A 70,838-nucleotide genomic window follows, 5' to 3' on the forward strand; every position below is an offset into this window, starting at 1 on the left:
TCTGAGGTGGGAGGGAGGGTGGTCATATCTGAGATGGGAGGGGTGGTCATATCTGAGATGGGAGGGTGGTCATATCTGAGATGGGAGGGGTGGTCATATCTGAGGTGGGAGGGAGGGGTGGTCATATCTGAGGTGGGAGGGAGGGGTGGTCATATCTGAGATGGGAGGGAGGTGTGGTCATATCTGAGATGGGAGGGAGGTGTGGTCATATCTGAGATGGGAGGGAGGTGTGGTCATATCTGAGATGGGAGGGAGGTGTGGTCATATCTGAGATGGGAGGGAGGTGTGGTCATATCTGAGATGGGAGGGAGGTGTGGTCATATCTGAGATGGGAGGGAGGTGTGGTCATATCTGAGATGGGAGGGAGGTGTGGTCATATCTGAGATGGGAGGGAGGGGTGGTCATATCTGAGATGGGAGGAGGGGTGGTCATATCTGAGATGGGAGGGAGGGGTGGTCATATCTGAGATGGGAGGAGGGGTGGTCATATCTGAGATGGGAGGGAGGGGTGGTCATATCTGAGATGGGAGGGAGGGGTGGTCATATCTGAGATGGGAGGGAGGGGTGGTCATATCTGAGATGGGAGGGAGGGGTGGTCATATCTGAGATGGGAGGGAGGGGTGGTCATATCTGAGATGGGAGGGAGGGGTGGTCATATCTGAGATGGGAGGGAGGGGTGGTCATATCTGAGATGGGAGGGAGGTGTGGTCATATCTGAGATGGGAGGGAGGTGTGGTCATATCTGAGATGGGAGGGAGGGGTGGTCATATCTGAGATGGGAGGGAGGGGTGGTCATATCTGAGGTGGGAGGATATCTGAGGTGGGAGGGGTGGTCATATCTGAGGTGGGAGGGGTGGTCATATCTGAGATGGTAGGGGTGGTCATATGTGGTGGGAGGGGGTGGTCATATCTGAGGTGGGAGGGAGGGGTGGTCATATCTGAGATGGGAGGGTGGTCATATCTGAGGTGGGAGGGGTGGTCATATCTGAGGTGGGAGGGGGGTGGTCATATCTGAGGTGGGAGGGAGGGGTGGTCATATCTGAGATGGGAGGGTGGTCATATCTGAAGTGGGAGGGGTGGTCATATCTGAGGTGGGAGGGGTGGTCATATCTGAGATGGGAGGGGTGGTCATATCTGTGGTGGGAGGGGTGGTCATATCTGAGGTGGGAGGGAGGGGTGGTCATATCTGAGATGGGAGGGGGGTGGTCATATCTGAGGTGGTGGGAGGGGTGGTCATATCTGAGATGGGAGGGAGGGGTGGTCATATCTGAGATGGGAGGGAGGGGTGGTCATATCTGAGATGGGAGGGAGGGGTGGTCATATCTGAGACGGGAGGGAGGGGTGGTCATATCTGAGATGGGAGGGGGGTGGTCATATTTGAGGTGGTGGGAGGGGTGGTCATATCTGAGATGGGAGGGAGGGGTGGTCATATCTGAGATGGGAGGGAGGGGTGGTCATATCTGAGACGGGAGGGAGGGGTGGTCATATCTGAGATGGGAGGGAGGGGTGGTCATATCTGAGATGGGAGGGGGTGGTCATATCTGAGGTGGTGGGAGGGGTGGTCATATCTGAGATGGGAGGGAGGGGTGGTCATATCTGAGATGGGAGGGAGGGGTGGTCATATCTGAGGAGGGAGGGGTGGTCATATCTGAGATGGGAGGGAGGGGTGGTCATATCTGAGATGGGAGGGAGGGGTGGTCATATCTGAGATGGGTGGGAGGGGTGGTCATATCTGAGGTGGGAGGGGTGGTCATATCTGAGGTGGGAGGGAGGGGTGGTCATATCTGAGATGGGAGGGAGGGGTGGTCATATCTGAGATGGGAGGGGGGTGGTCATATCTGAGGTGGGAGGGGTGGTCATATCTGAGATGGGAGGGAGGGGTGGTCATATCTGAGATGGGAGGGAGGGGTGGTCATATCTGAGGTGGGAGGGAGGGGTGGTCATATCTGAGACGGGAGGGAGGGGTGGTCATATCTGAGATGGGAGGGGGGTGGTCATATCTGAGGTGGTGGGAGGGGTGGTCATATCTGAGATGGGAGGGAGGGGTGGTCATATCTGAGATGGGAGGGAGGGGTGGTCATATCTGAGATGGGAGGGAGGGGTGGTCATATCTGAGATGGGAGGGAGGGGTGGTCATATCTGAGATGGGAGGGAGGGGTGGTCATATCTGAGATGGGTGGGAGGGTGGTCATATCTGAGGTGGGAGGGGTGGTCATATCTGAGGTGGTGGGAGGGGTGGTCATATCTGAGGTGGGAGGGAGGGGTGGTCATATCTGAGATGGGAGGGAGGGGTGGTCATATCTGAGGTGGGAGGGGTGGTCATATCTGAGGTGGGGGGAGGGGTGGTCATATCTGAGGTGGTGGGAGGGGTGGTCATATCTGAGGTGGTGGGAGGGGTGGTCATATCTGAGGTGGTGGGAGGGGTGGTCATATCTGAGGTGGGAGGGAGGGGTGGTCATATCTGAGATGGGAGGGAGGGGTGGTCATATCTGAGATGGGAGGGAGGGGTGGTCATATCTGAGGTGGGAGGGGTGGTCATATCTGAGATGGGAGGAGTGGTCATATCTGAGATGGGAGGGGTGGTCATATCTGAGGTGGTGGGAGGGGTGGTCATATCTGAGGTGGGAGGGAGGGGTGGTCATATCTGAGATGGGAGGGAGGGGTGGTCATATCTGAGATGGGAGGGAGGGGTGGTCATATCTGAGGTGGGAGGGGTGGTCATATCTGAGATGGGAGGGGTGGTCATATCTGAGGTGGTGGGAGGGGTGGTCATATCTGAGGTGGTGGGAGGGGTGGTCATATCTGAGGGGGTGGGAGGGGTGGTCATATCTGAGATGGGAGGGAGGGGTGGTCATATCTGAGGTGGGAGGGAGGGGTGGTCATATCTGAGGTGGGAGGGAGGGGTGGTCATATCTGAGGTGGGAGGGAGGGGTGGTCATATCTGAGGTGGTGGGAGGGGTGGTCATATCTGAGATGGTGGGAGGGGTGGTCATATCTGAGATGGTGGGAGGGGTGGTCATATCTGAGGTGGGAGGGAGGGGTGGTCATATCTGAGGTGGGAGGGGTGGTCATATCTGAGATGGGAGGGGTGGTCATATCTGAGATGGGAGGGGTGGTCATATCTGAGATGGGAGGGGTGGTCATATCTGAGATGGAGGGGTGGTCATATCTGAGATGGGAGGGGTGGTCATATCTGAGGTGGGAGGGAGGGGTGGTCATATCTGAGGTGGGAGGGAGGGGTGGTCATATCTGAGGTGGTGGGAGGGGTGGTCATATCTGAGATGGTGGGAGGGGTGGTCATATCTGAGATGGTGGGAGGGGTGGTCATATCTGAGATGGTGGGAGGGGTGGTCATATCTGAGGTGGGAGGGGTGGTCATATCTGAGGTGGGAGGGAGGGGTGGTCATATCTGAGATGGAGGGAGGGGTGGTCATATCTGAGGTGGGAGGGGTGGTCATATCTGAGATGGAGGGCTGGTCATATCTGAGGTGGGAGGAGGGGTGGTCATATCTGAGATGGGGGGTGGTCATATCTGAGATGGGAGGGGTGGTCATATCTGTGGTGGGAGGGGTGGTCATATCTGTGGTGGGAGGGTGGTCATATCTGAGGTGGGAGGGAGGGGTGGTCATATCTGAGATGGGAGGGAGGGGTGGTCATATCTGAGGTGGGTGGGAGGGGTGGTCATATCTGAGATGGGAGGGGTGGTCATATCTGAGATGGGAGGGGTGGTCATATCTGTGGTGGGAGGGGTGGTCATATCTGAGGTGGGAGGGAGGGGTGGTCATATCTGAGATGGGAGGGAGGGGTGGTCATATCTGAGATGGAGGGGTGGTCATATCTGAGGTGGGAGGGAGGGGTGGTCATATCTGAGGTGGTGGGAGGGGTGGTCATATCTGAGATGGTGGGAGGGGTGGTCATATCTGAGATGGTGGGAGGGGTGGTCATATCTGAGATGGTGGGAGGGGTGGTCATATCTGAGGTGGGAGGGGTGGTCATATCTGAGGTGGGAGGGAGGGGTGGTCATATCTGAGATGGAGGGAGGGGTGGTCATATCTGAGGTGGGAGGGGTGGTCATATCTGAGATGGAGGGCTGGTCATATCTGAGGTGGGAGGGAGGGGTGGTCATATCTGAGATGGGGGGGTGGTCATATCTGAGATGGGAGGGGTGGTCATATCTGTGGTGGGAGGGGTGGTCATATCTGTGGTGGGAGGGGTGGTCATATCTGAGGTGGGAGGGAGGGGTGGTCATATCTGAGATGGGAGGGAGGGGTGGTCATATCTGAGGTGGGAGGGAGGGGTGGTCATATCTGAGATGGGAGGGGTGGTCATATCTGAGGTGGGAGGGGTGGTCATATCTGTGGTGGGAGGGGTGGTCATATCTGAGGTGGGAGGGAGGGGTGGTCATATCTGAGATGGGAGGGAGGGGTGGTCATATCTGAGATGGGAGGGAGGGGTGGTCATATCTGAGATGGAGGGGTGGTCATATCTGAGGTGGGAGGGAGGGGTGGTCATATCTGAGATGGGAGGGAGGGGTGGTCATATCTGAGGTGGGAGGGTGGTCATATCTGAGGTGGGAGGGAGGGGTGGTCATATCTGAGGTGGGAGGGGTGGTCATATCTGAGATGGGAGGGAGGGGTGGTCATATCTGAGATGGGAGGGAGGGGTGGTCATATCTGAGATGGGAGGGAGGGGTGGTCATATCTGAGGTGGGAGGGTGGTCATATCTGAGATGGGAGGGGTGGTCATATCTGAGATGGAGGGGTGGTCATATCTGAGATGGGAGGGAGGGGTGGTCATATCTGAGGTGGTGGGAGGGGTGGTCATATCTGAGGTGGTGGGAGGGGTGGTCATATCTGAGGTGGGAGGGAGGGGTGGTCATATCTGAGGTGGTGGGAGGGGTGGTCATATCTGAGGTGGGAGGGAGGGGTGGTCATATCTGAGGTGGTGGGAGGGGTGGTCATATCTGAGGTGGGAGGGGTGGTCATATCTGAGATGGTGGGAGGGGTGGTCATATCTGAGATGGTGGGAGGGGTGGTCATATCTGAGGTGGGAGGGAGGGGTGGTCATATCTGAGGTGGGAGGGAGGGGTGGTCATATCTGAGATGGGAGGGAGGGGTGGTCATATCTGAGGTGGGAGGGGTGGTCATATCTGAGATGGAGGGGTGGTCATATCTGAGGTGGGAGGGAGGGGTGGTCATATCTGAGATGGGGGGGTGGTCATATCTGAGATGGGAGGGGTGGTCATATCTGTGGTGGGAGGGAGGGGTGGTCATATCTGAGGTGGGAGGGAGGGGTGGTCATATCTGAGGTGGGAGGGAGGGGTGGTCATATCTGAGGTGGGAGGGAGGGGTGGTCATATCTGAGGTGGGAGGGAGGGGTGGTCATATCTGAGGTGGGAGGGAGGGGTGGTCATATCTGAGATGGAGGGGTGGTCATATCTGAGGTGGGAGGGAGGGGTGGTCATATCTGAGATGGGAGGGAGGGGTGGTCATATCTGAGGTGGTGGGAGGGGTGGTCATATCTGAGATGGGAGGGAGGGGTGGTCATATCTGAGGTGGGAGGGGTGGTCATATCTGAGATGGGAGGGAGGGGTGGTCATATCTGAGGTGGGAGGGGTGGTCATATCTGAGATGGGAGGGGTGGTCATATCTGAGATGGGAGGGGTGGTCATATCTGAGATGGAGGGGTGGTCATATCTGAGATGGGAGGGGTGGTCATATCTGAGGTGGGAGGGGTGGTCATATCTGAGGTGGGGGGAGGGGTGGTCATATCTGAGGTGGTGGGAGGGGTGGTCATATCTGAGGTGGGAGGGAGGGGTGGTCATATCTGAGATGGGAGGGAGGGGTGGTCATATCTGAGATGGGAGGGAGGGGTGGTCATATCTGAGATGGAGGGAGGGGTGGTCATATCTGAGATGGTGGGAGGGGTGGTCATATCTGAGGTGGGAGGGAGGGGTGGTCATATCTGAGATGGGAGGGAGGGGTGGTCATATCTGAGGTGGGAGGGGGGGTGGTCATATCTGAGGTGGGAGGGAGGGGTGGTCATATCTGAGATGGGAGGGAGGGGTGGTCATATCTGAGATGGTGGGAGGGGTGGTCATATCTGAGATGGGAGGGAGGGGTGGTCATATCTGAGATGGGAGGGAGGGGTGGTCATATCTGAGATGGGAGGGAGGGGTGGTCATATCTGAGGTGGGAGGGGTGGTCATATCTGAGATGGGAGGGGTGGTCATATCTGAGATGGGAGGGGTGGTCATATCTGAGATGGAGGGGTGGTCATATCTGAGATGGGAGGGGTGGTCATATCTGAGGTGGGAGGGAGGGGTGGTCATATCTGAGGTGGGAGGGAGGGGTGGTCATATCTGAGGTGGTGGGAGGGGTGGTCATATCTGAGGTGGGAGGGAGGGGTGGTCATATCTGAGATGGGAGGGAGGGGTGGTCATATCTGAGATGGAGGGAGGGGTGGTCATATCTGAGATGGAGGGAGGGGTGGTCATATCTGACATGGAGGGAGGGGTGGTCATATCTGAGATGGTGGGAGGGGTGGTCATATCTGAGATGGTGGGAGGGGTGGTCATATCTGAGATGGTGGGAGGGGTGGTCATATCTGAGGTGGGAGGGAGGGGTGGTCATATCTGAGATGGGAGGGAGGGGTGGTCATATCTGAGGTGGAGGGGTGGTCATATCTGAGATGGGAGGGGTGGTCATATCTGAGGTGGGAGGGGTGGTCATATCTGAGATGGAGGGGTGGTCATATCTGAGGTGGGAGGGGTGGTCATATCTGAGGTGGGAGGGGTGGTCATATCTGAGGTGGTGGAGGGGTGGTCATATCTGAGGTGGTGGGAGGGGTGGTCATATCTGAGATGGGAGGGAGGGGTGGTCATATCTGAGGTGGGAGGGGTGGTCATATCTGAGATGGAGGGGTGGTCATATCTGAGATGGAGGGGTGGTCATATCTGAGGTGGTGGGAGGGTGGTCATATCTGAGGTGGTGGGAGGGTGGTCATATCTGAGATGGGAGGGGTGGTCATATCTGAGATGGGAGGGGTGGTCATATCTGAGGTGGTGGGAGGGGTGGTCATATCTGAGATGGGAGGAGGGGTGGTCATATCTGAGGTGGGAGGGGTGGTCATATCTGAGATGGAGGGGTGGTCATATCTGAGATGGGAGGGGTGGTCATATCTGAGATGGGAGGGGTGGTCATATCTGTGGTGGGAGGGGTGGTCATATCTGAGATGGGAGGGGTGGTCATATCTGAGGTGGGAGGGAGGGGTGGTCATATCTGAGGTGGGAGGGAGGGGTGGTCATATCTGAGGTGGGAGGGAGGGGTGGTCATATCTGAGATGGGAGGGGTGGTCATATCTGAGGTGGGAGGGAGGGGTGGTCATATCTGAGGTGGGAGGGAGGGGTGGTCATATCTGAGATGGGAGGGAGGGTGGTCATATCTGAGATGGGAGGGAGGGGTGGTCATATCTGAGGTGGGAGGGGTGGTCATATCTGAGATGGAGGGGTGGTCATATCTGAGATGGGAGGGGTGGTCATATCTGAGATGGGAGGGGTGGTCATATCTGTGGTGGGAGGGGTGGTCATATCTGAGATGGGAGGGGTGGTCATATCTGAGGTGGGAGGGAGGGGTGGTCATATCTGAGGTGGGAGGGGTGGTCATATCTGAGGTGGGAGGGAGGGGTGGTCATATCTGAGATGGGAGGGAGGGGTGGTCATATCTGAGATGGGAGGGAGGGGTGGTCATATCTGAGATGGAGGGGTGGTCATATCTGAGATGGAGGGGTGGTCATATCTGAGGTGGGAGGGGTGGTCATATCTGAGATGGAGGGGTGGTCATATCTGAGATGGAGGGGTGGTCATATCTGAGGTGGGAGGGGTGGTCATATCTGAGATGGAGGGGTGGTCATATCTGAGATGGGGGGGTGGTCATATCTGAGATGGTGGGAGGGTGGTCATATCTGAGGTGGTGGGAGGGGTGGTCATATCTGAGGTGGTGGGAGGGGTGGTCATATCTGAGATGGTGGGAGGGGTGGTCATATCTGAGATGGTGGGAGGGGTGGTCATATCTGAGATGGGAGGGAGGGGTGGTCATATCTGAGATGGGAGGGGGGTGGTCATATCTGAGGTGGGAGGGAGGGGTGGTCATATCTGAGGTGGGGGTGGTCATATCTGAGATGGGAGGGGTGGTCATATCTGAGGTGGGAGGGGTGGTCATATCTGAGATGGAGGGGTGGTCATATCTGAGGTGGGAGGGGTGGTCATATCTGAGGTGGGAGGGGTGGTCATATCTGAGGTGGTGGGAGGGGTGGTCATATCTGAGGTGGTGGGAGGGGTGGTCATATCTGAGATGGGAGGGAGGGGTGGTCATATCTGAGGTGGGAGGGGTGGTCATATCTGAGATGGAGGGGTGGTCATATCTGAGGTGGTGGGAGGGGTGGTCATATCTGAGATGGGAGGGGTGGTCATATCTGAGATGGTGGGAGGGGTGGTCATATCTGAGATGGGAGGGGTGGTCATATCTGAGGTGGTGGGAGGGGTGGTCATATCTGAGATGGGAGGGAGGGGTGGTCATATCTGAGGTGGGAGGGGTGGTCATATCTGAGATGGAGGGGTGGTCATATCTGAGATGGGAGGGGTGGTCATATCTGAGATGGGAGGGGTGGTCATATCTGAGGTGGGAGGGGTGGTCATATCTGAGATGGGAGGGGTGGTCATATCTGAGGTGGGAGGGAGGGGTGGTCATATCTGAGGTGGGGGGAGGGGGGGTCATATCTGAGGTGGGAGGGAGGGGTGGTCATATCTGAGGTGGGAGGGAGGGGTGGTCATATCTGAGATGGGAGGGGTGGTCATATCTGAGGTGGGAGGGAGGGGTGGTCATATCTGAGATGGGAGGGAGGGGTGGTCATATCTGAGATGGGAGGGAGGGGTGGTCATATCTGAGATGGGAGGGGTGGTCATATCTGAGATGGAGGGGTGGTCATATCTGAGATGGGAGGGGTGGTCATATCTGAGGTGGGAGGGAGGGGTGGTCATATCTGAGGTGGGAGGGAGGGGTGGTCATATCTGAGGTGGGAGGGAGGGGTGGTCATATCTGAGATGGGAGGGAGGGGTGGTCATATCTGAGGTGGGAGGGGTGGTCATATCTGAGGTGGGAGGGGTGGTCATATCTGAGATGGGAGGGGTGGTCATATCTGAGATGGGAGGGGTGGTCATATCTGAGATGGGAGGGGTGGTCATATCTGAGATGGGAGGGGTGGTCATATCTGAGATGGAGGGGTGGTCATATCTGAGATGGGAGAGGGGTGGTCATATCTGAGATGGAGGGGTGGTCATATCTGAGGTGGGAGGGGTGGTCATATCTGAGATGGGAGGGGTGGTCATATCTGAGATGGGAGGGGTGGTCATATCTGAGGTGGGAGGGAGGGGTGGTCATATCTGAGACGGGAAGGGGGGGGTGGTCATATCTGAGGAGGTGGGAGGGGTGGTCATATCTGAGATGGTGGGAGGGGTAGTCATATCTGAGATGGAGGGGTGGTCATATCTGAGGTGGGAGGGGTGGTCATATCTGAGGTGGGAGGGGTGGTCATATCTGAGATGGAGGGAGGGGTGGTCATATCTGAGGTGGGAGGGGTGGTCATATCTGAGGTGGGAGGGGTGGTCATATCTGAGGTGGTGGGAGGGTGGTCATATCTGAGGTGGGAGGGGTGGTCATATCTGAGATGGGAGGGGTGGTCATATCTGAGATGGAGGGGTGGTCATATCTGAGGTGGGAGGGAGGGGTGGTCATATCTGAGATGGAGGGAGGGAGGGGTGGTCATATCTGAGGTGGGAGGGTGGTCATATCTGAGATGGGAGGGAGGGGTGGTCATATCTGAGGTGGGAGGGGTGGTCATATCTGAGGTGGGAGGGGTGGTCATATCTGAGGTGGTGGGAGGGGTGGTCATATCTGAGGTGGTGGGAGGGGTGGTCATATCTGAGGTGGTGGGAGGTGGTCATATCTGAGGTGGTGGGAGGGTGGTCATATCTGAGGTGGTGGGAGGGGTGGTCATATCTGAGGTGGTGGGAGGGGTGGTCATATCTGAGATGGTGGGAGGTGGTCATATCTGAGATGGTGGGAGGGGTGGTCATATCTGAGATGGTGGGAGGGGTGGTCATATCTGAGATGGGAGGGGTGGTCATATCTGAGATGGGAGGGAGGGGTGGTCATATCTGAGATGGGAGGGAGGGGTGGTCATATCTGAGATGGGAGGGAGGGGTGGTCATATCTGAGGTGGGAGGGGTGGTCATATCTGAGGTGGGAGGGGTGGTCATATCTGAGGTGGGAGGGGTGGTCATATCTGAGGTGGGAGGGGTGGTCATATCTGAGGTGGGAGGGGTGGTCATATCTGAGGTGGGAGGGAGGGGTGGTCATATCTGAGATGGGAGGGGTGGTCATATCTGAGGTGGGAGGGAGGGGTGGTCATATCTGAGGTGGGAGGGAGGGGTGGTCATATCTGAGGTGGGAGGGAGGGGTGGTCATATCTGAGATGGGAGGGAGGGGTGGTCATATCTGAGATGGAGGGGTGGTCATATCTGAGGTGGGAGGGAGGGGTGGTCATATCTGAGAGGGAGGGGTGGTCATATCTGAGGTGGTGGGAGGGGTGGTCATATCTGAGATGGGAGGGAGGGGTGGTCATATCTGAGGTGGGAGGGGTGGTCATATCTGAGATGGGAGGGAGGGGTGGTCATATCTGAGATGGGAGGGGTGGTCATATCTGAGATGGGGGGGTGGTCATATCTGAGGTGGGAGGGGTGGTCATATCTGAGATGGGAGGGGTGGTCATATCTGAGATGGGAGGGGTGGTCATATCTGAGGTGGTGGGAGGGGTGGTCATATCTGAGGTGGTGGGAGGGGTGGTCATATCTGAGGTGGTGGGAGGGGTGGTCATATCTGAGGTGGTGGGAGGGGTGGTCATATCTGAGGCGGGAGGAGGGTGGTCATATCTGAGGTGGGAGGAGGGGTGGTCATATCTGAGGCGGTGGGAGGGGTGGTCATATCTGAGGCGGTGGGAGGGGTGGTCATATCTGAGGCGGTGGGAGGGGTGGTCATATCTGAGATGGGAGGGAGGGGTGGTCATATCTGAGATGGGAGGGAGGGGTGGTCATATCTGAGATGGGAGGGAGGGTGGTCATATCTGAGATGGGAGGGAGGGGTGGTCATATCTGAGATGGGAGGGAGGGGTGGTCATATCTGAGTGGGAGGGAGGGGTGGTCATATCTGAGGTGGGAGGGAGGGGTGGTCATATCTGAGGTGGGAGGGAGGGGTGGTCATATCTGAGGTGGATGGGAGGGGTGGTCATATCTGAGGTGGATGGGAGGGGTGGTCATATCTGAGATGGGAGGGGTGGTCATATCTGAGATGGGAGGGGTGGTCATATCTGAGATGGAGGGGTGGTCATATCTGAGATGGGAGGGGTGGTCATATCTGAGGTGGAGGGAGGGGTGGTCATATCTGAGGTGGGAGGGAGGGGTGGTCATATCTGAGATGGGAGGGGTGGTCATATCTGAGGTGGGAGGGAGGGGTGGTCATATCTGAGATGGGAGGGGGGGTTGGTCATATCTGAGGTGGTGGGAGGGGTGGTCATATCTGAGATGGTGGGAGGGGTCATATCTGAGATGGAGGGGTGGTCATATCTGAGGTGGGAGGGGTGGTCATATCTGAGGTGGGAGGGGTGGTCATATCTGAGGTGGGGGGGTGGTCATATCTGAGGTGGTGGGTGGGGTGGTCATATCTGAGATGGGGGAGGGGTGGTCATATCTGAGGTGGGAGGGGTGGTCATATCTGAGATGGAGGGGTGGTCATATCTGAGGTGGGAGGGAGGGGTGGTCATATCTGAGATGGGAGGGAGGGGTGGTCATATCTGAGGTGGGAGGGGTGGTCATATCTGAGATGGGAGGGAGGGGTGGTCATATCTGAGATGGGAGGGGTGGTCATATCTGAGATGGGAGGGTGGTCATATCTGAGATGGAGGGGTGGTCATATCTGAGGTGGTGGGAGGGGTGGTCATATCTGAGGTGGAGGGGAGGGGTGGTCATATCTGAGATGGAGGAGGGGTGGTCATATCTGAGATGGAGGGGTGGTCATCTATCTGAGATGGTGGGAGGGGTGGTCATATCTGAGATGGGAGGGAGGGGTGGTCATATCTGAGGTGGGAGGGAGGGGTGGTCATATCTGAGGTGGGGAGGGGTGGTCATATCTGAGATGGGAGGGAGGGGTGGTCATATCTGAGATGGGAGGGAGGGGTGGTCATATCTGAGATGGGAGGGAGGGGTGGTCATATCTGAGATGGGAGGGGTGGTCATATCTGAGATGGGAGGGGTGGTCATATCTGAGGTGGTGGGAGGGGTGGTCATATCTGAGGTGGTGGGAGGGGTGGTCATATCTGAGGTGGTGGGAGGGGTGGTCATATCTGAGGTGGTGGGAGGGGTGGTCATATCTGAGGTGGTGGGAGGGGTGGTCATATCTGAGATGGGAGGAGGGGTGGTCATATCTGAGATGGGAGGAGGGGTGGTCATATCTGAGATGGGAGGGAGGGGTGGTCATATCTGAGATGGGAGGGGTGGTCATATCTGAGATGGGAGGGAGGGGTGGTCATATCTGAGATGGGAGGGAGGGGTGGTCATATCTGAGGTGGGAGGGGTGGTCATATCTGAGGTGGGAGGGGTGGTCATATCTGAGGTGGGAGGGAGGGGTGGTCATATCTGAGGTGGGAGGGAGGGTGGTCATATCTGAGGTGGGAGGGGGGGGTGGTCATATCTGAGATGGGGAGGGAGGGGTGGTCATATCTGAGGTGGGAGGGAGGGGTGGTCATATCTGAGGTGGGAGGGAGGGGTGGTCATATCTGAGATGGAGGGGTGGTCATATCTGAGGTGGGGGAGGGGTGGTCATATCTGAGATGGGAGGGAGGGGTGGTCATATCTGAGGTGGGAGGGAGGGGTGGTCATATCTGAGGTGGGAGGGAGGGGTGGTCATATCTGAGGTGGGAGGGAGGGGTGGTCATATCTGAGATGGGAGGGAGGGGTGGTCATATCTGAGATGGGAGGGAGGGGTGGTCATATCTGAGATGGGAGGGAGGGGTGGTCATATCTGAGATGGGAGGGGTGGTCATATCTGAGATGGAGGGGTGGTCATATCTGAGGTGGTGGGAGGGGTGGTCTTATCTGAGGTGGTGGGAGGGGTGGTCATATCTGAGGTGGTGGGAGGGGTGGTCATATCTGAGGTGGTGGGAGGGGTGGTCATATCTGAGATGGGAGGGAGGGGTGGTCATATCTGAGGTGGGAGGGAGGGGTGGTCATATCTGAGATGGGAGGGAGGGGTGGTCATATCTGAGATGGGAGGGAGGGGTGGTCATATCTGAGGTGGGAGGGAGGGGTGGTCATATCTGAGGTGGAGGGAGGGGTGGTCATATCTGAGGTGGGAGGGAGGGGTGGTCATATCTGAGGTGGGAGGGGTGGTCATATCTGAGGTGGGAGGGAGGGGTGGTCATATCTGAGATGGGGAGGGAGGGGTGGTCATATCTGAGGTGGGAGGGAGGGGTGGTCATATCTGAGGTGGGAGGGAGGGGTGGTCATATCCGAGATGGGGAGGGGGTGGTCATATCTGAGGTGGGGGAGGGGGGGTCATATCTGAGGTGGGAGGGAGGGGTGGTCATATCTGAGGTGGGTGGGAGGGGTGGTCATATCTGAGATGGGAGGGAGGGTGGTCATATCTGAGGTGGGAGGGTGGTCATATCTGAGATGGAGGGGTGGTCATATCTGAGGTGGGAGGGAGGGGTGGTCATATCTGAGATGGGAGGGAGGGGTGGTCATATCTGAGGTGGAGGGAGGGGTGGTCATATCTGAGGTGGGAGGGAGGGGTGGTCATATCTGAGGTGGGAGGGGTGGTCATATCTGAGGTGGTGGGAGGGGTGGTCATATCTGAGGTGGTGGGAGGGGTGGTCATATCTGAGGTGGTGGGAGGGGTGGTCATATCTGAGGTGGTGGGAGGGGTGGTCATATCTGAGGTGGTGGGAGGGGTGGTCATATCTGAGGTGGTGGGGGGGTGGTCATATCTGAGGTGGGGGGGTGGTCATATCTGAGGTGGTGGGAGGGGTGGTCATATCTGAGGTGGTGGGAGGGGTGGTCATATCTGAGATGGAGGGAGGGGTGGTCATATCTGAGGTGGGAGGAGGGGTGGTCATATCTGAGATGGGAGGGAGGGGTGGTCATATCTGAGGTGGGAGGGAGGGGTGGTCATATCTGAGGTGGGAGGGGTGGTCATATCTGAGGTGGGAGGGGTGGTCATATCTGAGGTGGGAGGGGTGGTCATATCTGAGGTGGGAGGGGTGGTCATATCTGAGGTGGGAGGGGTGGTCATATCTGAGGTGGGAGGGGTGGTCATATCTGAGATGGGAGGGGTGGTCATATCTGAGGTGGGAGGGAGGGGTGGTCATATCTGAGGTGGGAGGGAGGGGTGGTCATATCTGAGATGGGAGGGAGGGGTGGTCATATCTGAGATGGAGGGGTGGTCATATCTGAGGTGGAGGGAGGGGTGGTCATATCTGAGAGGGAGGGGGGTGGTCATATCTGAGGTGGTGGGAGGGGTGGTCATATCTGAGATGGGAGGGAGGGGTGGTCATATCTGAGATGGGAGGGTGGTCATATCTGAGATGGGAGGGGTGGTCATATCTGAGGTGGGAGGGGTGGTCATATCTGAGATGGGAGGGGTGGTCATATCTGAGATGGGAGGGGTGGTCATATCTGAGATGGAGGGGTGGTCATATCTGAGGTGGTGGGAGGGGTGGTCATATCTGAGGTGGTGGGAGGGGTGGTCATATCTGAGGTGGGAGGGGTGGTCATATCTGAGGTGGGAGGGGTGGTCATATCTGAGGAGGTGGGGAGGGGTGGTCATATCTGAGATGGGAGGGAGGGTGGTCATATCTGAGATGGGAGGGAGGGGTGGTCATATCTGAGATGGAGGGAGGGGTGGTCATATCTGAGGTGGGAGGGGTGGTCATATCTGAGGTGGGAGGGAGGGGTGGTCATATCTGAGATGGGAGGGAGGGGTGGTCATATCTGAGATGGGAGGAGGGGTGGTCATATCTGAGATGGGAGGGAGGGGTGGTCATATCTGAGATGGGAGGGAGGGGTGGTCATATCTGAGATGGGAGGGAGGGGTGGTCATATCTGAGGTGGGAGGGGTGGTCATATCTGAGGTGGTGGGGGGGTGGTCATATCTGAGATGGTGGGAGAGGTGGTCATATCTGAGGTGGTGGGAGGGGTGGTCATATCTGAGGTGGGAGGGGTGGTCATATCTGAGGTGGTGGGAGGGAGGGGTGGTCATATCTGAGATGGAGGGGTGGTCATATCTGAGGTGGGAGGATTGGTCATATCTGAGGTGGTGGGGGGGGTGGTCATATCTGAGGTGGTGGGAGGGGTGGTCATATCTGAGGTGGGAGGGAGGGGTGGTCATATCTGAGGTGGGAGGGAGGGGTGGTCATATCTGAGGTGGGAGGGAGGGGTGGTCATATCTGAGGTGGGAGGGAGGGGTGGTCATATCTGAGATGGGAGGGAGGGGTGGTCATATCTGAGATGGGAGGGAGGGGTGGTCATATCTGAGATGGGAGGGAGGGGTGGTCATATCTGAGGTGGGAGGGGTGGTCATATCTGAGGTGGGAGGGGTGGTCATATCTGAGGTGGGAGGGGTGGTCATATCTGAGATGGTGGGAGAGGTGGTCATATCTGAGGTGGTGGGAGGGGTGGTCATATCTGAGGTGGAGGGGTGGTCATATCTGAGGTGGGAGGGGTGGTCATATCTGAGGTGGTGGGAGGGAGGGGTGGTCATATCTGAGGTGGGAGGATTGGTCATATCTGAGGTGGTGGGGGGGGTGGTCATATCTGAGGTGGTGGGAGGGGTGGTCATATCTGAGGTGGGAGGGAGGGGTGGTCATATCTGAGGTGGGAGGATTGGTCATATCTGAGGTGGTGGGAGGGGTGGTCATATCTGAGGTGGTGGGAGGGGTGGTCATATCTGAGGTGGGAGGGAGGGGTGGTCATATCTGAGATGGAGGGAGGGGTGGTCATATCTGAGGTGGGAGGGGTGGTCATATCTGAGATGGGAGGGAGGGGTGGTCATATCTGAGATGGAGGGAGGGGTGGTCATATCTGAGATGGAGGGAGGGGTGGTCATATCTGAGATGGAGGGAGGGGTGGTCATATCTGAGGTGGGAGGGAGGGGTGGTCATATCTGAGATGGGAGGGAGGGGTGGTCATATCTGAGATGGGAGGGAGGGGTGGTCATATCTGAGGTGGGAGGGGTGGTCATATCTGAGGTGGGAGGGTGGTCATATCTGAGATGGGAGGGAGGGGTGGTCATATCTGAGATGGGAGGGAGGGGTGGTCATATCTGAGGTGGGAGGGGTGGTCATATCTGAGATGGGAGGGGTGGTCATATCTGAGATGGAGGGGTGGTCATATCTGAGGTGGTGGGAGGGGTGGTCATATCTGAGGTGGTGGGAGGGGTGGTCATATCTGAGGTGGTGGGAGGGGTGGTCATATCTGAGATGGGAGGGAGGGGTGGTCATATCTGAGGTGGGAGGGGTGGTCATATCTGAGGTGGGAGGGAGGGGTGGTCATATCTGAGATGGTGGGAGGGGTGGTCATATCTGAGGTGGTGGGAGAGGTGGTCATATCTGAGGTGGTGGGAGGGGTGGTCATATCTGAGATGGGAGGGAGGTTTGGTCATATCTGAGGTGGGAGGGGTGGTCATATCTGAGGTAGTGGGAGGGGTGGTCATATCTGAGGTAATGGGAGGGGTGGTCATATCTGAGGTAGTGGGAGGGGTGGTCATATCTGAGGTAGTGGGAGGGGTGGTCATATCTGAGGTAGTGGGAGGGGTGGTCATATCTGAGATGGGAGGGAGGGGTGGTCATATCTGAGATGGAGGGAGGGGTGGTCATATCTGAGGTGGGAGGGGTGGTCATATCTGAGATGGGAGGGGTGGTCATATCTGAGGTGGGAGGGAGGGGTGGTCATATCTGAGATGGGAGGGAGGGGTGGTCATATCTGAGGTGGGAGGGAGGGGTGGTCATATCTGAGATGGTGGGAGAGGTGGTCATATCTGAGATGGTGGGAGAGGTGGTCATATCTGAGATGGGAGGGAGGGGTGGTCATATCTGAGATGGGAGGGAGGGGTGGTCATATCTGAGGTGGGAGGGAGGGGTGGTCATATCTGAGGTGGGAGGGGTGGTCATATCTGAGATGGGAGGGAGGGGTGGTCATATCTGAGATGGAGGGAGGGGTGGTCATATCTGAGGTGGAGGGGTGGTCATATCTGAGGTAGTGGGAGGGGTGGTCATATCTGAGGTAGTGGGAGGGGTGGTCATATCTGAGGTAGTGGGAGGGGTGGTCATATCTGAGGTAGTGGGAGGGGTGGTCATATCTGAGGTAGTGGGAGGGGTGGTCATATCTGAGGTAGTGGGAGGGGTGGTCATATCTGAGGTAGTGGGAGGGGTGGTCATATCTGAGGTAGTGGGAGGGGTGGTCATATCTGAGGTGGTGGGAGGGGTGGTCATATCTGAGGTGGGAGGGGTGGTCATATCTGAAGTGGTGGGAGGGGTGGTCATATCTGAAGTGGTGGGAGGGGTGGTCATATCTGAAGTGGTGGGAGGGGTGGTCATATCTGAAGTGGTGGGAGGGGTGGTCATATCTGAAGTGGTGGGAGGGGTGGTCATATCTGAAGTGGTGGGAGGGGTGGTCATATCTGAAGTGGTGGGAGGGGTGGTCATATCTGAAGTGGTGGGAGGGGTGGTCATATCTGAAGTGGTGGGAGGGGTGGTCATATCTGAGGTGTGTTCTTAAAATCATACGCCAAATTCAGGCACCGCTGGTGTGGATATTTAAAACCCAACCAAAATGTGGTCTTAGTGGTAACGATGGCTGGACTTACTGCGCTACGATAGCATTACGTTAGGTTTGTTAAAATAGCCCATACTCTCAAACAAACGCTGGTCTCTTAGAATGGCCGGCCATCACATTTGAGCAAATATTACGCCAGTCTCTAATTAGTGTCAGGGTCCATAAAAGAGTAATTACACGTGTGGACATTTTACTGGTCTGCTCCAGTAGATTCCACAGCACCTCGGTCAATACACACGTCTGTCCATGTAACCAGTGAGGAGAGCTGATTAGTTCTCTCCTTTAGTGACATTTTTGCAATATATGTTCTAAGTATCAAACTGAACTGATGGACGACAATGTGGTTATCAACCTGTAGAGTAAAAAAACCTCATCATAACGGGGTGAGCTCGTCTCTCGCCCTCCCTTTTTATCCTTCATCCAGAAAGTACCACGACCTCAGAAACGGAGCAGATTTTACTCAGGCTATTGAAAGTAGCTGGCGACTGGAACGAGCTGCAACAAACACTCAAACTGGACAGTTTTATCTCCATCTCTTCATTCAAAAAGACTCAATCATGACACTCTTACTGACAGTTGTGGCTGCTTCACGTGATGTTGTCTCTACCTTCTTGCCCGTTGTGCTGTTGTCTGTGCCCAATAATGTTTGTACCCTGTTTTGTGCTGCTACCATGTTGTGTTGCTACCATGTTATTACCATGTTGTGTTGCTACCATGTTATTGTCATGTTGTGTTGCTACCATGTTATTGTCATGTTGCTACCATGCTGTGTTGTCATCTGTTGCTGCCGTTCTGTTGTTGTCTTAGTTCTCTCTTTATGTAGTGCTGTCTCTCTTGTCGTGATGTGGGTTTTGTCACACACACAATTTTTATTTTAAATCCCAGCCCTCGTCCCCACAGGAGGTCTTTTGGTAGGATGTCATTGTAAATAAGATGTTTTTCTTAACTGACTTGCCTAGTTAAATATATATGATTTTAAATGCCCACCTCCAATGGTAATAAATGGCGTCTCAAACAACCGCAAGTGAAGCAAAGTAACACCATGTATGTAATGTAAGTTCTACCAGAACTTACCTTCAGTCCGTTCTGTGGGTTCATTAGGAAATTTCTGCCAATGTCGTCAAACATGATAGTGTTCCTCTTGCTGTAGAACTCACTGTACTTTCCCCATATCACCCCAAGAGGCTTGACCTGAAACACATCCATCACAACACTGTCTGGAGACAGTTCGTTCAGGCAACTGGGACATGAATCAGTGGGATTGAGGAGGTTGTCTGCTCCAGTGTAGGCCCACTCACCTCCACTACACCCCTCTTAGGCGTGTGCACGGTGATCATGGCTGCACTGTCCAGCATGAAGGTGATCTTGTAGTTAGGGTTGTCTGTCACTCCCAGCTCCTGAGAAACCAGAGTGCACGGTGAGACAGTCACATACACCACAACAGGAAGGCAACATCTGATCTGACATTCTATACTACAGGTCAATAGCGCATATTAAATCATTGCTGCTCAATATGCATGTGTATAGTGCTCTCAATGGAAGTTTACCTGTTGTGAAAAATATTTTTGGGGAAACACTGCCTCTTTCTGGCCATGAAGAGTCAACAAATTGAGACTGATAAAAAAAATCATAATAATAAACTTATCAGAAGAGAATACTTACTTTCATTTTAGCATCAATCCACTTCATACTCGTGGCAGCTAGAACAAATTAAACACAAATTAGGGCCAGTTAACTTCAACTGTACATCAAAACAAGCAGTTTGGTACTTACACCAGATGACGATGTCATAGTCCTCATACGCCGAGGTCAGGAACTCATGGAGAAAAGGCCTCATGAGCTCCTGTCCCGTCTCGGCACATGACTTGTGATCTGGAATGAAACAAATCACAGAGAAACATGCTCAAACGTGTGGAAAAAAGCACAGCATAAGGACAAGAGTATAACATCTTTCAACAATATTCTACATTCTTAAAAATCTAAAATATGTTTCATATTTAGAAAATGGTGAAATTATTAAATCACTTAACTAGGCAAACAGCAGTGCCCAGTGCAGTTTTAATAGTCTTCTTACTCACCAAACAACGTGTAGTCCACATCTAGTACCAACAGACTCTTTCCTACCCTGGGTGGGTTCATCCCCTCCACTTTGTAGTCTTTCACACGGCGGGCTATCTTGGCCAAGTTCTCCTCTCTAAAAGAAAACAAAAAAGGTCATTAAGTTAAAACAAGACATTGGACTGACTATGTGATCTTAGAAAACATATCGTAGAGTGCCAAGCGAAGTTGGAGCCGAATCAATTCATTACTTGTATGACTGAAACTACGCTATAAATTATTTGGATGTGCAAAGTCCTACTGCACCTGTTCTGTACTTCAATCACCTCTTCTTCAATGTCAAAGTCATTGACAACGTCATCATTCTCTGGGGGAGGTGCTAAAACGTCTTCCTTCACAAAACAAAACAAAGCGATTGAGTGTTATGAGGCCTAGGTCTTTGACATGCTAAAGTTAGAAACATCAACACTCTACAAGTCCGTGCTTGTTGTGACATTGCTTCTGGTAAACAGCTGGAAGCAGGCTCCACCAATCACAGTCCTAGGTGTGGAATGGTTCACCGTACTGTTTAGTACAAGAGCAGAAGGAAGAGGAACCCACCAGACTCTCCTCCCTGCTGCCCATCATCATGATCTTGGTATTGGGTTTCAGCTTTAGTGAACCAAGCTTCACTTGGTCCTCTGCTGGTTTGCCTGGGAGAGAGACAGAACCATTAAGACGTGATGAATCAGATATCAAGACAACTCAGAAAAGGGCAGAAATCCACAACGGTGTGAAGCGTGAGAGGGAAAATACTTCCATACAATCTGTGCTGCACCTGCCAATTAACTCTCAAATGCAGTAAAACAGTTATTGGCTTTTTACAGATGGGTTTTTACCTTTGACCTTTAATCCTAGGAGTTTCTGCCTCTCTGGGAGAACCCCTGTCAGGGACTTGATGGACTGCTTGAGGTCCAGCACAGTGTCCTCTTCGGAGAGTGTCCTGATAGAGTACTCCTGCCCTCCCCATTTAATGATCACAGACACAGACATGCTGGCGCGAACCTCCTGCAACACTTGTACGAGATCAGAATAATAACTCCCAGCTAGCTGCTACACATCCAGAAAACATAACAGCAAAGCAATCTTATTGGAGAGTCATTGCTTCCAGTACTTTGCAATGAAAACAAGTTATAAATTAAGTTGAATATGGCTACCATATAGTTGGTTAGTTAGCTACCTAGGTTAGGGTTGGTCTAGTATTATCTTCGTAGATAGATTCAGCTCACGCCATTCAGTAAATTAGCTAGCTAGCAAACGTTAGCAAGCTAGTTATTATCCGCAATTTATCAAATCACTCAGATGCAATCTGATCAAATGATGATTGAAAAAAAATGTACATCATGTCTGGCATTACTAAGAAAAAAAATGACTTGCGTGTCTCTCATTCATCCAGATCGAGCTAGCTAGCAAGCTAAATCGATGGCCTGCCAACCATGGACTGTTATTTATACAAGAGTCAAGACAATCAGATGCGCATTCATACCTAAAAAATTGCGGTGTGCCACAATTCCCTTCGTTTCTGTGGTGTGCAGGAACACGTGCTACGAAGTATAATAACTGTGTAATGTAAGTGCTTTCTTAAAACTCAGTTTCATTCAGTGTTGTTTAATAATCAGCAGTCGTTTCTGTCGCCCGGTTTGTTACCAAGCGCGCTTCGTTTATAACTTCCTGTGGGTGGTGTACTACTAAAATACCGACAGATGGAGACAAATAGCAAGGTATAATAGCCAGCGCTTGCAAATGCATTGATTTATCCCATTTTTAACTACACAGTCACCAAATAATATACTTGAAGTTATTCACCTAAATTTAGGCTTTGTGCTGTAGTATGTAATTTTATTTTGTCTAAAAAGTTACATTTATTTTAAACTCTATCGAAGTATTTTAGAGCCCTTCAATCATGCTTCTCAGTTCCATTACATTACACATAAGAGTCATTGGACAGAAGGAGTCTTCGCACCGCTCATTAGACAGGATTATGAGGGCGGCATTTTCTGAGCTAAACCGACCAAAGACGCACCTCCAACAACACATACAACCTCACATATGCTGTCCAAAAACAATGACAATTTCTCTTAACCAGTGGCATGTGGGCTTTTTAGGTGAGAGCTGATGCCGCCCTGTGATAAGCAGGGCCCACTTTGTCAAAAGCAGGAATGGGTAATATTGTGCTTGTCCATTCCCAGTGCTCCTCTCTAGGGTGATGTTGGAGAGACTCATCGCTGCAACTCCACCAACGTTTTGTCAAAAAAATGTACCTAACATAAATCCTGAAGCACATATAGGATCTGGCAGAAATAGTATGTGGCCTTTTCTGTAGCCTACAGGTTAGAGATAAAATGGATGACAATGTAATGAGACGGACACTTTTTACATCATGCAGGTTTCTTCGATCAAATAGCCTAACCTAAATGACACCCTATCAAACAAACATGCGAAGTCATGTTATCAAACATATCCTAAAAACTGGACAGGTGGAAGTAAAATGGACCATATGAAATGGACAACCACAACTGTTGTTCAGGAGTTTCACCCCATTGTCATGATCAGTGGTTTCAAGTTTCTATCCATACATTTTTGACAAGCTGATCATAGTGAAAAATAATATACCTCTGCATTTCCCGTTGTGTAAACACATTGCACATATAATCATAATAACAACCTGATAAAGTTGGGTTGCTGATATTCAGTGCTTAAATTGCCAAATTGATTCATTATAGGAATCAGGACTAATAAACCAATGCAACGGGCCGTTTTACAAACAGTGGGCCTACCACATGGATGGGCATTCATACAATTCAATTTCTGGCAGATATAATAGGCTACACCCCAGTAAGCACGAGCCGATGTCTTTTGGATGTCTTTTTCTGGTGTTTGACAAAAGGTAGGCTTACCATATAGATGGGCGATCATACAATTCAATTTCAGCCAACACTCTAGGCATCTCAGTAAGCATGGACCGACGCTGACGCCTTTTTGACATCTTTGTTTTGGTGGAGTCCAGAACGGCCTTGATTTCCACATCCACGGACATTGATTTTTGGTTCGGACCGGAAATAAGATTTTTGTGCATATGGAAAATGTATGGGATCTTTTATTTCAGCTTATGAAACATGGGACCAGCACTTTACATGTTGCGTTTAAATGTTTGTAGCATGCTCATAATGGAAGAAGGCCGCCAGAAACGTGTTGTCACTGAAAAATTATGTTGGCTGCAACTGTGATAAAGCCATTAAAACAAAATACAGTGAGTGTATATTTTGATGTTTTTTAATTCATGAATTATTTTATTTTGATATGAAAGAAAAGGGCTTGATGTTTGTAGAACCTAATTGCAATTGAGAATCAATTCATGTTTACATGGAGTTTTTGGTTGTTTTGGCTAACAGAGAAGTCTACCTCTGTAAATGACCAGGCCCCTCGGAGTAAAGGTACTAGGGCTGAATGTTTATATACTCACATCATGTGTATATCAAACAAACAGTGAGGAATATGTAAAATACCATGTTTAAAACTGCAATATGTAACTTTTTTAGTTTACCCGGACAAAATCCACATAGAAATATTAGTTATAAGAACTGTAATTCTCAATGAAAGGAAGTCTAAGAAGCAGTAGATATGTTATATGGGTGCTATTCCTATACTTCCCTTACTTACATTTCGTTTTTGCGTATTTTACTTTTGGCTTCAAACAGCTGAATATACAACATTTTTGGTCAAATTAAGCGAATTATAAGAACAACATTCAATTCAATGGCAGAACGATTTTTGCATATTCCCCCTGTAATTACCTGATTCCAGAGGTCTGTCCAGGCGTATCCCAAATGAGACGCCTAGACCTCTGGAATCAGCTTGCGCTCAAATCGTATTTTCTGTTGAGCATTGCAAACCTAACGAACAAATTTAGAAGCTGTTGACAATTTTAAAAAAATAACCCCCCAAAAATACAGCATCTCTCTCAGCCCAGCCAGGAGTTGTTCTCTAATTAAGAGCTGCGGCGCATGCGCAATAGCCACGTCTTCATTATGAAGCCGTTACCTGGCTGAGTGAGAGGAGAGCTGACGGTTCGACCCACGGAGAAAATGACATCGTTTAAACCGTTCATTTGGGAGACGCCTAGTTAAAAAAATGTTTGATATTAGACCGGAGAAACATCATCAAATTGAGGTTAACGTCGTTCTCGCAATGTAGGTGCTTTGCTTTTTCCGTGGGGACAACGTTGATAACGCGACAGCAAGCTAACTTAGCTAGCTACACGTCGCATGCGGTAATAAGGCGTAACTAGCAATGCTTCTAGCCAACTGTTGCTAACTTAGATTCATTTTTATCGTGAGCAGCTGTTGATGTTACGTTTTTAGTTTGCTAACTATGCATGGTGGTACTTTCCATTACAAACCTATGGTATTGCTAACGTTAACTAGCTAGTTTAGGATGTTTTTAGCAGCTCGCTAATGTTAGCTATTGACGGTTCGTTAGCTAGATGGCATCCAGTGCAGTTTTCTGAGTCCTACCTCTGCCCATCCCATGCAGTCACTTTTAGCATATTGTCTCATTTTACGACCCGACAAAAATTAACATGATTGTAGATCTCTAAGTTACATAACATAATTGACAATGAGATTATGATAAAGATGTGATTATTCAGCACCCTTCTTGCGGGGCACAAGTGGTATCGGGGTTAACTAGCCGTGGCTAACGTTAGGCGATGTAACTAAAGTTAATGTCATGACGCTCAGAGCCAAGCCACAACAAGCCATTCATGTAGCGTAGTTAGACGCCGAGTTAAGTTTGAATCGCTTTAATAACTTCACCCTCAACAAAAACGTGATCCTGTAACTGGTGGTGGTATAACCGAAATGACGTGATACATTGAATCAGTTCTATATGTAATTCTATGGAATATACTCAACATCAGTGTCTGTCTTTATTATCATGTTTTTTACGTGATGGGTCAATAACCAATCTGTAATACAGATCGTGTGAAAGGGTGAAGGCAAGCAGCATCATGATAACTTTCGGCAATGGGAAGGAATGTTTACAGTAGTTCAGGTGGATGCAGGGACCAGTTGGGATGCTTGGCTGTTTGGCTAATGGATAACATTTCATTTTCATTCACATTGATCCTGCTCAACCAAGCATGTAGGATTCTTGGGGAAATAGCCACAATGTAGACCCATAGTGAGAGGTGATGACAAATTAAATGCAGTAATTCACATTTTTTTGTCAGCAAATTACTTTTACTACATCTATATTCCCATAAGTATTTTTCCTTTTTTTTTAAATAGTTTATTGTGAAAGTGACATCTGGTTACCTAATATGGTCTCATTTCCTGTACTTCAGGCTTGACTTGTGGAATTACAACACATTCTGTGCAGGCACTTTTAGTGTATATAGTTCCTTCCTGCCTTGTTAGACTCGATTTGTCTGAACATGCAGGCAGAGGCTTGAAGTGTTAACAGTTCTTCTTGGTCAAATGCAACTGTGTTTATCTATCCTTTACAGCAACTTGTGCATGTCTACCTGGGAATGGGCTTATGAAACACCACATCGGTGAATCTATGGAATTGGAACTCTGAGAAAACAGAATTTTGCTGCTGTTTGATAAAAGCAAGTATTTAGCCTACATGTTATAGCACTTGAGACATCTCACCTTTTTGCTTTCTTCTCCCTACTCCTTATCCCTCCCCTGTCCAGTCTTAGTAGGTTGTAGCGTGCTGTGTCAGGGCCATGGCATTGAAGGACAAGCTGGAAGCGGTGCTGAACGTGGGGCTGCGTGTCCCCAGCATCATGCTGCTGGAGATACTCTACCGCTGGGATGTCAGCTCCTTCTTCCAGAAGATCCAGAGGAGCAGTCTCAACAACAACCCCCTCTTCCAGTACAAGTACCTGGCTCTCTACCTGCACTATGTAGGTCAGTATCTTGCGCGCACACACACCCCTCACCTTTTTCAGTGCTTACTGCAATTGGTCATGCCATTTCTGCAGCCCTTTAAGTTCTCATTTTATAGCAACTGTACATTTTTAAGCAGCACATTTTGACAAATGCACCCATATACTTACAAGAAATTTTTATTGGTTCATCTTATGATAAACTTATTTTAAACTGCCCCCCAAGGTAAATGTAATGCTTACTAATTAATTTAATGATGTTGTAAATGTCAGATTAGTTGTGAATTTCCTTGGCTACTACAGAAGTTTGCACTTTTTTGAGTGGCCATGAACTGTTAAAGGAGCAGTGCAGTTAATGTGATTTTCTAGATAGATGGCTCTTACACAAAATGGGAATGATCTATTCGAAGAAGAGAAAAATGCCTGGAATTTCAGCCAGTTCAGGAGGGATGGAGTTTTTGTCCCAGATCATAATGTCACAATCCAATCTTATTATAATAGGCCAATGAACATTCAGGGGTGTGTTTTAAATCAGCCAATCAGGGATGGAAATTCTTAATTTGTTCTTCTAACAGCCACACAATCAGACAGAGCATTTTGAAGGGTTAAAGAAGGCTCAGGGAAATGAATGATACAAAATATCTTTAAGTTATTTTCATTAAATTAAGTGATTTATTAGACATGCAGTGATTTTTTTTAAAAAGACTGCTTGGGAGCTTTTCACCTCAGAGTAGATGAACTCTCCAGTGACATTGTGAAGAATAAACTATCACATTCATAACAGACACTGTACACTACGATGATCATATCCAAACTATCAAACAGGCTTGCAGTATTAGCCAATAGTTCAGCACTACACCCAAAATAATCTATCGCTAGTGTGCCCTGACCAAGAAAAACACTGCAGTTGTAGCCTGTAACTAGGTCCCTGTTTTTCATGCTTGGTTCTCATCCATAGAATGTAATTTATGGAATACATTAATATAGTTTATGTTCAGCAGTTTTGAACCTACAAAGTCTTGAATTGTCTTGCTTTGTGTTTATAAATGTTTTCAGGTTCAAAGCTGAGACGGGATAAAATTAATGATACAAAGGATGACTGACATTGTTTGTCCTCAGAATTTGCATCATTGCTGTAATGTCTGCAATTTATACAGGTGACTTTTGTATTCATAATGGCACATTAACACAGACACACAATACTGCTAATTTTGGGCTCCCGAGTGGCACTGCATTTCAGTGCTAGAGGCGTCACTACAGACCCTGGTTTGATTCGAGGCTGTATCACAACCGGCTGTGATTGGGAGTCCCATAGGGCGGCGCACAATTGGCCCAGCGTCGTCCGGGTTTGGTCGGGGGTAGGCCGTCATTGTAAATAAGAGTTCTTAACTGACTTGCCTAGTTTAAAAAAACAAATCCAGTATGGCTATGCTCTGGTTGAGTGGGACTGGCCTTTTACTAAGAGCTCAGTGGAGGCAGGGCTTGACATCTCATATTACTTGTCTGGGGCAAGTCAGAATAACAATTGGATAAGCGGAATATAGATTGAAATCACAATATCAAACAATTACATCATCATTAGAGAAGTGTCCTCCAGATGCCAAGTGTTGCTCACCTCAGATTTCGGCCTGGACGGGCAGTCTTTCAATCACCTGCAGTCTCAAAATGCACTTTTACAATCAAAGCGCAGACCCGTGTGTCGCCACGTGTGCACATGTTGATATTCCTTGCTAGTTAGTAAGTTTATTTGACCAGTTATAGGTTACTTTTTGGTCAGAGAACTGAGTTTGTATGGTCATGACAATCCTGGACAAGTCATGGTATGTGAATCCTGAGTACAGTGCCTTCAGAAAGTATTCATACCCCTTATTCTATCATTTATTCCAGCCTAAATTCAAAATGGATCAAATTGATTTGTTTCTCACCCATCTACAAACAATATCCCATAATGACAGTGGCAAGTGTTTTTTTTTTTTTAGACATTTTTGCAAATGTATTGAAAATAAAATGGATATAATTTACTTAAGTATTAACACCCCTGAATCAAAACATGTTAGAATCACCTTTGGCAGTGATTACAGATGTGAGTGTTTCTGGGTTAAGAGCTTTGCACACCTGGATTATACAATATTTGCACAGTCTTTTTAAAATTCTTTAAGCTCTGTCAAGTTGGTGGTTGATCATTGCTAGAGACAGCCATTTTCGAGTCTTTCCATAGATTTTCAAGTACGTTTTAAGTTGAATATGTAACTAGGCCACTCGGACATTCAATTTCATCTTGGTATGCACCTCCAGTGTATATTTGGTCATGTGTTTTAGGTTATTGTCCTGCTGAAGGGTGAATTTGTGTTGGAAAGCAGACTGAACCAGGTTTTCCTCTAGGATTTAACTCATGCATAGCTCTATTCTGTTTCTTTTTATCCTAAACTCCCTAGTCCTTGCCGATGACAAGCATACCCATAACATGATGCAGTCACCACCTTGCTTTAAAATATGAAGTGGTGCTGTGTTGGATTGGTCCCAAACAACCATTTTATTCAGGACATGTTAATTTCTTTGCCACCTTTTTATTTTTTTCTATACAGGCTTCCTTGTCATTTAGGTTAGTATTGTGGCGTAATTACAATGTTGATCCATCTTCAGTTCTCACGGCCATTAAACTCAAACTACTTTAAAGTCACCATTGGCCTCATAGTGAAATCCCTGAGAGGTTTTCTTTCTTTCGGGCGACTGAGTTAGGAAGGACGCCTGTATCTTTGTAGTGACTTGGTGTATTGATACACCATCCAAAATGTAATTCAAATTTTATTGGTCACATATGTGTTAAGCACATGTTATTGCGAGTGTAGCGAAATGCTTTGTTTCTAGTTCCGACAGTGCAACAACCTCTAACAAGTAATATCGAACAATTTCACAACAAATACCTAATACAAACACATCTAAGTAAAGGACTGGAATTAAGAATATACATATATGGATGAGCAATGTCAGCGTGACAGACTAAGATACAGTAAACGCGAGATGAGTAATCCAATATATGTAAACATTAAAGTGACTAGTGTTCCATTTATTAAAGTGGCCAATGATATCAAGTCTGTGTATATAGGCAGCAGCCTCTAATGTGCTAGTGATGGCTCATTAACAGTCTGATGGCCTTGAGATAGAAGCTGTTTTTCAGTCTCTCGGTCCCCGCTTTGATGCACCTGCACTGACCCCGCTAGTGGTTAGAGCGTTGGGCCAGTAACAGAAACTTTGCTTGATCAAATCCCCTGCCTGACAAGGTACAAATCTGTCGTTTTGCCTGTGAGGAAGGCACTTAACCAATTGTTCCAGGGGGGGCCCGACTACCTGGATGTCAATTATGCCCCCCCCCCCTCCGGTACCTCTGATTCAGAGAGCTTGGGTTAAATATAGAAAGCAATTCTCAGTTGTAGGCATTCAGTTAAACAACTGACTAGGTATTCCCCTTTTGGATGATAGCGGGGTGAACAGGAAATGGCTCGTGTGGTGGTTGTTGTCCTTGATATTTTTGGCCTTCCTGTGACGTCGGCTGCTGTACGTGTAATTAACTTCCCCCATGCTTAAAGGGATATTACATGTTTACACATCTACCAATTGGTGCCCTTTGCGAGGCATTGGAAAAACTCCCTGGCCTTCGTGTTTTGAAATTCACTGCTCTACTAAGGGACCTTACAGATAATTGTATATGTGGGGTACAGAGATGTGGTAGTCGTTCAAAAATCATGTTTAACACTTTTATTGAACACAGTGAGTCCTTGCAACGTATTCTGTGACTTGTTAAGCACAGTGAACTGATTTAGGCTTTCCATAACAAAGGTGTTGAATAGTTGTTTTGTACTAGACATGTCATCTTAAAATGTATTACTTTGTAAATAGTTCTAAGAACATAATTCTACTTTTACGTTATGGAGTAGTGTGTGTGTGTGTAGGCCAGTGACAGTCAGTTTAATCCGTTTTAAATTCGGCTGTAACACAATGAAATGTGGGAATAGTAGCAGGGTGTTTGTGTGTATACTTTCTGAAGACACTGTATGTGCAGGTGGGCCTGAGGAGATTGAGAGATGGACTTTGCTGCAGCAGTTCGGCTAGTCTGTTTCATAGACTAACTACGTAGCCAATTCAAAACATATAGTGTACCCTGACTAGTTTTCACAGCATCTATTAATGTCATTGTCCTGTCCGATGTTCTAAACTTCTCTACCGGCACTCGCAAATTGATAAACAGGAGCATTATCGCCCTTCGAGTGCTTCATATTGGCAGTTGATGAAACAATCTGACACTGTTGGAAAACTGGGATTCCCTTCAATTCGTCATTGGCCATGTCATTCTGACAACATTAGCCAATCAGAATATTTCTAACATGATGTCAATAGATCTCCCCAGAAACTTGACTGAAGTTTGTAGATTAACTTGTTTTAGTTGCCTTTTTTGTGGGTGTGAAATGGTTTCGTTAAATCTAATGCTGTGTAAATGCTTGAGTTGAACATTACTAGTCACTTATCATTTTCCAAAGCTCTCCAGTAACCTCTTCATACACCACACAAAGGAGTGGTTTGTTTTTCCTCCTTATCTCTGGGCACGAAGCCAGACAGCTTTAATTCTTCTGTCTGTTTGGGTTCTAAAGCTCAGGTTAGAACAGGTTTTTGTTAGTTTTATGCTATAGGGGGGTAGAGCTAATTACCCCTTATTTCTCATGTAGGCTTACTTCCCTCTGAGGGGTAAAGCAGCTCTTTGTGTAGGTAGAATATATATATATATTTATTTATTTTTATATATTTATTTATTTTTATATATTTATTTTTATATATTTATTTGTATATATTTGTATATATTTGTATATATTTATACATTTGTATATATTTGTATATATTTATATATATTTGTATATTTATATTTTTATATATTTATTTATATATATATATATATATATATATTTTATATATTTATTTATATATATATTATATATTTATTTATATATATTTTATATATTTATTTATATATATTTATTTTTATATATTTATTTATATTTATTTTTATATATGATTAACTTGTAAATAATAAATATCCCGAGCATGGTCTTCCTTGAATCCTTCAATTACTCGAATAAACCTCTTGTTGCTGATAAATTAATTCTGCCTGATTCCTCAAACCAGTTTTCCTCGACACTTTGAGGTAGATTACTTTAGCCATTTTGATCCCTTATTTATTCAATTGGCCTAAAGACAAGTATTTGGTTCTAATGTTGCTGTAATTTTATAGGCCAACCATTCTCCATAAAAAGGGGCAGTGTTGTATTTTGAGACAGGCTTGAATATGCCTGAAAGCCAATAGGCAGAGAGTAGCTTATGTTTTTATTCTGTTCTTAATATATGATAATTTAATTGAAGTGGTTCCTTGCATCATTACAACCCATTTTCCAGTCACCCTTTTGGTCCATGCATGATGTTAGACTTTGTGGTTGAGACGAGTTACTTGAGCTTTCAGACAAACAAAATCAGTCCTATACGTGGCTGATGCTCGTGTTTCAGACCAGAACAGAAAGGCATGAGGTCATTAAAATTATAATTAATTAAACAGTGAAATGATGCCATAATTTAAAGCATGGCCTGACCTGAAACATCTGCAATTCTCTACAGCCACTTTTTTTTGTGTGTGTGTGTGTCGTCATGGTGAAACGTCTCGGTCACATTTTCCTCTCCTTCCATCTCCCGTAGAGCTTTTTTCCACCATCCAAGACAAGTATTTTAAAGGGATTTTCCGTGATGCTCGGCGAGAAATAAGTCAATCTGGTCACAGCACCTCTGCTATTCCAGTTGGTATATTTTTACCTTAATGTGCGAAGAGGATTTAACCAATGATACTGTTTTGTGGTTTGGCATAGTGATTTGTACTGTACAAGGCATGGAGGATCCCATTATCAGCACGTGTGTGTGCACAACAGTGTGAGCTATGGGGAGACGCTGGCAGCAAGGTTGGGTGTGTGACTCTTGTTTCGGCAGGCTAAAGGCTGTTGACTCACTTTGCTGGCCTAGCACCATGTTCTCTGTGTGTGGGCCTAGCACCATGTTCTCTGTGTGTGGGCCTAGCACCATGTTCTCTGTGTGTGGGCCTAGCACCATGTTCTCTGTGTGTGGGCCTAGCACCATGTTCTCTGTGTGTGGGCCTAGCACCATGTTCTCTGTGTGGGGGCCTAGCACCATGTTCTCTGTGTGTGGGCCTAGCACCATGTTCTCTGTGTGGGGCCTAGCACCATGTTCTCTGTGTGTGGGCCTAGCACCATGTTCTCTGTGTGTGGGCCTAGCACCATGTTCTCTGTGTGGGCCTAGCACCATGTTCTCTGTGTGTGGGCCTAGCACCATGTTCTCTGTGTGTGGGCCTAGCACCATGTTCTCTGTGTGGGGGCCTAGCACCATGTTCTCTGTGTGTGGGCCTAGCACCATGTTCTCTGTGTGGGCCTAGCACCATGTTCTCTGTGTGTGGGCCTAGCACCATGTTCTCTGTGTGGGGGCCTAGCACCATGTTCTCTGTGTGTGGGCCTAGCACCATGTTCTCTGTGTGTGGGCCTAGCACCATGTTCTCTGTGTGGGGGCCTAGCACCATGTTCTCTGTGTGTGGGCCTAGCACCATGTTCTCTGTGTGTGGGCCTAGCACCATGTTCTCTGTGTGTGGGCCTAGCACCATGTTCTCTGTGTGTGGGCCTAGCACCATGTTCTCTGTGTGGGGGCCTAGCACCATGTTCTCTGTGTGGGGGCCTAGCACCATGTTCTCTGTGTGGGGGCCTAGCACCATGTCCTCTGTGTTGGGGCCTAGCACCATGTCCTCTGTGTGGGGGTCTAGCACCATGTCCTCTGTGTGGGGCCTAGCACCATGTCCTCTGTGTGGGGCCTAGCACCATGTCCTCTGTGTGGGGGCCTAGCACCATGTCCTCTGTGTGGGGGCCTAGCACCATGTCCTCTGTGTGGGGGCCTAGCACCATGTTCTCTGTGTGGGGGCCTAGCACCATGTCCTCTGTGTGGGGGCCTAGCACCATGTCCTCTGTGTGGGGGCCTAGCACCATGTCTGTGTGGGGGCCTCGCACCATGTCCTCTGTGTGGGGGCCTAGCACCATGTCCTCTGTGTGGGGCCTAGCACCATGTCCTCTGTGTGGGGGCACCATGTCCTCTGTGTGGGGGCCTCGCACCATGTCCTCTGTGTGGGGGGCACCATGTCCTCTGTGTGGGGGCCTCGCACCATGTCCTCTGTGTGGGGGCCTCGCACCATGTCCTCTGTGTGGGGGCCTCGCACCATGTCCTCTGTGTGGGGGGCCTCGCACCATGTCCTCTGTGTGGGGGCCTCGCACCATGTCCTCTGTGTGGGGGCCTAGCACCATGTCCTCTGTGTGGGGGCCTAGCACCATGTCCTCTGTGTGGGGGCCTAGCACCATGTCCTCTGTGTGGGGGCCTAGCACCATGTCCTCTGTGTGGGGGCCTAGCACCATGTCCTCTGTGTGGGGGCCTAGCACCATGTCCTCTGTGTGGGGGCCTAGCACCATGTCCTCTGTGTGGGGGCCTAGCACCATGTCCTCTGTGTGGGGGCCTAGCACCATGTCCTCTGTGTGGGGGCCTAGCACCATGTCCTCTGTGTGGGGGCCTAGCACCATGTCCTCTGTGTGGGGGCCTAGCACCATGTCCTCTGTGTGGGGGCCTCGCACCATGTCCTCTGTGTGGGGGCCTCGCACCATGTCCTCTGTGTGGGGGCCTCGCACCATGTCCTCTGTGTGGGGGTCTCGCACCATGTCCTCTGTGTGGGGGCCTCGCACCATGTCCTCTGTGTGGGGGCCTCGCACCATGTCCTCTGTGTGGGGGCCTCGCACCATGTCCTCTGTGTGGGGGTCTCGCACCATGTCCTCTGTGTGGGGGTCTCGCACCATGTCCTCTGTGTGGGGGCCTCGCACCATGTCCTCTGTGTGGGGGCCTCGCACCATGTCCTCTGTGTGGGGGTCTAGCACCATGTCCTCTGTGTGGGGGCCTCGCACCATGTCCTCTGTGTGGGGGCCTCGCACCATGTCCTCTGTGTGGGGGCCTCGCACCATGTCCTCTGTGTGGGGGCCTCGCACCATGTCCTCTGTGTGGGGGCCTCGCACCATGTCTGTGTGGGGGACTCGCACCATGTCCTCTGTGGGGGACCATGTCCTCTGTGTGGGGGACTCGCACCATGTTCTCTGTGTGGGGGCCTCGCACCATGTCCTCTGTGTGGGGCCTCGCACCATGTCCTCTGTGTGGGGGCCTCGCACCATGTCCTCTGTGTGGGGGCCTCGCACCATGTCCTCTGTGTGGGGGCCTCGCACCATGTCCTCTGTGTGGGGGCCTCGCACCATGTCCTCTGTGTGGGGGCCTCGCACCATGTCCTCTGTGTGGGGGCCTCGCACCATGTCCTCTGTGTGGGGGACTAGCACCATGCAGGGAGTAGGACTGAGTGACGTCAAAGAAGCTGTTTTCTTCCCAGGGAGGAGAGTGGAGGAGGTACAGGCCATGATAACCAGCTTACAGACCATTAACACCATGTACTGCAGTCACTAGATAGATATGCTAATCATCAATGGGAATGACTGTTTTTCCTTACCTTTGTATTTTGTGTGTAAGCGCACACTTTCTATGACCTCGCCAGGGGTGTGTTTGGGGTCTTGGTGGTCTTGGCTGAAGATGGTGGATGAGACGATGAGCTTGGTATTTGCTGATGAACACACTTGGCAGCAGAACACCAGTTGACTGAACTGAACGTGTGTGTGTGTGTGTGTTGTCTGTCTTGGGGAGAGAGGGAGGGAGAAAATATATTCTTCTGTGTTTTTAGGTTTCACCTAATATTTTGAATCTGAGGACTTTTAGCACTGTAGCAGCCTGTCTACAACCCTTTAGCTTATGGGCAGGGAGCGCGTATCAGGGACTGCGTATTTGTACTGCCCCCACAGATGGTTCTATCACATCGGTCAACTCTTTGTCCTGTCTGCATGACTTTGCATAGCAAATTGCTGTGGATTAATGTCTCGTTAAACACAAGGATAAGTCCAAACTGCGTTAAAAAAAACAAAGATAATACAAAAAATTCAATCGGGATGGAGAAACGCTTTGTGTAAACCTAAACCAGATATAAAGTTTGCTGAGAAGATAATGGACCTAATATATTTAGACTAACAATCATCAAAATAGAAGCTAGACAGTGGGGTAATAGAACACTCCCTAACCAGTATAAGATCGTATGTTTAAGTTTAAAAAACACGTTAGCCAAAATATGAAATGGCTGCAGGAAATTTGCTTTAAAACCTCAACCTTTTAAAATACATGTTTTTAATTGCAGGAAGTTGGCGTAAATGCAAAAGATTCTCTACACCATGAAGATAAGGGACCTCTAAAATTGTCTCGAACTTTGCTGTACCTACAAGCCAACTGTGCCTCCTGCCACACCCCTGGTCACGCCCACCACCTAAACCCCTTTTTGAAACAGAAACCAAAACTCCAGCCCATGTTGCCTTGCCTAATGTAATGCAGACATAGGAATAGGATGTGCTCTGTTCATAACATACATGGCTGCTCCTGACCGATGGCCAGAAGGCTTCTTCTCTGTGCACAATTCAGATACTCGAGCCCGTCCTCACCCGCCACGGGCCGAGCTACATCACGAGGACCGTTATATTAGTTTTATATGAAATAATGTGACATATCCCCCTCCCCAGGCACAGGATAGGAAATTACCTTTTACAGTCAGTTTATCATTTATCTGTGAGCCTATTATATATTTACTTTTAGCAGAGGGTGTAATGTTATATTCTACTAATCAAAAATATAAACGCAACAATTTCAAAGATTTCACTGAGTTACAGTTCATTAGGCCCTAGTCTATGGATTTCACATGACTGGAAATGCAGATATGCATCTGTTGGTCACCGATACCTTTTTACATAAAAGGGGAGTGTGGATAAAGTCAGGCTCTGGTGTGACACCAGTCGGGCTCCTTCGCATAGAGTTGATCAGGCGGTTGGATGTGGCCCGTGGAATGTTGTCCCACTCCTCTTCAATGGCTGTGTGAAGTTGCCTGATATTGGCGGAAACTGGAACACACTGTCTTACACATCGATCCAGCAAAGGGTCTGAATACTTACGTATGTTTTTAAAAAACTTGCAAATATGTCTAAACCTGTTGCTTTGTCAGTATTTGTTATTTATTGTGTGTAGATTAGGGGGGAGGGGGGACAATTTTAACACATTTTAGAATAAGGCCGTAACGTAACAAAATGTGGGGAAAGTCAACGGGTCTGAATGTGTATGTATGTGTATACATATTTTTCAATATTGCAATAATATTTTTGCACTAGTTGGCTGTACCTGCACCAACACTCCAGTATTTTTCCTTCTGTAGCTTGTTCTCCATCTTTTTAAATCGGGAGCCAATATGTTTTCAGCACTTTTATTACCATGACTGATCAAAACCTGTTTTCTCATGTGTCTCTCTGGTCCCTCTGCAGCAGACGTATAGTGAGCAATATGTTTGCAACATCGAATCGCAATACAATCACAGTATGGAATCGCACTCTGCACACTGAATCGCACTCTGCACACGGAAATCGCACTCTGCACACGGAAATCGCACTCTGCACACGGAAATCGGAATCGCACACTATAATAATCACACACTATACACACAGAATCACACTATACATACAGAATCACATATCGTATCGGCACTATAGTATTGTGATCATATCGTGAGGTCCCTGGTAATTCCCAGCCCTATTACTGCAACTCTGAGTCCAGAGCAGGAGCCTCTCCAACCAAAGCCCCCCACACAATGTTAAACACTGACTTGTATTCAGCACTGAAGGAAGGCATCACTAACTGAACATGGGCTCTGTAAAGCCAGAGCTTGTTCTGTTACCCCATCGACTTCCAATGAAGGTTGTATTTGGGTTATGGATTCGTTCACGGCATTACGTCAGCAGTGCTTACCCTCTCCTGTCGTCCCTTCACATGTCTCTGTTTCCTGCTCTGTGACAGTTTTGACTGAGCAGCCAGATGAGCCTATTGACAGCAGTGACTTGTCTGGTTGGGCTGGCTGGCAGAATATAGCTCTAACTCTCAGGATTATATAAGCGGGATCCGCTCACCGCTACAGCCTGAGGGGGGAGAAGGGAGGGAGAATTAAGCTGCCCCTCTCTAATCTCCCGTCCCCGTCACCCTGGCTTTCACAGTGAGGCTGGCTTATCCTGCCTGACCGGGCCACTCGCACGCGCACACTAGTGGCTGGGTTCACCAACAAACATTGACTCCAGTCAGCGCCCGTGGCGATCTGAGAGAGGATCACCATCATTTTGATTCTCATGGGAGGTAGAATCATGAACGGTGAGCTCAAAGTATTGGAACAGTGACAGTGTTGTTTTGGCTCTGTACTCCAGCACTTGATACAATGACTGAGGTTAAAGTGCAGACTGTCAGCTTACATTTAAGGGTATTTTCATCCATATTGGGAATTATTTCACTTTTTGGTACACAGTCAGTCCATTTTAAGGGACAAAAAAATATTAGGACTAATTCACTTGTATTAATGTAGTGAAAAGTTCAGCTTTTTGTCACGTTCATACTGGGCAGTGGTTACATTCAGCTTGTGTCTTTTTGTCACGTTCATACTGGGCAGTGGTTACATCAAGCTTGTATCTTTTTGTCACGTTCATACTGGGCAGTGGTTACATTCAGCTTGTGTCTTTTTGTCACGTTCATACTGGGCAGTGGTTACATCAAGCTTGTGTCTTTTGTCACGTTCATACTGGGCAGTCTTGTGTCTTTTTGTCACGTTCATACTGGGCAGTGGTTACATCAAGCTTGTGTCTTTTTGTCACGTTCATACTGGGCAGTGGTTACACCAAGCTTGTGTCTTTTGTCACGTTCATACTGGGCAGTGGTTACACCAAGCTTGTGTCTTTTGTCACGTTCATACTGGGCAGTGGTTACATTCAGCTTGTGTCTTTTTGTCACGTTCATACTGGGCAGTGGTTACACCAAGCTTGTGTCTTTTGTCACGTTCATACTGGGCAGTGGTTACACCAAGCTTGTGTCTTTTGTCACGTTCATACTGGGCAGTGGTTACATTCAGCTTGTGTCTTTTGTCACGTTCATACTGGGCAGTGGTTACATCAAGCTTGTGTCTTTTTGTCACGTTCATACTGGGCAGCTTGTGTCTTTTTGTCACGTTCATACTGGGCAGTGGTTACATCAAGCTTGTGTCTTTTTGTCACGTTCATACTGGGCAGTGGTTACATCAAGCTTGTGTCTTTTTGTCACGTTCATACTGGGCAGTGGTTACATCAAGCTTGTGTCTTTTTGTCACGTTCATACTGGGCAGTGGTTACATCAAGCTTGTGTCTTTTTGTCACGTTCATACTGGGCAGTGGTTACATCAAGCTTGTGTCTTTTTGTCACGTTCATACTGGGCAGTGGTTACATCAAGCTTGTGTCTTTTTGTCACGTTCATACTGGGCAGTGGTTACATCAAGCTTGTGTCTTTTTGTCACGTTCATACTGGGCAGTGGTTACATTCAGCTTGTGTCTTTTGTCACGTTCATACTGGGCAGTGGTTACATCAAGCTTGTGTCTTTTTGTCACGTTCATACTGGGCAGTGGTTACATCAAGCTTGTGTCTTTTGTCACGTTCATACTGGGCAGTGGTTACATCAAGCTTGTGTCTTTTTGTCACGTTCATACTGGGCAGTGGTTACATTCAGCTTGTGTCTTTTGTCACGTTCATACTGGGCAGTGGTTACATCAAGCTTGTGTCTTTTGTCACGTTCATACTGGGCAGTGGTTACATCAAGCTTGTGTCTTTTGTCACGTTCATACTGGGCAGTGGTTACATCAAGCTTGTGTCTTTTGTCACGTTCATACTGGGCAGTGGTTACATCAAGCTTGTGTCTTTTTGTCACGTTCATACTGGGCAGTGGTTACATCAAGCTTGTGTCTTTTGTCACGTTCATACTGGGCAGTGGTTACACCAAGCTTGTGTCTTTTTGTCACGTTCATACTGGGCAGTGGTTACATCAAGCTTGTGTCTTTTTGTCACGTTCATACTGGGCAGTGGTTACACCAAGCTTGTGTCTTTTGTCACGTTCATACTGGGCAGTGGTTACATCAAGCTTGTCTTTTTGTCACGTTCATACTGGGCAGTGGTTACATCAAGCTTGTGTCTTTTGTCACGTTCATACTGGGCAGTGGTTACATCAAGCTTGTGTCTTTTGTCACGTTCATACTGGGCAGTGGTTACATCAAGCTTGTGTCTTTTGTCACGTTCATACTGGGCAGTGGTTACATCAAGCTTGTGTCTTTTGTCACGTTCATACTGGGCAGTGGTTACATCAAGCTTGTGTCTTTTTGTCACGTTCATACTGGGCAGTGGTTACATTCAGCTTGTGTCTTTTGTCACGTTCATACTGGGCAGTGGTTACATTGCTTGTGTCTTTTGTCACGTTCATACTGGGCAGTGGTTACATTCAGCTTGTCTTTTGTCACGTTCATACTGGGCAGTGGTTACATCAAGCTTGTGTCTTTTGTCACGTTCATACTGGGCAGTGGTTACACCAAGCTTGTCTTTTTGTCACGTTCATACTGGGCAGTGGTTACATGCTTGTCTTTTTGTCACGTTCATACTGGGCAGTGGTTACATTCAGCTTGTGTCTTTTGTCACGTTCATACTGGGCAGTGGTTACATCAAGCTTGTCTTTTGTCACGTTCATACTGGGCAGTGGTTACATTCAGCTTGTCTTTTGTCACGTTCATACTGGGCAGTGGTTACATCAAGCTTGTGTCTTTTTGTCACGTTCATACTGGGCAGTGGTTACACCAAGCTTGTGTCTTTTGTCACGTTCATACTGGGCAGTGGTTACATTCAGCTTGTGTCTTTTTGTCACGTTCATACTGGGCAGTGGTTACATCAAGCTTGTGTCTTTTGTCACGTTCATACTGGGCAGTGGTTACACCAAGCTTGTCTTTTGTCACGTTCATACTGGGCAGTGGTTACATCAAGCTTGTGTCTTTTGTCACGTTCATACTGGGCAGTGGTTACACCAAGCTTGTGTCTTTTTGTCACGTTCATACTGGGCAGTGGTTACATCAAGCTTGTGTCTTTTGTCACGTTCATACTGGGCAGTGGTTACATCAAGCTTGTGTCTTTTTGTCACGTTCATACTGGGCAGTGGTTACATCAAGCTTGTATCTTTTGTCACGTTCATACTGGGCAGTGGTTACACCAAGCTTGTCTTTTGTCACGTTCATACTGGGCAGTGGTTACACCAAGCTTGTGTCTTTTTGTCACGTTCATACTGGGCAGTGGTTACATTCAGCTTGTGTCTTTTTGTCACGTTCATACTGGGCAGTGGTTACATTCAGCTTGTGTCTTTTTGTCACGTTCATACTGGGCAGTGGTTACATCAAGCTTGTGTCTTTTTGTCACGTTCATACTGGGCAGTGGTTACATTCAGCTTGTGTCTTTTTGTCACGTTCATACTGGGCAGTGGTTACACCAAGCTTGTGTCTTTTTGTCACGTTCATACTGGGCAGTGGTTACACCAAGCTTGTGTCTTTTTGTCACGTTCATACTGGGCAGTGGTTACATTCAGCTTGTGTCTTTTTGTCACGTTCATACTGGGCAGTGGTTACATCAAGCTTGTGTCTTTTTGTCACGTTCATACTGGGCAGTGGTTACATCAAGCTTGTGTCTTTTTGTCACGTTCATACTGGGCAGTGGTTACATCAAGCTTGTGTCTTTTTGTCACGTTCATACTGGGCAGTGGTTACATTCAGCTTGTGTCTTTTTGTCACGCGTTCATACTGGGCAGTGGTTACATCAAGCTTGTGTCTTTTTGTCACGTTCATACTTGGTTGTCATTCACTGGGCTTGTCTTTTTCATACTGGGCAGTGGTTACATCAGCTTGTGTCTTTTTGTCACGTTCATACTGGGCAGTGGTTACATCAAGCTTGTGTCTTTTTGTCACGTTCATACTGGGCAGTGGTTACATCAAGCTTGTGTCTTTTGTCACGTTCATACTGGGCAGTGGTTACATCAAGCTTGTGTCTTTTGTCACGTTCATACTGGGCAGTGGTTACATCAAGCTTGTGTCTTTTGTCACGTTCATACTGGGCAGTGGTTACATCAAGCTTGTGTCTTTTGTCACGTTCATACTGGGCAGTGGTTACATCAAGCTTGTGTCTTTTTGTCACGTTCATACTGGGCAGTGGTTACATCAAGCTTGTGTCTTTTGTCACGTTCATACTGGGCAGTGGCAGCTTGTGTCTTTTGTCACGTTCATACTGGGCAGTGGTTACATCAAGCTTGTCTTTTGTCACGTTCATACTGGGCAGTGGTTACATCAAGCTTGTGTCTTTTGTCACGTTCATACTGGGCAGTGGTTACATCAAGCTTGTGTCTTTTGTCACGTTCATACTGGGCAGTGGTTACATCAAGCTTGTGTCTTTTTGTCACGTTCATACTGGGCAGTGGTTACACCAAGCTTGTGTCTTTTGTCACGTTCATACTGGGCAGTGGTTACATCAAGCTTGTCTTTTTGTCACGTTCATACTGGGCAGTGGTTACATCAAGCTTGTGTCTTTTTGTCACGTTCATACTGGGCAGTGGTTACATCAAGCTTGTGTCTTTTTGTCACGTTCATACTGGGCAGTGGTTACATCAAGCTTGTGTCTCTACAAACATGTTGGATGCATTTGCAGTTTGTTTTCAGATTTTGTGCCCAATAACTGATTGGTAAATCATGTCATTTTGTAGTCACTTTTATTGTGAATAGAATGTTTCTGAACACTTCTACATTAATGTGGATGCTAACATGATTACAGATCATCCTGAATGAATAACGATCTGTGAGTTTTTTTTAAAGCACAAATATCATAGCCCCAAGACATGCAAACCTCTCACCATTACAATAATGGGAGGGTTGTAGTTTTTGTGGGTGGGTATGTTTTGTCTTTGTCTAGTTTTTGTTTCTCCAGAATGACTCCCTCCACTGACCATTCTTCAAGCCCTGATGGTTAACTGTTTTTGTCATGCTTCCTGATCTCTAATGAAAGTTTGATCAGGTTTAGTTGCACGTTTGACTTCCACTCACGCATGCGCACTCCCTCACAGCGGATGATGCAGAGAGCTGTGTGTTAGCTGTTTGCTAATAGAATCCCCAGGGTGAATTGCCAGATCTATTGCTGGGTCCAAGTCGGCCAGTGAGTCCCGGGTGTATTAGTGCCTGGTGATTTTTGTCTCTGACTGTTCCTGCTTGACTCCTACACCGGGCAGGCCGCGCTCAACCAAGGTGGAGGGAAGGCAGGATTATTGCTTTCACTGTCCTCACTACTACTCTGTATTACTGAGAGGATTGGAATGACAGTTGCAGGATTCTACATGTAGTGAAGGCCAGTCAGACAGTAGTGGACGCCTGTGTTAAATCTGTCCCTTATGTGTTAAACAGCAATTGACATTATCTTTTTGTGTCTATAAAAAAATGTATCTGCTTAATAAAAAAGTATTTCGCCTTTTATTTAACAAGGTAGGCCAGTTGAGAACAACTTCTCATTTACTTCTCATTCTCATCCTTCTAGACCTATCGGCTGCCTTCGATACTGTGAACCATCAGATCCTCCTCTCCACCCTCTCCGAGTTGGGCATCTCCGGCGCGGCCCACGCTTGGATTGCGTCCTACCTGACAGGTCGCTCCTACCAGGTGGCGTGGCGAGAATCTGTCTCCTCACCACGCGCTCTCACCACTGGTGTCCCCCAGGGCTCTGTTCTAGGCCCTCCTATTCTCGCTATACACCAAGTCACTTGGCTCTGTCATAACCTCACATGGTCTCTCCTATCATTGCTATGCAGACGACACACAATTAATCTTCTCCTTTCCTCCTTCTGATGACCAGGTGGTGAATCGCATCTCTGCATGTCTGGCAGACATATCAGTGTGGATGACGGATCACCACCTCAAGCTGAACCTCGGCAAGACGGAGCTGCTCTTCCTCCCGGGGAAGGACTGCCCGTTCCATGATCTCGCCATCACGGTTGACAACTCCATTGTGTCCTCCTCCCAGAGCGCTAAGAACCTTGGGGTGATCCTGGACAACACCCTGTCGTTCTCAACTAACATGGCGGTGGCCCGTTCCTGTAGGTTCATGCTCTACAACATCCGCAGAGAAAGACCCTGCCTCACACAGGAAGCGGCGCAGGTCCTAATCCAGGCACTTGTCATCTCCCGTCATTACTGCAACTCGCTGTTGGCTGGGCTCCTGCCTGTGCCATTAAACCCCTACAACTCATCCAGAACGCCGCAGCCCGTCTGGTGTTCAACCTTCCCAAGTTCTCTCACGTCACCCCGCTCCTCCGCTCTCTCCACTGGCTTCCAGTTGAAGCTCGCATCCGCTACAAGACCATGGTGCTTGCCTACGGAGCTGTGAGGGGAACGGCACCTCAGTACCTCCAGGCTCTGATCAGGCCCTACACCCAAACAAGGGCACTGCGTTCATCCACCTCTGGCCTGCTCGCCTCCCTACCACTGAGGGAGTACAGTTCCCGCTCAGCCCAGTCAAAACCGTTCGCTGCTCTGGCTCCCCAATGGTGGAACACACTCCCTCACGACGCCAGGACAGCGGAGTCAATCACCACCTTCCGGAGATACCTGAAACCCCACCTCTTTAAGGAATACCTAGGATAGGATAAAGTAATCCTTCTCACCCCCCCCTTAAAATATTTAGATGCACTATTGTAAAGTGGCTGTTCCACTGGATGTCATAAGGTGAATGCACCAATTTGTAAGTCGCTCTGGATAAGAGCGTCTGCTAAATGACTTAAATGTAATGTAAATGTAATTTACAACTGTAACCTGACCAAGATAAAGCAAGCAACAGTTACACATGGGATAAACAGAATCAATAAAACGTGTGTGTGTGTGAGGTAAAATTATCTCAATAACCGACGGACCAAACTTTTTATGATCAAGTAAACACCATAAAGTATCAGAGGAGGAAGTTTGACCCACACTGGTCGGAACACACCAGACTGGTCGGAACACACCAGACTGGTCGGAACACACCAGACTGGTCGGAACACACCAGACTGGTCGGAACACACCAGACTGGTCGGAACACACCAGACTGGTCGGAACACACCAGACTGGTCACAGGGAAACTGGCTGGGCTTGGTGCTCTGAAATGGGGAAAGGGACTTTGTCTTCAGACATCTTCCACACCATTTACCAAACCATGATAACTCTCCTGGACTACTGTTCCACAGTACGGCTCCCACCCAACATCAGAGCATTCAGACCGGTCTTAACCAGCTCCAGCTTCCCACCCAACATCAGAGCATTCAGACCGGTCTTAACCAGCTCCAGCTTCCCACCCAACATCAGAATATTCCGACCGGTCTTAACCAGCTCCAGCTTCCCACCCAACATCAGAGCATTCAGACCCGTCTTAACCAGCTCCAGCGACTCATCAACAGGGCTGCTCCTATCAGGACTGGTCTTAACCAGCTCCAGCGACTCATCAACAGGGCTGCTCCTATCAGGACTGGTCTTAACCAGCTCCAGCGACTCATCAACAGGGCTGCTCCTATCAGGACCGGTCTTAACCAGCTCCAGCGACTCATCTTAACCAGCTCCAGCGACTCATCAACAGGGGGCTGTCTTAACCAGCTCCAACGACTCATCAGGGGATCTGGTCTTAACCAGCTCCAGCGACTCATCAACAGGGCTGCTCCTATCAGGACTGGTCTTAACCAGCTCCAGCGACTCATCAACAGGGCTGCTCCTATCAGGACCCGTCATACACGAAGGGAACACACAAAGACAGTTGAAACACTGGACATGATTCAATACATTCCCCTGGCGACTGCTTTCAAGGCAACACAAACTGCCTACTTTATGTGTCAGACCTGTTCAACAGTTTCCACCAATCCTCTGGGGACTAGATTAGCAGCCAAACACTATGAACAATGGGATCCCCACCTATTGGCTCACCCACCCACTAAAAACAGTGTAGTTTGCTGGACCACTGCTGTGTGACAAGCTGGACTTACCCACGGGACAGCTAGCTAGCGTTTCTGCTTTCGTGTTACTGAGTGGGCTATCATGTCTAATTGAAATGAATATGTATTCTACTTCATGGTGCTGTACAGTCCCCTCTGCTGTACAGTCCCCTCTGCTGTACAGTCCCCTCTGCTGTACAGTCCCCTCTGTGCTGTGTGACTCAGCCTGGTTCTCCTGACTGAATGTCTCTGTTCTGCTGTGTGACTCAGCCTGGTTCTCCTGACTGAATGTCTCTGTTCTGCTGTGTGACTCAGCCTGGTTCTCCTGACTGAATGTCTCTGTTCTGCTGTGTGACTCAGCCTGGTTCTCCTGACTGAATGTCTCTGTTCTGCTGTGTGACTCAGCCTGGTTCTCCTGACTGAATGTCTCTGTTCTGCTGTGTGACTCAGCCTGGTTCTTGACTGAATCCTCAGCCTGGTGGTGCTCCTGACTGAATGTCTCTGTTCTGCTGTGTGACTCAGCCTGGTTCTCCTGACTGAATGTCTCTGTTCTGCTGTGTGACTCAGCCTGGTTCTCCTGACTGAATGTCTCTGTTCTGCTGTGTGACAGGTTACATCCTCAGCCTGGTGCTCCTGACTCTGCCTCGTCAACACCTGGTGAAGCTCTACCTGTACGTGCTAACTGCCCTGCTGCTCTTCGCTGGACACCAGGTGTCCAGGTGAGAGAGCGAGACGTACATACAGACTTTATATTGTTAGCAAGGAGTGAAATGTGTTTGGAAGGTCATTTTAAAAAGCCATTGCGTGCTGTGATTGTTAACTATTTTCATATTGCTCCATAAAACAGGTAGGTAATAGTATTGAGTGAATCAAGCTTCTACAGGCCCTGGGTGTGTGGAACTTGTTGAATTCTCTGAAGGATATTTCTGTATCTAGCCAGTGACTAGAGGTGAACTGATCTCTAGTTTGTCTTGTTTTTAGGGATTATGTCCGCAGTGAGCTGGACTCTGGGTACGAGGAACCGCTCTACCTGGAGCCACTGTCCATGAACCGCTTCTCTACCGCCCTCATAGGTAACTAACTAAACACAGTCCCACCTTTCACTACCAGCCTCATAGGTAAATAACTAAACACAGTCCCACCTTTCACTACCAGCCTCATAGGTAAATAACTAAACACAGTCCCACCTTTCACTACCAGCCTCATAGGTAACTAACTAAACACAGTCCCACCTTTCACTACCAGCCTCATAGGTAACTAACTAAACACAGTCCCACCTTTCACTACCAGCCTCATAGGTAACTAACTAAACACGGTCCCACCTTTCACTACCAGCCTCATAGGTAACTAACTAAACACAGTCCCACCTTTCACTACCAGCCTCATAGGTAACTAACTAAACACGGTCCCACCTTTCACTACCAGCCTCATAGGTAACTAACTAAACACAGTCCCACCTTTCACACCAGCCTCATAGGTAACTAACTAAACACGGTCCCACCTTTCACTACCAGCCTCATAGGTAACTAACTAAACACGGTCCCACCTTTCACCACCAGCCTCATAGGTAACTAACTAAACACGGTCCCACCTTTCACTACCAGCCTCATAGGTAACTAACTAAACACGGTCCCACCTTTCACTACCAGCCTCATAGGTAACTAACTAAACACGGTCCCACCTTTCACTACCAGCCTCATAGGTAACTAACTAAACACGGTCCCACCTTTCACTACCAGCCTCATAGGTAACTAACTAAACACGGTCCCACCTTTCACTACCAGCCTCATAGGTAACTAACTAAACACGGTCCCACCTTTCACTACCAGCCTCATAGGTAACTAACTAAACACAGTCCCACCTTTCACTACCAGCCTCATAGGTAACTAACTAAACACAGTCCCACCTTTCACTACCAGCCTCATAGGTAAATAACTAAACACAGTCCCACCTTTCACTACCAGCCTCATAGGTAACTAACTAAACACAGTCCCACCTTTCACTACCAGCCTCATAGGTAACTAACTAAACACAGTCCCACCTTTCACTACCAGCCTCATAGGTAACTAACTAAACACGGTCCCACCTTTCACTACCAGCCTCATAGGTAACTAACCAAACACGGTCCCACCTTTCACTACCAGCCTCATAGGTAACTAACTAAACACGGTCCCACCTTTCACTACCAGCCTCATAGGTAACTAACTAAACACAGTCCCACCTTTCACTACCAGCATCATAGGTAACTAACTAAACACAGTCCCACCTTTCACTACCAGCATCATAGGTAACTAACTAAACACGGTCCCACCTTTCACTACCAGCCTCATAGGTAACTAACTAAACACAGTCCCACCTTTCACTACCAGCCTCCTAGGTAACTAACTAAACACAGTCCCACCTTTCACTACCAGTCTCATAGGTAACTAACTAAACACAGTCCCACCTTTCACTACCAGCCTCATAGGTAACTAACTAAACACAGTCCCACCTTTCACTACCAGCCTCATAGGTAACTAACTAAACACAGTCCCACCTTTCACTACCAGCCTCATAGGTAACTAACTAAACACAGTCCCACCTTTCACTACCAGCCTCATAGGTAACTAACTAAACACAGTCCCACCTTTCACTACCAGCCTCATAGGTAACTAACTAAACACAGTCCCACCTTTCACTACCAGCCTCATAGGTAACTAACTAAACACAGTCCCACCTTTCACTACCAGCCTCATAGGTAACTAACTAAACACAGTCCCACCTTTCACTACCAGCCTCATAGGTAACTAACTAAACACAGTCCCACCTTTCACTATCAGCCTCATAGGTAACTAACTAAACAGTCCCACCTTTCACTACCAGCCTCATAGGTAACTAACTAAACACAGTCCCACCTTTCACTACCAGCCTCATAGGTAACTAATAAATAAGTAATTAATACCAGCCTTTAGGTAACGCTTTTAAACACAGTCCCACCTTTCACTACAGTCATGGTGCATACATTCTAAACATGGGTGGTCCCACCTTTGAACCAGCCTCCTAGGTTACAAGCGCACAGTCCCAACTGAGCTACCAGAAGGACCACCTTCAAACACGGTCCCACCTTTCACTACCAGCCTCATAGGTAACTAACTAAACACAGTCCCACCTTTCACTACCAGCCTCATAGTTAACTAACTAAACTAGGTTCGCCCTACAACCTTTAGGCACATGGAAGGTGTTCCCTTGCTTCATCATTGGCAGTAGGTAGGGTGTTCAGGGGGTTGTCAGTGGGAGCGATTGAATCTGTTGCTCTGAGCTGCCGTTTTCCACAGAGCTCCTCAGCTCTCTAATGGGCTCTAACACAGCGAGGTGGAGCTTCTGAATGCAGCCACAGCATTCCTGTAACAACGGGGACACCCACAACTCTGACAGGCCTCTCAATATCTCTCGTTTAATCTCTACCTTTCCCCCCACGCTCGCTCTCTCTTGCTCACTCATTGATGTGTTTCTTTGTCGTGCTGCTTCTTTCACAAGAGGGAAGCTTGTTGTGGTTCTGCAGTATCTGTAGGCTCTTAGTTTACTGGGGTGTGGGATCCGCCTCTTCTAAAAATACGACTGGCCATAATATTGTTGTATTCAGAGCTCAGTAAAAGGCTGAAAGCAAGCAACCAGTGTCTTATGTCTTCATGAATAGGAGGCCTGCCTGTGAAATGCCTTTATGTAATGACCTGATGATGAGCGGATTGTCCTTCTGTTGGGTAACCCACTGCTACTTTGACTTTTAACGACGGCAACCCTTTCCCTGACAAGGGGAGGGACTGATTGATTCCTTGGCTTTGTTTTACACCGCGGCTGCCACTACAGAGTGTATGGTGGACGTTCACCTACACCCTGTGTGTATTAACCCCGTCCCTCCTGTGTCCCTGCCTCTCTCTCCAGCTCAGCTGGTGGTGTGCACCCTGTGCTCCTGCGTCATGCAGACCAAGAGGATCTGGCTGTTCTCTGCTCACCTGCTCCCCCTGGTGGCCCGTCTCTGTCTGGTCCCCCTGGAGACCATCGTGTTCATCAACCGCTTTGCCATGATCTTCACGGGCCTCGAGGTCATCTACTTCCTGGCCTCCAACCTGCTGGTGCCCTACAACCTGGCCAAGACCGCCTACAGGGAGCTGGTGCAGGTAAAACTGGAGGAGATTCAGTCAGTCCATTATTACCTGATCCTCAGTGGTTTTTTCCCCTCTCAGGAGACTGTAAATCTACCAGCCGTCTGGATGCGTTTTTTATTTCTAGTCGCTAACCATCCTCTTCTTTGTGCCCAGGTGGTGGAGGTGTACGGGCTGCTGGCTCTGGGGATGTCCCTGTGGAACCAGCTGGTTCTGCCCGTCCTCTTCATGTGCTTCTGGTTGGTTCTGTTCGCCCTGCAGATCTACAGCTACTTCAGTAGCCGGGACCAGCCCACCTCCAGAGAGCGGCTGCTCTTCCTGTTCCTCACCAGGTGGGACCAGCACTACCAACACTTTCGTGGTATTGCAGTTTCTGTCATGGAATGCTTATCCTGTGTGGTATGCGAGAGGTTTGAAACCCAAGGTGTCCTGTTACGCTGGAACTTTTTCCTCAACGTTATTGAGTCTCAAGTTCTACAGTTTCACTCACGTGTCTTGTTTTAAATCCTAGAAAATGGGATGTGGTCCATCTATTACAAATACATGTATGACCTTTGAGTAACTCATTCTCCTTGTCCCCCCCCCAGTATTGCAGAGTGCTGCAGCACCCCCTACTCCCTGCTGGGCCTGGTCTTCACTGTTTCCTTCGTGGCCTTGGGTGTCCTCACCCTCTGCAAGTTCTACCTGCAGGGCTACCGAGCCTTCATGAATGACAACACCATCCACCGGTCAGTCCGCTGCCCGCCCAGCTGCCTTCTCATTCAGCCCATGTGATGCTGTGTGATGCTGTGTGATGCTGTGTGTTAAGTGTGTTAAGGGTCTGTTACGGTCTGTTCTGTGTGTTCATGTCTGTTAAGTGTGTTCTGTGTGTTCGTGTCTGTTAAGTGTGTTCATGTCAAGTGTGTTCTGTGGACCACAGGTTTGAACACTGGGGGAATCTTTTTCCTTTCTGACATCATTTAAAAAAGACAGAATATTTTTGAATCGCTCTTCCCCTACTTTCCTACCTCCCTCCTATCTCAGGGGGATGACAGAGGGCATCACGTTACTGATCCTGGCTGTCCAGACAGGTCTGATTGAACTGCAGGTCATCCACCGAGCCTTCCTCCTGAGTATCATCCTCTTCATCGTGGTGGCCTCCATCCTACAGTCCATGCTGGAGATAGCTGACCCCATTGTACTGGCTCTAGGGGCCTCCCGGGACAAGTAAGATGTTCAAGGCTGATTTTGACATGTGACTCTATTTTTGCTCTGCTTTTGACTAGGGCCCATAGGGTACACACAGAGAGGGATGTATTCACCCTTTATTTATACAGAGAAATGGGCAGCAGAGTCACTTCAAATGTAAACCCAACTATATGATTGAATTCGACACAACTTTATCGACAACCTCCGAGGCGGTTCCCTACTAATAGTTGTGTTGGTGGTTGCTCTGTTCAGGAGCCTGTGGAAGCACTTCCGGGCCGTGAGTCTCTGCTTGTTCCTGCTGATCTTCCCAGCCTATATGGCCTACATGATCTGCCAGTTCTTCCTCATGGACTTCTGGCTCCTCATCATCATCTCCTCTAGCATCCTCACCTCACTGCAGGTACACACACACACCAAGCTCTGTTGCTGTGGAGAGAGAGACGCATGGAGACGGGCGCGGTAAGGACCGTTAGCTGTAAGCTCCCCCATGCTATTCCCTGGCCACCTGTAAGGGTACGTTACTTCTGAAGTACGGAAAACCCTGCGCGCTCCGAGAGGTGGAGTCAACACGTGATTGGCCCTTTGATGTTTTGGATCTCCCTGAAATAAGAGCCATAGAAAGGTTCTTTGGGTAAAGGATGTTTAGCATACCTTCTTGAAGTCTGTATCCAAAATGATTACTTCAGTAGCAGAGATCCCACTCTGGAAATGTTATGTACTTGTAGAGAATGTTTTAAAACCAATATGAACTAAAACAAAAAGGGTACTTTAAAATATATATTTTATTCTCAATCTAAACATGTTTCAGGTGACGCCAAGACTGGCTTTGATGCATCTACACACTAATGGTTGTAATGTCTTACTGTTAACTGGATAGCTGGGTATAACATCTCTTCATTAGAGGGCCATGAACATTACCTAGTCATGTCTTATTCTTTTAGAAAGCTCCGAAACAGATTGATGGACAGTCTGATCAGGAGATTCGTGTTAAGGCTGGACCCCTGAGCCTCCAATGGCTGTGGATATTTAATCTGATGCCTCATTCGAGGCCAACTGGATTCAAGCAGGGGCTGTCCGACGGAACTATCGCAATGCGATTTTGGCCTAACAGAAGTAGATTTAAGCGAATGACCTTGATAAGCCAATTTAAATGATAAGTGAAGTCCCCTGGGGGGGTCTTAATGTTTATGGATAGGCCTGGGTAAGACCAAGATGTCACAGCTTTCTCAACTTTAATGACTTATTTCTCTATCATTATTCTGGATGCAGAAGGTATGTCAAACACCCCCAAAAAAAAAAAGACCTTTCTATCGATTTCAGATTCAAAACATCATCATTGTCTTTTTTTTTAGAACATTCTGGTACGTTGACCTGAAGTGGTCTTTAACAGAACGGAGTACTGATTTAGTTTGTAATATGACCTGTGATCTTAACCCTCCCTGTCCCCTAGGTGCTGGGTACCCTGCTCATCTACATCTTGTTCATGGTGGAGGAGGTACGTAAGGAGCCCGTACAGAACATGGACGACGTCATCTACTACGTGAACGGAACCTACCGGCTGCTGGAGTTCCTGGTGGCGCTCGTGGTGGTGGCCTACGGCGTGTCAGAGACTGTGTTCGGGGAGTGGACAGTGATGGGCTCCACCATCATCTTCATTCACTCCTACTACAACGTCTGGCTGCGCGCCCAGCTGGGCTGGCAGAGCTTCCTGCTGCGCAGAGAAGCCGTCAACAAGATCAAGAGCCTTCCCACCGCCTCTGACCTGCAGCTGAAGAAGTACAACGACATCTGCGCCATCTGCTATCAGGTGTGTGTGTGTGTGTGTGTATGTGTGCACATGGAAGAAGTGTGCATGCTTGAAGAGAAAAGTGAGTGTTTGAGACCAATGTTATTGGTCTGATAAGTGTTTTTAAAAGCCTTCTGATTTGAAGAGGATGATAATACAGCTAAAGGGGATATGAAGTAGGTTCTCCTTCAGCATAAAATAAATATATATTATTCATAGAGAAGGAACGTTTTTAGTTTGAATGAGGATATGTAACTTCAACTCATCAGAAAAGGGTCCATGTTGAATCTGGCATTGTAGTAGGCTTTTCCAGTTCAGTAGTTAACCAGTGTCTTGTCCCTTGCTGTAGGACATGACGTCTGCTGTCATCACCCCTTGCAGCCACTTCTTCCACGCTGGCTGTCTCAAGAAGTGGCTTTATGTACAGGAGACCTGCCCCCTCTGTCACAAACAGCTGAAGAGCCAATCACAGCCTGCCAGTGCCACCGCAGTACCCGCCCAGGACATTCTACCAGCCAATCCCAACCCAGCAGAGGCTGGGCAAGGAGAGCCAGTGGCTGTTGAGGGGGACAAAACCGTTACTCAGAACGGTGTTCCTGTTGAAGGGAGCCAAGCCAGCCCCTCTGCTAACCCTAACCTAGAGCTTGAGGGCAAGGCAGAGGAGAATGCCCCGGGCCCCCAGCAGGCTGACACAGTGGACAGTGTGTATTTGGAGGGCCAGGTGGCCGGTCTGTCACAGGGCTCGGGGGAGTCATGTCTCCGGCATCGCCAGCCCCAGCAGTCTGCCTCTTCACCAGCAGCAGCAACATCCTCAGCATGTAGAGCTGAACTCTAGTCAGAACGGTCTGCCAGCCCCTGCTGCCTCTGAACCTCACTCCTGCATACTACCACCTCACACACAGCTAAAGACTAAGTAACCAAGATGGAGGTTGCTGGTTAACTGTTGGACTGACTTGCCACTATCCAACACCTCCCCATTAATGAACTCATCTATTTGTTGGCCTGTTTCTTAGATTTTGTTTTTTAAACTCATTAACATTTCATGGTTATTAATCCTATAGGATTGTATGAAATCTGATGCAGACTTTAGTAATGTTTTGATTCTGAGATGCCATGCTGAACATTACATTTCACTGTTGAGAAATATGCATTGACTTCTCCCACTTGTTGACAAAATACGTAAGTAGCCTTGTGTGAGCCAGAACCACCACAGACCATATCACCTCCACTCATGGCAGCAGATCTCTGTCTCTGTAGCATGAGGCAGGTTGATGTACGAGTACACACCCTGGACGGGACTCTAGTCCAGGGGTCGGCAACCCTGTGCCTGCGGCCCTCCAGGACCGTCATGTTGTTTTAACCCACCTGGAAGACCAGGTGTGTTGAATTTAGTCAATTACTGAAGTGATTCGTTAGCTCAGTTGGTCAGGTGTGGTGCCTAGTTGGAACAACACACTACAGTACCTGCACACTTCAGAAACCGGGTTGCCTCCCCTCTCCACTAGTCTATCTGGGGGCCTTACCTCCAATCTCTCTCTTTAACACGGAGTCTTAAGTAGATGCAAATTGGGTCCCATTTCTTCAGTCTCTGGTAGGACTGGGCCGGGATTGAACTCACAACCTAACGATTTCGGGGTGGAAACTCTAAACACAAGGCCACTGAGATGAACAACAAAATGCAGCTTTGAAGTTGAGTTGTATTCTACTGTACATCCATTAAACAGCAGACAACTCAGCCACAGCATTTTGTAGTTTCATTAATGCGCATTCAACATCCAATATTTTCCAATTGAGCTGTGATTCAAGACCAGTGTTAATTATATCAAGGGATATGACCCTCTGTAGGTTACTAACGTTAGCACCCCCCCCCCCCGGCCTGCCCTGTTTGGGCCTGATAATCTGTTACACAACCTGAATGTTACCACGTCCAGGGACGGGGCAGGCTGGTGTGTAGGTGGAAGACACCAATGCTCCCTGTGTGTGTGTGTTTCGATTCAATTCATTCATACTGAAGAGAACAGACCCATGTGGCGCTTTATATACGTTTAGGCTTGAACGCAGTCGCCGTCCGACAGCCATGGGAACTTTATTTACATGATATGTAATGGAGCCATCTGCACTGTCATTTATAGCGACGCTCCAATGTTGTCTTTGTCAGGTACCAAATAGTTTTTGGTATGTATGAGAAAAAGCCCTATATAAATGTGTGTTTATAAACATGTATATTGTATCTGAAGAGGAATTTTGATATGCCTGCCATTCAGTGTTAAAGCTGAACCTCCCCCAGTATGACGTGATCAGAGGCTTGTGTGATCACTAGTAACCCTTTCGGTTGAAGTGTGAAGAGAGCTGATCACCGATTGAGGGAGTTACCAGCGCTGAATTGACCTAAAACAGTATTATTTGTCACAATTTTGAGAATGAATACATGGTATTATGTATGATCAAACTTGTCAAATGTTCCATCAATGAATTGGTGGCTTTTGGACATTTTCTTGAGTCTGTATTGGGAGAAACGGCTAAGAGTGTACAGTATTTTACATACATCATGACATCGACATTTTGAAGAGGACTTTTAGCATTTGAAATGCATTCCTATTTGGAATGGAATGTTTCTTTTGAGAAGACCTACAAATTAATTTTTGTTTTATTTTTTAGAATACAAAGAATGACATGCTCTGTGAATGCTGATTTCCAGTCAAATTGTTTTGGTAAGAAATTTGCCTGGTGTTGCCTTTTTTTATTTTACAAAACTGCTGAATGTCAAATTCTACAATCTAATTTTAACCTGCATATTCTGCAGTCTTTTTGTGTTAGTGATTTTGAATGTTATAGATGGTGATGGATTGGCCACAACTTCCAACATCACCATGCAAGCTCTATCCTGGAACCCACAAGCCTTCCATTGTGAATAAGAATTTGCTCTTAATTAACTTGCCTAGTTAAATATAAATAAAACCCACAAGGGCTCCTGCGTGGAGCAGTGGTCTAAGGGGCACTGCAGCTCAGTGCTTGAGGCGTCACTACAGACACCCTGGTTTGATCCTGGGCTGTATCACAACCTGCCGTGATTGGGACTCCCATAGGGTGGCGCACAATTGGTCCAGGTTTGGCCGGTGTAGGTCGTCATTGTAAGTAAGAACTTGTTCTAAACTGACTTGCCTAGTTAAATAAAGGTTCAATCAAATAAATGAAAAGGCCACAGGGGTGGAAGGTGGAGACAAATGTCAAGAGAACTGGCATGGGGTGGAAGGTGGAGGCTGATGTCAAGAGAACTGGCATGGGGTGGAAGGTGGAGGCTGATGTCAAGAGAACTGGCATGGGGTGGAAGGTGGAGGCTGATGTCAAGAGAACTGGCATGGGGTGGAATTAGCTGGAGAAAAATACCCAGATCAGTGTGATCTGGGTAGAAGGTGACGTAAGATTTGAGGGAGGAGAGGATCTTCTCTGACCACCCAGGTTTTTGGAGCCTGTTCTGGCACCGCATTAAAGTTTGTCAAGTCTGTGTCAGTCCCACTTTACAATACACAGACCTTATACCATATGTGTCAGTCCCACTTTACAATACACAGACCTTATACCATATGTGTCAGTCCCACTTTACAATACACAGACCTTATACCATATGTGTTAGTCCCACTTTACAATACACAGACCTTATACCATATGTGTCAGTCCCACTTTACAATACACAGACCTTATACCATATGTGTCAGTCCCACTTTACAATAAACAGACCTTATACCATATGTGTCAGTCCCACTTTACAATACACAGACCTTATACCATATGTGTTAGTCCCACTTTACAATACACAGACCTTATACCATATGTGTCAGTCCCACTTTACAATACCTTATACAGACCTTATACCATATGTGTCAGTCCCACTTTACAATACACAGACCTTATACCATATGTGTCAGTCCCACTTTACAATACACAGACCTTATACCATATGTGTCAGTCCCACTTTACAATACACAGACCTTATACCATATGTGTCAGTCCCACTTTACAATACACAGACCTTATACCATATGTGTCAGTCCCACTTTACAATACACAGACCTTATACCATATGTGTCAGTCCCACTTTACAATACACAGACCTTATACCATATGTGTCAGTCCCACTTTACAATACACAGACCTTATACCATATGTGTCAGTCCCACTTTACAATACACAGACCTTATACCATATGTGTCAGTCCCACTTTACAATACACAGACCTTATACCATATGTGTCAGTCCCACTTTACAATACACAGACCTTATACCATATGTGTCAGTCCCACTTTACAATACACAGACCTTATACCATATGTGTCAGTCCCACTTTACAATACACAGACCTTATACCATATGTGTCAGTCCCACTTTACAATACAGACCTTATACCATATGTGTCAGACACTTTACAATACACAGACCTTATACCATATGTGTCAGTCCCACTTTACAATACACAGACCTTATACCATATGTGTCAGTCCCACTTTACAATACACAGACCTTATACCATATGTGTCAGTCCCACTTTACAATACACAGACCTTATATACAATACACAGACTTATACCATATGTGTCAGTCCCACTTTACAATACACAGACCTTATACCATATGTGTCCCACTTTACAATCAGACCTTATCCATATGTGTCACTTTACAATACACAGACCTTATACCATATGTGTCAGTCCCACTTTACAATACACAGACCGTATACCATATGTGTTCGTCCTACTTTACAATACACAGACCTTATACCATATGTGTCAGTCCCACTTTACAATACACAGACCTTATACCATATGTGTCAGTCCCACTTTACAATACACAGACCTTATACCATATGTGTCAGTCCCACTTTACAATACACAGACCTTATACCATATGTGTCAGTCCCACTTTACAATACACAGACCTTATACCATATGTGTCAGTCCCACTTTACAATACACAGACCTTATACCATATGTGTCAGTCCCACTTTACAATACACAGACCTTATACCATATGTGTTAGTCCCACTTTACAATACACAGACCTTATACCATATGTGTCAGTCCCACTTTACAATACACAGACCCTACCATGTGTCAGTCCCACTTTACAATACACAGACCGTATACCATATAAACTGGATGGTTTGAGCCCTGAATTATGATTTGCTGAAAGCCATGGTAAATCAGACCTTATACAATAGGTATGACATATATTAATTGAACTGCTCTAATTACGTTGGTAACCAGTTTATAAAAGCCATAAGGCTCCTCGGGGGTTTGTTCTAAATGATCACTGTACCGCAGTTAAGATCTGAGTCCAGGCACTGCCCTTACCCATGGGGTTGGCCCTGCCGTATACCACACCCCCTAGAGTTTTGTGTAAATAACTGGTAACACACATGTTATTACATTGAGTGTGTATTTTCTGAAACGTCTTGGTTGGTGAACAACCATTGAGTTGTACGTACAATACTATAGCCACAAGGACTTCACTGTAACGTGTCTTTTCATAATTGCCATGAACCACTTTGGAAAAACCTGGTCACAATGATTCTGTCACAAACTGAAATTAGGGGGAACTGTTTGAATCTTAGCAACCAGGAAATGGTGGTGTGATTTCTGCATAGTGCATCTTTAAGTTTAGAAAATGTATTTAGTTTGACGTCATTACTGTTAATAAATGTTCCAATAAAAACATGTGGTCAGTTTTTATAAAATCTTTTGTCACTCAAATAAATGAGCATTGTTCAAACACATGATATAAACTTCAAGGTTTTAATGGACAAATTTAACCTAACAATCTAACCTAACAATCTAACCTAACAATTGAACCTAACAATTGAATCTAACAATCTAACCTAACAATTTAACCTAACAATCTAACCTAACAATTTAACCTAACAATCTAACCTAACAATTTAACCTAACAATATTCCTCTTGTCCATCTGGGTTAGGGCAGTGTGGTTGCGATTGCGTCTGTGGACCTATTGGGGTGGTAAGCAAGTTGGAGTGGGTCTAGGGTGTCAGGTAGGGTGGAGGTGATATGGTCCTTGACTAGTCTCTCAAAGCACTTGACGGAAGTGAGTGTTACGGGGCGGTAGTCGTTTAGCTCAGTTACCTTAGCTTTCTTGGGAACAGGAACAATGGTGGCCCTCTTGAAGGATGTGGGATCAACAGACCGGGATAGGGAGAGATTGGATATGTCTGTAAACTCACCAGCGAGACATATCTAGGATCAACTCCCGGTGCCGACAGAGATGGCCGCCTCGCTTCGCGTTCCTAGGGAACTATGCAGTATTTTTTTTTTTTTACGTGTTATTTCTTACATTGGTACCCCAGGTAATCTTAGGTTTCATTACATACAATGCATTATCGGGGGCAGACGACCCACCCTCCAGGACCCCTACAGCACCCGATGTCACAGGAAGGCCAAAATTATCATCATGGACATCAACCACCTGAGCCACTGCCTGTTCACCCCACTATCATCCAGGCGAGGTCAGAACAGGTGCATCAAAGCTGGGACCAAGAGACTGAAAAACAGCTTCTATCTCAAGGCCATTAGACTGTTAAACAGCCATCACTAGCACAGAGAGGCTGCTGCCTATAGGCATAGACTAGAAATCACTGGCCACTTTAAGGAATGGAACACTAGTCACTTTAATAATGTCTATATATCTGGCATTACTCATCTCATATGTATATACTTTATTCTATACTATTCTACTGTATCTCATTCACTTAATAATGCTTACATATCTATCATTACTCATCTCATATGTATATACTGTATTCTATACTATTCTACTGTATCTCATTCACTTAATAATGCTTACATATCTATCATTACTCATCTCATATGTATATACTGTATTCTATACTATTCTACTGTATCTCATTCACTTAATAATGCTTACATATCTATCATTACTCATCTCATATGTATATACTGTATTCTATACTATTCTACTGTATCTCATTCACTTAATAATGCTTACATATCTATCATTACTCATCTCATATGTATATACTGTATTCTATACTATTCTACTGTATCTCATTCACTTAATAATGCTTACATATCTATCATTACTCATCTCATATGTATGTATAGAAAAACAGTATCTTAGACTGTTCTGCTCGTACTTATGTACAGTTGAAGTCGGATGTTTACATACACTTAGGATGGAGTCATTAAAACACATTTTTTCAACCACTCCACCAATATTCTTGTTAACAAACTATAGTTTTGGCAAGTCGGTTAGGACATCTACTTTGTGCATGACACAAGTAATTTTTCCAACAACTGTTTACAGACAGATTATTTCAGTTATAATTCACTGTATAACAATTCCAGTGGGTCAGAAGTTTACATGCACTAAGTTGACTGTGCCTTTAAACAGCTTGGAAAATTCCAGAAAATGTCATGGCTCTAGAAGCTTCTGATAGGCTACTTGACATCATTTGAGTCAATTGGAGGTGTACCTGTGGATGTATTTCAAGGGCCTACCTTCAAACTCAGTGCCTCTTTGCTTGACATCATAGGAAAATCAAAAGAAATCAGCCAAGACCTCAGAAAAAAAAATTGTAGACCTCCACAAGTCTGGTTCATCCTTGGGAGCAATTTCCAAACGCCTGAAGGTACCACGTTCATCTGTACAAACAATAGTACGCAAGTATTAACACCATGGGACCACGCAGCCGTGTATGTAAAATGTTCTTTACATACAAGCTTACCCAATACCAAAATGATGGATCTTTCTTGTCTTATTTACAAATGCTTGCACACAGCATGCCAGATATGAAGACCTAATGTTCAGAACCTTAAATACAGTATAAAGCCTCTACTTCTGCAACAACAGCAGCTCAAAAGCTAGATTGAAACAGCGGATACGCATTTTTGAATGAACAGATCATTGAGAAATTGCTGATCGTAAGTTGTGTAAAATAGCCCAACCACAGCTGATTCCAGTCTCAATCGGAGACATAGTCAGGTGTTGAAGTTCTTTCAGTTACATGAACATACACAGTACAAAGAGGACTCTTTGGATTGATTTTGTTCAATGTGGATACAGAACAACACAGAGGAGCAGAGAGAGAAAAAATTATGTCTGGATAAGGGAGAGGAGTAGCTGGACCAGGGAGAGGAGTAGCTGGACCAAGGAGAGGAGTAGCTGGACCAGGGAGAGGAGTAGCTGGACCAGGGAGAGGAGTAGCTGGACCAGGGAGAGGAGTAGCTGGACCAGGGAGAGGAGTAGCTGGACCAGGGAGAGGAGTAGCTGGACCAGGGAGAGGAGTAGCTGGACCAGGACAAGGGGGAAGGAGAGGTAGTTGGACGAGGGAGAGGAGTAGCTGGACCAGGGAGAGGAGTAGCTGGGCCAGGGAGAGGAGTAGCTGGGCCAGGGAGAGGAGTAGCTGGGCCAGGGAGAGGCGTAGCTGGACCAGGGAGAGGAGTAGCTGGACCAGGACAAGGGAGAAGGAGAGGTAGAGGGAGAGGAGTAAGAATGCGTGGTGATATTCAAAGGAGAGTAAGAGCTGTTGTCACTGATGACATAAGAGAGACCAACATAGACCATGTGATAAACCATGGTCTATCACTGAGAGAGACTGGTGAGAGTCCAGTCTAATACCATGGTCTATCACTGAGAGAGACTGGTGAGAGTCCAGTCTAATACCATGGTCTACCACTGAGAGAGACTGGTGAAAGAGTCCAGTCTAATCTCAGATGGTCAACCGTGGCTTCCATTATCTGGAATTTTCAACAAACCAACAGGTAAGTAATGCATTTTGACAAGGGCTTCTTCTATCATTACTGTTGCTATGTCCCACTGTAACTGTAGGCCACCAGTCCCAATGCAAATACATATGTTGTATTTTTGTTCCTCTAAAGGACGCAACATCTTCCTCCCTCTGGGGGAGGAGGAAAGCTCTTCAGTGAAGACCAAGAGCCATTGTAGGATTGGTCTTTGCTGACAATGCAATAAAACTGAGAGAAATTCAGACCAGAATTGTAGAGGACAACCTGGAATTTCACAATGTGGAAAGCATCAGCCTGACTACCATTGGTTCAGACTCTGACCACAAGAGTTGGAATGAAACAGTTGTACACAGTTCCTTTTGAAAGGAGCAGTGAGCGGATCAAGGATCTCCGGCACGAATATGTCCAGGTATGATCTATCCAGTATGTCTTGTTCTATAGTGAGTTTTACACTATGCTACTCTACATGTAAACATGAGTTATAGTACGTACATGAGGACATTTCTTTCAGGGAATCATGGAGATGGAGGCTAATCTGACAACACAGCTCTTAGCTCCCTCAGTAGATGCCTACTGGAGAACTTATTTGTATTGCTTTTAATCTTTTTAATGAATTTATCTTATTAACACTTTGTTCTAGCTAGCTGTTTGTGTAGGTAGTTATCAAGTAAACCCCACATTAAATAATTTATGTAGACGAGGCAGGGTTTAACCTGCCCAAAACACGGAGGCAGGAAAAGGGCCACCGTTGATGTGTCAGGTCAGAGAGGAACAAATATCACAATGTGTGCTGCCATCTGGAGTGCTGGTTTGGTCCTGCACAAATGCCAGATTGGTCCCTACAACACTGAGCTCCTTCTTTTGGTTTTAGATGACCTCCACCAACAACTGGTGCCAGAAGCAGAAAGCGAACCGCTGGGAGGAAACATGAGGACATTGTGATTGCATGGGACAATGTAGCATTCCACCAATCACAAACTGGCCTGCAGCCCATCCAAGAATGGTTTGCCTTTTCCTCCCCCTTACTCACCTTTCCTCCCCCTACTCACCTTTCCTCCCCCCTACTCACCTTTCCTCCCCCCTACTCACCTTTCCTCCCCCCTACTCACCTACTCACCTTTCCTCCCCCCTACTCACCTTTCCTCCCCCCTACTCACCTTTCCTCCCCCTACTCAACTTTACTCCCCCTCTACTCACCTACTCACCTTTCCTCCCCCCTACTCACCTTTCCTCCCCCTACTCACCTACTCACCTTTCCTCCCCCCTACTCACCTACTCACCTTTCCTCCCCCTACTCACCTTTCCTCTCACCTTTCCTCCCCCCTACTCACCTTTCCTCCCCCCTACTCACCTTTCCTCCCCCCTACTCACCTACTCACCTTTCCTCCCCCCTACTCACCTTTCCTCCCCCCTACTCACCTACTCACCTTTCCTCCCCCTACTCACCTTTCCTCTCACCTTTCCTCCCCCCTACTCACCTACTAACCAAGAGTTTCTATCCAAGGTGCAGAGACGTCTCAGCTGAAGACTGCCAGGAGTGGATGAGGCAGGCCAAGCGTTTCTATCCAAGGTGCAGACACGTCTCAGCTGAAGACTCCCAGGAGTGGATGAGGCAGGCCAAGTGGTATATAACAAAGTATTGAGATAAAAAAAAGTACTTAGTCAGCCACCAATTGTGCAAGTTCTCCCACTTAAAAAGATGAGAGTGGCCTGTAATTTTCATCATAGGTACACTTCAACTTCAAATAAATTCATTAAAAATCCTTCAATGTGATTTTCTGGATTTTTTTCTCCTCATTTTGTCTGTCATAGTTGAAGTGTACATATGATGAAAATTACAGGCCTCTCATCTTTTTAAGTGGGAGAACTTGCACAATTGGTGGCTGACTAAATACTTTTTGCCCCACTGTATATCCTTGTAAGGCTATGTCTGAGTTGACAGATGGACTGTAGGACATTATTGAGGGGGAATGGTCTAAGGTCTACACCACTGGTCAGTAAAATACTGTACCAGTAGTTGTCTCTCTAACTTTAGACTGATTAAAAATACATTGCTTTGACAAAGACCGATTTGATGTCGAAATGCATCAGCAGAGGTGGGACCAAGTCATTATTATTCAGTCTCAAGTCACAAGGTTCGAGTGTTAAGTCAAGTCCAAGTAGAACGGGTTGAGTCAAGTCCCAAGTAGAACGGGTTGAGTCAAGTCCAAGTAGAACGGGTTGAGTCAAGTCCCAAGTAGAACGAGTTGAGTCAAGTCCCAAGTAGAACGGGTTGAGTCAAGTCCCAAGTAGAACGGGTTGAGTCAAGTCCCAAGTAGAACGGGTTGAGTCAAGTCCCAAGTAGAACGGGTTGAGTCAAGTCCCAAGTAGAACGGGTTGAGTCAAGTCCAAGTAGAACGGGTTGAGTCAAGTCCCAAGTAGAACGAGTTGAGTCAAGTCCCAAGTAGAACGGGTTGAGTCAAGTCCCAAGTAGAACGGGTTGAGTCAAGTCCCAAGTAGAACGGGTTGAGTCAAGTCCCAAGTAGAACGGGTTGAGTCAAGTCCCAAGTAGAACGGGTTGAGTCAAGTCCCAAGTAGAACGGGTTCAGTCAAGTCCCAAGTAGAACGGGTTGAGTCAAGTCCCAAGTAGAACGGGTCGAGTCAAGTCCCAAGTAGAACGGGTTGAGTCAAGTCCAAGTAGAATGGGTTGAGTCAAGTCCAAGTAGAACGGGTTGAGTCAAGTCCAAGTAGAACGGGTTGAGTCAAGTCCCAAGTAGAACGGGTTGAGTCAAGTCCCAAGTAGAACGGGTCGAGTCAAGTCCCAAGTAGAACGGGTCGAGTCAAGTCCCAAGTAGAACAGGTCGAGTCAAGTCCCAAGTAGAACGGGTCGAGTCAAGTCCCAAGTAGAACGGGTCGAGTCAAGTCCCAAGTAGAACGGGTTGAGTCAAGTCCCAAGTAGAACGGGTCGAGTCAAGTCCCAAGTAGAACGGGTTGAGTCAAGTCCAAGTCATGCATAATAAGAGCAAGTTGAGTAGAGTCACAAGTTTTGTGAAGTGTCTATACATGCAATGACTTGTTCTTTGTCTGTTTATTGAGACTACTATACTTTATTGAGGCTACCAGACTTTATTGAGGCTACCAGACTTTATTGAGGCTACCAGACTTTATTGAGGCTACCAGACATTATTGAGGCTACCAGACTTTATTGAGGCTACCAGACATTATTGAGGCTACCAGACATTATTGAGGCTACCAGACTTTATTGAGGCTACCAGACTTTATTGAGGCTACCAGACTTCATTGAGGCTACCAGACATGATTGAGGCTACCAGACTTTATTGAGGCTACCAGACTTTATTGAGGCTACCAGACATTATTGAGGCTACCAGACTTTATTGAGACTACCAGACTTTATTGAGGCTACCAGACTTTATTGAGGCTACCAGACTTTATTGAGGCTACCAGACTTTATTGAGGCTACCAGACTTTATTGAGGCTTTATTGAGGCTACCAGACTTTATTGAGGCTACCAGACTTTATTGAGGCTACCAGACATTATTGAGGCTACCAGACATTATTGAGGCTACCAGACTTTATTGAGGCTACCAGACATTATTGAGGCTACCAGACTTTTCTTTATTTTGTCTACATCACATTATGATTATACATTAATTCATTTGAACAACAAATTCGAAAATACAAGCTTCAAGACTAAATTATCAATTTCAAGAAATCTGTACATACCAAAAGACCAGTAAGCATATGCTGGTAATTGTTGGTTGATGCCCCATTGCTGGTGAGCTTGCAAAGTAAACCGTTAATATTATTTTGGAGATGCATATTTATTTATGGTAATCCTCTCTCTCTAAACTGTGATGTTTGCGCTGCACCCATCCTAAAACTGTACAGCAAATCAACAATCTTTTCGCTAGATAAGTGGTTCTCAAACTTTTTGACCCGCGACCCCAAAAAATAGTGGTTCAAGGCTTGCAAACCCCCGCACACGCGAACACACGCGAACACAATCGCTGCGCAAATGTAGCCTGTCATTACAGCTATAAATGGTGAACAGGCAGTTGACCCACTGTTCCTAGGCTGTCATTGAAAATAAGAATGTGTTCTTAACTGACTTGCCTAGTTAAATAAAGGTAAAATAAATCTCTCTCTGTCTAAGGATGGCAGAAAGGCTACGGCTACATCAGAAAAGCAGCCATATCTTGAGCATCTAGAGAGATGGAATTATAGCGGGCAGGTACTGTGTAGAGAGGCTCTGTCTGGACGTTGTTGTTGGGAGGGTGTCCTTTCGTCAGTTTCGTATAAAGACATAAGCAGATCAAGTGCAGACTCTGGATTTGTAGTCAATGATCAATCGTGGGGTTTAGATTACCGCTACTCAGGGTTAATAGCACAATAATGTAAAGACTTAGGCCCTCAGTCCTCCAGAGTTGGGGTGTACCTGGACTACAAGGCAGGAATTCTGTCCTTACAGCGTCTCTGACACAATGACCATCCTCCACTGAGTCCAGACCACATTCAATCAGCCTCTTTATCCTGGGCTTTGGTTTTACGATGAAACCATTGCTAAACTGTGTGATTTGGAGTAGAAGTCCAAGCACCCATAAGGAGGATATGTTGTTATTCTCTATTACTCTGTAGAGATCTATTACTCTGTAGAGATCTATTACTCTGTAGAGATCTATTTCTCTGTAGAGATCTATTACTCTGTAGAGACCTATTACTCTGTAGAGACCTATTACTCTGTAGAGACCTATTACTCTGTAGAGACCTATTACTCTGTAGAGATCTATTTCTCTGTAGAGATCTATTACTCTGTAGAGATCTATTACTCCGTAGAGATCTATTACTCCGTAGAGATCTATTACTCCGTAGAGATCTATTACTCCGTAGAGATCTATTTCTCTGTAGAGATCTATTACTCTGTAGAGATCTATTTCTCTGTAGAGATCTATTACTCTGTAGAGACCTATTACTCTGTAGAGATCTATTACTCTGTAGAGATCTATTTCTCTGTAGAGATCTATTACTCCGTAGAGATCTATTACTCCGTAGAGATCTATTACTCCGTAGAGATCTATTACTCTGTAGAGATCTATTTCTCTGTAGAGATCTATTACTCCGTAGAGATCTATTACTCCGTAGAGATCTATTACTCCGTAGAGATCTATTACTCTGTAGAGATCTATTTCTCTGTAGAGATCTATTACTCCGTAGAGATCTATTACTCCGTAGAGATCTATTACTCCGTAGAGATCTATTACTCTGTAGAGATCTATTTCTCTGTAGAGATCTATTACTCCGTAGAGATCTATTACTCCGTAGAGATCTATTACTCCGTAGAGATCTATTACTCTGTAGAGATCTATTACTCTGTAGGGATCTATTACCCTTGTAGAGATATTAAACTGTTTTTTTAAACTAATAAACAAAATGCTGAAAACATGAATTATCTTTGGTCTTCCTTTCTCATTTTCATTGACAATAAACCTTTGGCTAGTCTACATGCATGGACACCCACGGCCTGTTGAGATGTGATGACAAGACCATAGAATAGATAAGTGTATATAACCAAGTTACATTTGTTATCATTTTTCTATTCGTTCTATTTGTTTTTGAAACTCTACATTGTTGGGCAGGCACCATATGTAAGCACTTCACTGTTGTTTACATAGCATGTGACAAATTCAATTTGATTTGAGGTGCACTTGGCCACAAAAAAAACTGTTATGGCATGGGAAGCAGCATAAAGGGCTTTCTCCATTTTAAAGTTGTCAACAGATATACGTACTCCTTATGGGATTACAGCTCAGCAGGAGTGATCAGCCAATTATACTCCAGCACTGCAGGTGAAAGTAGGCCTAAATCACCAACTTTGGCTTTGTGCCTGTAGTAGACAGTTCACTCCAGTGTGCACCTTTTCAGTTTGTTGCTGCCAATAAACTCGGAAGAAATGTCAGTCTACTACTTTGAAATGGAGATGGCGCTAAAAGGCACTGCCCAAACAGAAGCGGTCAATGGCAAAGATAGGGGGTGTGCTCTCCCCCCAAAATAAATAAATACATACATGACCCCCCAAATATAATACTAATGCTACCTGGTATATTGTGTTAAATGCATGACCTCTATACGCTTAGTTTGCATCTTGAGTTCAAATTAAACTTGTATCTCGAACACACATCGACTATTGATGCATTGATTGTGCCTCCCGAGGAGACATCTAGGACACACGGTGGCGACGTTTCATCACTTTTGAAGGTGTAAAATCCTCGCACTTCAAGACCATCTGCAGACGGTAAAATAGTAAACCTGACTGTGGTTAAACCTTTAAGTATTCGTCTAAATTCAGTATATTATCCTGTTTTAATGTTTAGCCAGTGTCCTATGCCAACTACACACGTTCAGCCGGAATGTTACAATGAAACACAACAAGTCAATGCAGCCTACTACGACGTAGGACTATACAAGAGAATGGCAATTGATAAGTGGCAGTTGGTTAGGAGTAGCACGAAAGAGTGGATCTAGAAACTATTAGCAGCAGGACAGTGTGCCAGGTACCTCAAACGTGCCTCAGTTGCGTTTACACAGACAGCCCAATTCTGATTTAAAAAAATCTCACTAATTGGTATTCTGACCAATCAGATCAGCTCTGACAAATATCTGATGTGTTAAGATCTGATGTGATCGGACAGAAGACCAATTAGTGGGAAAATATATCAGAATTGGGCTGCCTGTGTAAACGCAGCCTTATTTTCCTTCGTTGCCAATAATCCATCCGAGACATGATGCCTATTGACCACCGGAGGGAGCCGCAGTTGCATTTCAACTTTACTCCGTCACCAACCTTAGATGATTGAATCAACAATTTTACAGAGGAAAGACCGTGGTGGGTGAGTAGAGTACAGCCTACCTCCGCACAAGCGTTATCAACCCGTGTAGCCTATCATCAGCACCCACAAAACCAACGTGTATTAAACGGCAGCAGGTAGCCTAATGGTTCAGAGCGTAGGGCCAGTAACTGAAAGGTAAGTTTGTTCGAATCCCCAAGCCTACTATTTGATTTTTTCTTTACATACCCTTGAGCAAGGCACTTAACCCCAATCACTCTGGTTAAAAGCGTCTGCAAAATTACTGAAATGCAAATGTAGCTTAATTGAATTTGACTTTTATCCATTCTAGTAGCCTAGAGTGAAGTGTTTTGGTGGCTAGTTTATTGTGAAATGTATCTGATTTAAAAAAAAATATATATATATATATAGAAATATTGGTGAACATTGAGTTGACAATGCATTCTGATTCATTAGATGCAATTTTTTTGTTCAATGGTTTAGGCCTTTACTCAAACGAGCGACTCAAATCATATGTATTCATCTTACTAATATACCTAATATGTTATGATACTGTTAGGCTAAGAAATATATGCTTATTTTTATCGGTCTTGTGCACTGGGCCCTTTAGATTTGTGGTTTGGAAGTCGGTGAAGGAATTAGATTAAACCTATTTAAACATACATCCATCTCTGATGTGAACACTTTGAGGGATAGTGGGGGGTGAACAATATCCATGTCTCAGGTGTGTCAGTCAGTCACAGAGAAGAGGAAAACAAACGGCTTTACATGTTTTTCTTGTTGTCTGTATATAGGCTATAAAATAACTCAGCCCAATAAGGTCGAAAAAGTGTCACGTATAGTGACAGGCAAAATGTGCTAAATTTAACCGGGAAAATGTCGGCCTCTTTTAATCGTCCACGTTCTTCGTTTTTTAAATGTGTATTATTTGCCTAAACCATCATTCATGAAATTACTGATCAGAGTTTTTCTCTCTCGCTCTGCAAAATAGTCATAGCCTATTTCAGACTATTTATTTATCGCCGATAAAAAGCAGACCCAGAGAGAAAGGCAAAGACGACGAATCTGGTAACAATTATGCCACTTTGTTATTTCGAGCTAATTATTGCTGTCACTGTTTATCTCAGCGCTTCTTGTGGCGTTAGCATAAACAGTTACATTTCAATTGGAACCGTGAATGTGTTTTGTTTCATACCATATGGGTTTCATAAATGAGGTGAAACAATTGTATACAAACTAAGTGGGAAGAGGCAGGATAGTATTTGCTTTGTGAAACAACTTTGTATGTCTGCCGCATTTCTCCACCACATGAAAGCAGAGTTTGGTCCTGAGACCAAAACTGCAATCCAATTTTCTCACCAACAAAAAAAATACAGTATCTTCAACACCATGTCTTGATATTAGCCCTGCTTATCGCATTTTCTGAACTCATCTCACGACTGTAACCTTGATATATGGGCCCATCACATAGCCTTGCATTGATACAGCCTGAAATGCAGTAACACATTTGAAAGGCACGAGCTTTCGCTTGCATGATAAGGGATCTTCTGACAGTCAGCATCAGTTTGTTTAAATAAAACATGTATTGCATGATTTGGACGCATGCACATAGGTCTACTCATATGGATATATATCATTTCTAAATGAAACACACAGTTAGGCTAAATGTTGTTCTGTATTCCTATATTGCAGTTGGATATATTAAAGTGTGTAAAACGATGTAAACTTCCACTTATCTGAAGTGCGGACATCTGTACAAAGTCTTACAGTGGTGTTAGAATGTTTCTACATACGTGAACCTTGGGTTGACATGTATAGTTTTATACTTTTCACTAGCCTAGCTAAGCCTACATTAATCGTTTAAGACAGAAATTCCGGTGTGCTCAAACGCGTCTCTTCTCCCCTCTCCACTGCGGCCAAACAATGAGAGACTAAAACTAGATATATTGAAAAACGTTTTTTAAAATATATATTTTCCCCATAATAAGAAACGCATCAAGACCAGCGCTTTAACCAAAACTGATTCAGACATCTCTCACCGGGGGTTACACAGTCAGACACGTTTTCAAGACATATCGGAACTCATCCGAATTTAATCTCTGTACGCTTCACTTCATGCAAACAATGTTTCGATATGGAGTTATCTTTGGCAACATTCTCCGAAAGCTCCTTTAAAGTGATCTCTGGCTTTGGCTGCGAGAGTGCGACTGTTGTGCGGTGGAGGTAAGGGAAGGGGCGGCCTTAAATACATCGCCTAATGAGGCGAGCCGTGGTTGGGCGTATCTGACACTGGGCTCGTCTTTGTTTGGGGGCAGCCCGCCTCTTACAGTCACTCCCTCTTCCCTCTGCTGGGGCTAGTGTGCTTGTGTTTAGTTCTCAGAGATAGTCAAATAGGATTCCTTTGGGAAGGGACACAAATCACTCCCATTTTAACAAGAGGAACAACACGGGATCTGCCTACACAAGTGTCCTCCTCTTCTTGATTTCTTATTCATTTCCATTTGACAGAGATCATTGGAAAAAAGGAAACAAAGAGAGAGTAAAGGAAGAAAAAACTTGTCAGGGGATGAAGACATTTGATCGAGAACAATCTGAAAGCTCTAGTTGATCCCACTGACACCAGCGCTCGCTCATAGAGCAAGTATCCCCAATACAGGAGCGACATCGTCAAAAACCTCGAGCGAGATTTTGTTCATTTGCGCCGTCTTGCGTTTCGCTCGTTTGTCTTTTGATCTCCGTTTGAAGTGATTCTGTCTATGAGGCACCTGCATTTCGATACCTCGCCTTTGGACTCTTTTCGTATTTTTCTCTTGGTTTGAAGTAAACAGACAGACACACTGTCACTGGCATCAACGCGGACCCAGCACCATCCCACGCCCACGCCCGCCTTTTACCTGTGATTAGAGAAAACTGATTTTGGGACACTCGGTAAACAGAGAGAGAGAGGGAGCGCGATTTTGTAATGTTTGGGATTCAGGAGAGCATCCAGAGGAGTGGGAGTAGTTTGAAAGAGGAACCCATCGGGTCTGGGATGAACGCAGTTCGGACATGGATGCAGGGAGCCGGGGTGTTGGATGCGAACACGGCCGCTCAAAGGTAAGAAGCCGGAGACAGGCTCTTCC

General features: G+C 47.3%; 3 protein-coding genes and 3 long non-coding RNA genes across 44 annotated transcripts in view; 3 read left to right on the forward strand and 3 right to left on the reverse strand.

The window, feature by feature from the left end:
• LOC127933069 (uncharacterized) overlaps positions 1 to 389 on the forward strand; it is a 1,370-nt gene extending 981 nt beyond the window's left edge. The window contains exon 3 of the long non-coding RNA XR_008147225.1: positions 172 to 389. This is a non-coding gene — a long non-coding RNA (uncharacterized LOC127933069). The remainder of the gene's footprint in view (positions 1 to 171) is intronic.
• The window catches only part of LOC118389798 (ubiquitin-like domain-containing CTD phosphatase 1), a 24,074-nt gene extending 2,374 nt beyond the window's left edge, over positions 1 to 21,700 (reverse strand). The window contains exons 1-9 of one of the 3 annotated variants that reach the window (XM_035779655.2): positions 21,521 to 21,700; positions 20,874 to 21,042; positions 20,596 to 20,687; positions 20,302 to 20,387; positions 20,016 to 20,131; positions 19,711 to 19,809; positions 19,600 to 19,637; positions 19,236 to 19,334; positions 19,012 to 19,128 (exon numbers count right to left, since the gene is read on the reverse strand). In XM_035779655.2, the coding sequence (XP_035635548.1) occupies positions 19,012 to 19,128; positions 19,236 to 19,334; positions 19,600 to 19,637; positions 19,711 to 19,809; positions 20,016 to 20,131; positions 20,302 to 20,387; positions 20,596 to 20,687; positions 20,874 to 21,027 (801 nt within the window). In that variant the 5' untranslated portion in view covers positions 21,028 to 21,042; positions 21,521 to 21,700. Of the gene's footprint in view, positions 1 to 19,011; positions 19,129 to 19,235; positions 19,335 to 19,599; positions 19,638 to 19,710; positions 19,810 to 20,015; positions 20,132 to 20,301; positions 20,388 to 20,595; positions 20,688 to 20,873; positions 21,051 to 21,214; positions 21,497 to 21,520 lie in introns of those variants that run through there. The other 2 variants (XM_035779652.2, XM_035779654.2) reach the window with 2 other exon arrangements.
• Positions 21,701 to 24,047: 2,347 nt separating this feature from the next.
• LOC118389799 (RING finger protein 145-like) lies at positions 24,048 to 55,606 on the forward strand. 5 transcript variants are annotated; one of them, XR_008147226.1, is made up of 12 exons: positions 24,049 to 24,224; positions 25,733 to 25,949; positions 45,596 to 45,704; positions 45,967 to 46,058; positions 48,907 to 49,142; positions 49,284 to 49,459; positions 49,715 to 49,855; positions 50,151 to 50,333; positions 50,568 to 50,715; positions 51,766 to 52,122; positions 52,451 to 55,354; positions 55,394 to 55,606. XR_008147226.1 is itself a non-coding variant. In XM_035779657.2 (11 exons), exons 2-11 carry the CDS (start codon positions 25,766 to 25,768, stop codon positions 52,934 to 52,936), a joined length of 2,112 nt encoding a protein of 703 aa, XP_035635550.1. In that variant the 5' UTR covers positions 24,048 to 24,304; positions 25,733 to 25,765; the 3' UTR covers positions 52,937 to 55,606. The 5 variants fall into 5 exon arrangements, 3 of the variants coding, with proteins under 3 accessions (XP_035635550.1, XP_035635549.1, XP_052385396.1); XR_008147227.1 differs by having other exon boundaries at positions 55,433 to 55,606; XM_035779657.2 differs by having other exon boundaries at positions 24,048 to 24,304; positions 52,451 to 55,606.
• Positions 46,169 to 47,054, reverse strand: LOC127933071 (uncharacterized). The gene is made up of 3 exons (XR_008147258.1): positions 46,937 to 47,054; positions 46,802 to 46,891; positions 46,169 to 46,262 (listed from the first exon to the last, which is right to left on the reverse strand). It is a non-coding gene; the product is annotated as an uncharacterized LOC127933071 (long non-coding RNA).
• LOC127933070 (uncharacterized) lies at positions 55,516 to 57,507 on the reverse strand. 30 transcript variants are annotated; one of them, XR_008147243.1, is made up of 7 exons: positions 57,158 to 57,507; positions 56,871 to 57,116; positions 56,538 to 56,660; positions 55,968 to 56,459; positions 55,840 to 55,921; positions 55,717 to 55,798; positions 55,516 to 55,634 (listed from the first exon to the last, which is right to left on the reverse strand). It is a non-coding gene; the product is annotated as an uncharacterized LOC127933070 (long non-coding RNA). The 30 variants fall into 30 exon arrangements; XR_008147244.1 differs by having other exon boundaries at positions 55,570 to 55,716; positions 55,758 to 55,798; XR_008147236.1 differs by having other exon boundaries at positions 55,561 to 55,634; positions 55,717 to 55,880.
• A 12,558-nt stretch (positions 57,508 to 70,065) lies between these two features.
• Positions 70,066 to 70,838, forward strand: part of LOC118390676 (transcription factor COE1-A-like) — a 362,338-nt gene continuing 361,565 nt past the window's right edge. For all 4 annotated transcript variants that reach the window (XM_052529445.1, XM_052529447.1, XM_052529446.1 and 1 more), the window contains exon 1: positions 70,066 to 70,812. In XM_052529445.1, the coding sequence (XP_052385405.1) occupies positions 70,679 to 70,812 (134 nt within the window). In that variant the 5' untranslated portion in view covers positions 70,066 to 70,678. The remainder of the gene's footprint in view (positions 70,813 to 70,838) is intronic.

Source organism: Oncorhynchus keta, chromosome 11, assembly GCF_023373465.1.
Source record: "Oncorhynchus keta strain PuntledgeMale-10-30-2019 chromosome 11, Oket_V2, whole genome shotgun sequence".
In the NCBI taxonomy this organism is placed as follows: Eukaryota; Metazoa; Chordata; class Actinopteri; order Salmoniformes; family Salmonidae; genus Oncorhynchus; species Oncorhynchus keta.

Excerpts from the sequence above, each read along its gene's own strand:
- LOC118389799 (XM_035779657.2), top strand. The coding sequence starts at position 25,766 with ATGGCATTGAAGGACAAGCTGGAAGCGGTGCTGAACGTGGGGCTGCGT. Across the intron at positions 45,705-45,966 it reads GCTGGACACCAGGTGTCCAG|GGATTATGTCCGCAGTGAGC; the intron begins GTGAGAGAGCGA and ends TCTTGTTTTTAG. Across the intron at positions 49,460-49,714 it reads CTCTTCCTGTTCCTCACCAG|TATTGCAGAGTGCTGCAGCA; the intron begins GTGGGACCAGCA and ends TCCCCCCCCCAG.